Here is a 72089-nt window from a genome sequence, read left to right on the forward strand (position 1 = left end):
AGATACCGCATACACTATATTCTATGCAGCAAAAACTGCATAAATTTTTTTTTTAGTTAAGGATAGAGTAGAGAAAGGCCAAAACCCACCAATGTATTTACCTGTGTCCCACTAAAAATTCTAGATCTCTCCAAAATGAGAAATCTTTTTCTCTTATGCCTTGTACACATGACCAGTTTTCACAATAAGAAAACTGTCATTTTTTTATATTAGTCATGAGTATGTGTGTATGCTCCCTAGCAGTTTTCTCGACGAAAAAACTGCCCGCAAAAAAATTGAAACCAGCTTTCTTTATTCTCGTCGTGTTTGCCGTCAGTCTTTTTCTCGTCTTGAAAAACGGTCGTGTGTATGCTTTTCCGAGGGGAAAAAAACATGCATGCTCAGAATCAAGTATGTAGCCCAAAAGCAGCCCAAAGGGTGGCTCCATTTGAAAGGAACTTCCCCTTTATAGTCCTGTTGTATGTGTTGTAAGTCACCATGCTTTTGTCGGACGTTTTTTTTGCAGGAACGCGTGTATGCATGTTCGGCTGGAGAGGAATCACGTCAGGAAAAATGTCGTATTTTTTTCTGCCGAGAAAAATGGTCGTGTGTACCAGGCATTAGACACTCGTCCCCATTGGAATGTTTCAACTTCAACAATGATCACCCAGGACATCCCCAGACCCTCTTATGTCTAAAATCATCCTATGTCCACTAGTGGCATAGGATGACTGAGAAATGATATCTTGGACTACCTGAGATGGGATTATTATGTAATTATTATCCAAAATATATTCCAGGATATCTGTAAATATTTATCTACTGTTTGTTGATTCTGAACTCAACGGGTTAATTGTAAGAGTGACTCATTCATAATGTTGGGAAACATAATGTTAGATGCTAATGCCGTCACCTCCAGCCATCTGTCTGTTCTCTGTGCTAATTGACCCTGCTATTGTGTGAAGATGTCCTGTGTTTACACTTATGATAATGTGTATTGTATAGCAGGTGAGCGAGGAGACGTGACGTCTACCTTGAAAGGTCATATCTATGAGTCACCTCGTCTGGGTAAATGATTAATTAATTAGCTCATGTTAATTTATGATCTGGTTACCTCCTCTAACTGTATATAAGGTTGTATTCTTGGTTCTAATAAACACTCAATGTTCAGCAAACAAGTCTCGTCTCGTTGTGTGCTTGTGAGCAGCTGGAATATCTGATATATATATCCAGACTGATAGAAAGCGGTATATGACGGAAGAACTCAAGCGGAGTGTGGGACGTTCCGTTACATCGTCACTATTGGAATGTTTCAACTTCCACAATGATCACCATGACACAATGAGAATGAAACCTACCAATGGGGACACAGACAGCAATAACATTTTGACATGGGATTCTCAACACTTCCAAACTCTATCCAAAACTGAGGAAAACATTTTTGTCTATGGATACTCTTTGTCTATGCATTGGACAGCACAAGTAGTTAGCACTTCTGTCTGTCAGCAGACAGACTAGGGTCATTAGTTCAAATTTCAGCCACAACACTACCTGCCTGGAGTTTACATGTTCTCCCTGTGCCTGTGTGAGTTTCCTCCAGGTATTTCCAGCTTCCATCCTCCAAACACATGCTGGTATGTTAATTTGCTTCTGTCTAAATTGGTCCTAGTATGTGTATGTATACATTTAAGATTAGATTGTAAGCTCCTTGAAGGCAGGGACTGATGTGAATGTACACTATGGGCCAGATTCTCAAAGGCGTTACGACGGCGCAACACCATTAGCGCCGTCGTAACACCTCATCTGGCCCCGGGTATCTATGCGACTGATTCTCAGAATCAGTTGCGCATAGGTACCCATTAGATCTGACAAGCGTAAGGCTGTTACGCTGTCAGATCTTAAAAGTAATTTTTTTTCCCGCCGCTAGGTGTCGCATCGTCGCTTTTCCCCGTCGTCTATGCAAATGAGGTAAGTACGGCGATTCCCGAACATACGCAAGGTTGACGCAGCAAATTAACGTCGTTTGCGTAGCGTACCCGACGCGTAAGGTTGCCCCTGCTAATTAGCAGGCGCAACCAATGTTAACTATGGCCGTCGTTCCCGCGTCGAATTGAATAACAATTACGTCGTTTGCGTAAGACATCCGTGAATGGCGCTGGACGCCATTTACGTATACATCTAGGCAAATGACGTCGGGGCGACGTCATTTAGCGCAATGCACGTCGGGTAATTTACCCGACGGAGCATGCGCAGTACGCTTGGCGCGGGAGCGCGCCTAATTTAAATGGTGCCCGCCCCATTTGAATTGGGCGGGCTTGCGCCGAGCAATCTAACGCTACACCGCCGCAAGTTTACAGGTAAGTATTCTGAGAATCAGGATGTAAACCTGTAGACCTGCGGCGGTGTAACGTAGAGCTCATATATTACGCTGCCCAGGAGCAGCGCGAATGTATGAGAATCTGGGCCTATATATGTAAAGCGCTGCATACATTGTTTTTGCTATATAAGTACTGTACCTGAAATAAATAAATACTCTGAAAGCTAAGCTCTGGGAATTAGACAAAATCTACAAGGCAGTGGGACCCCTCCACATTGCAAGGGTTAGATGCTTATTTAGCCTAGGGGTGCAGTGATACCGTGTAAAACGTACCCTATTCTTGGCCCCAGCAGATATAAACATGAGTGGGTGGAGTAAAAGCTCTTTACTAATGGTCCTTAAATTGTATCTAAATCTTTTTCACACACAGCATAGGCATAATTAGAAATACACCCCATTAGAATTACAATCTAAAACACATTCTGCCGTAACACATGTGTGAGACATTTTGACAGACTAGCCTCACAGAGGGGCTCAAAGTCTAAGCAGTACCTACAGGCAAGAATTATGCATTTAATGAAAACGCTCATAAAATGACCACAATTTAGAAAGGTATTTTCTGAGAGGCATTGTGAGGCCCCGTACACACGTCCGAGAAACTCGACGGGCAAAACACATCGTTTTGCTTGTCGAGTTCCTTGTGAAGCCGCCGAGGATCTCGGCGAGCCAAGTTTCCTCATTGACTAACGAGGAAATAGAGAACATGTTCTCTATTTGTCTCGACGAGTTCCTCGTTGGTTTCCTCGGCCAAAAGTGTACACACGACCGGGTTTCTCGGCAGAATATGGCTCCGATCGAGTTTCTGGCTGAATTCTGCCGAGAAACTCGGTCGTGTGTACGGGGCCTGAGTCTTTTGAAGACTTAAGCCTCGTACACACAATCGGATATCTGATGGAATCTAATCCGATGGATTTTTTCGTCGGATATCCAATGAAGCTGACTTTCATCAGTCTTGCCTACACTCCATCAGTCAAAAATCCGATCGTGTCCAAACGCGGTGATGTACAACACTACGACGAGCCGAAAAAAATGAAGTTCAATGCTTCCAAACATGCGTCGACTTGATTCTGAGCATGCATGGATTTTTGTCCGATGGAGTTCCACACAGACGATCGGATTTTTCTATCTTTTTTTATCCATAGGAAAAATGTAAAACATGTTTTTATTGTTTTTCACCGATGGAAAACAAACCGATGGGGCCCACAGACGATCGGTTTGTCCGACAAAAAAAGTCCATCGGCCTGTTTTCAACGGACAAACCGATCGTGTGTACAGGGCTTAAAATGTTGCCACAAATTTTTGAAAAATGCAGAATGACAGAGTGTTATATTTCTCACATGCATTGGCATACTTGGCATTACAACCCAAATCACATTCTGCTACTCCCCATATGGGGATACCACATGTGTGAAACTTTTACCCATACTGATTATATACCAAACATTATATCTTGTGTATCTCATGAATCAACCAATTGTTGGCTGGAATTTCTGACAACAAATGTTCGATGTGAGCTTTTGGTCGGATATTCCGACCGTGTGTAGGCTCCATCAGACATTTGCTGTCTGAATTTCTGACAACAAATGTTTGAGAGCTGGTTCTCAATTTTTCAGACAACAAAAGTTCTTGTTAGAAAATTCCGATCGTCCATATGCAAATCCGACGCACAAAAATCCTACGCATGCTCGGAATCAATTTGACGCATGCTCGGAATCATTGAACTTAATTTTTCTCGGCTCATCGTAATGTTGTATGTGACCACATTCTTGACGTTCGGAATTTCCGACAACATTTGTGTGACTGTGTGTATGCAAGACAAGTTTAAGCAAACAATCCGTCGGAAAAAAAATCCACAGTTTTGTTGTCGGAATGTCTGATTATTGTCACCTCTAAAAGAGTGATCAGGGAATATAGCTTAGTGTAACATCACCTGTAGCAGTCTCTATTCCTTTTAACTATCAGGCCTAGCATACTGGTATGTGGCTGCCCCCAGGAATATCTATGTTCATATCTCAGGAAGTACATGAGGGTAAAAAAGTATAGTGCTGCCCTCTTTAAGTATACAAGATAGATCAATACTCCTCTGGCTACCCTTACCCTGAGGCCTTGTACACACGACCGAACATGTCCGCTGAAACTGGTCCACGGACCAGTTTCCGCGGACATGTCCGACCGTGTGTAGGGCCTAGCGGACAGTTTTCCGGCCTAGCGGACAGGTTTCCAGCGGACAAAAGTTTCTTAGCATGCCAAGTCCGATGGTTAGTACGACTCATCGGACATGTCCGCTGGTTATGACGTATAACCAGCGGCCCGAAATCCCGTGCATGCGTCGAAATGATTTGACGCATGCGTGGAAGCATTGAACTCGCGTGTTAGAGAACGTCGGTGTCTTATACGTCACCACATTCTCTGTCCACAGGGATTTTGGTCTGATGGTGTGTACACACATCAGACCAAAAGCTCCCAGCAGACATGTCCGATGAAAACGGATCGCTGACCGTTTTCATCGGACATATCTGCTCGTGTGTACAAGGCCTGAGAGTCCTCTGTCACCTCTGACTCCCTGGGTTCAAACATTTTTTCCCTTTAGACAAATAATAATAATAATAAGGAATGATATAGATCAGAATGAGTTAAATAAATAAACGTTTACTCAATAGAAAAAAATGAAGAAAGAACCAAAGGATAAACTCAAGCTCAATTTCAACAGACGTTATTTTATATAAAGTATTGTTAGTAGCAAAAATTACTATCACCTTTATAGTTCAAACATTAGACAAATTGATACCCAACATGTCACGCTTCAAAATTGCGCCCCACTCGTGCAATGGCTGCAAACGTTGACCCTTAAAAATCTCCATAGGCGACCTTTAAAAATGTCTTCAGGTTACCAGTTTTGAGTTACAGAGGAGGTCTAGTACTAAAATGATTGCTCTCGCTCGAACGATCACGTGTGTGGTTTGAACACAGTCTTCATATGCGGTGCGACTTACGTATGTGTTCCCTTCTGCGTGCAAGCTCGGGAGTATGGGGCACTTTACATTTTTTTTCTCATTTATGTTTCTTTTTTTTTTACACTGTCCTTTAAAAAAAAAACATCCCTTGTAATAGAAAAAAAGCATGACAGGATCACTTAAATGTGAGATCTGGGTTAAAAAATACCTCAGGTCTCACATTTACACTTAAATGCAATAAAAAAATTAAATAAATAAAAATGTATTTTTGCAAAACAAAAAAATTCCCCTTTTAAGACCATTGGATGGAAGTGACGATTGACGTCGCTTCTGTCATCCAATGGTATGGAGCCGAGCGGGTGCCATCTTTCCCTTACTCCGGATCCAGCCTCACAGCCCTCTCCTGCCCCGATAAAAGTGATCTTGCAGAGAATATGCAGCAGAGAACACTTTTATCTGAAAGAGGACCGTCTGCCATTGATGAGGAATAGGGGTTAGGGCAGCTATCTGCTGCCATAACAAAGGTATCCACTTCAAACAGCTGCCATATAATGACATTGGATAGAAGAAGATCCTGGACTGAGTAAGCATCATGATGTGAAACATGTCAGCCACCTTTTTCCTGTTGTTCACTTCATTTTGACTGCATCGCTTTGGTTGTTTTTTTGATTTTATTTGTACAATAAAGACATTGTATCATCTCTCACTGCCATATAATGACGGCGGGCATTCTGCAAGTGGTTTAAAGAGAGTTCTAGGTGAAAAGCAGCTTTGATGATTTCAGAAACAATTCCCCAATTGGGGAGGGCATGCAAAGAATACTTCCTGCTAAGATAGAGTAGTTGTTCCAATAGATTTTGTGTAGCAAGTAAACAATAATCCTGTGCAACCAGAATTTGAATTTGAATTCACAGTGATCACTGACTTGGGTATATTAAGGTCTGTGGAACTACAAGCAACAGCAGATCAATGAATGGCATGGATGTCTGTGTATAGTGTCCATGCTTTATACAGCAAATCTTGGCATTAAAGCGGAGGTTCACCCAAAAATCAACTTTCTGCCATTAGATCCAGCATACTGCTGACATCTGCAGTATGCTGTTTTTTTTGTTTTGTTTTTTGTACTTATCGTTTTATCAGCCATTCTTATCCGGCTCCGAGCGGAGATTTCTGCGGGGAAGAGGCGTTCCTAAGCAAAGCGGATTTGATTGACGAGCTGCTAAAGCGCGTCACGCCTTCCGAAAATACCCGAGGTGACACTCGGGTGTTTACGGCGCCTGCGCCTGCCGTGTAGAGCTGACTGCGCAGGCGCCGTAAACACTCGAGTGTCACTTCGGGTATTTTTAGCTTTAGCAGCCCGTCAATCAACTCCGCTTGGCTTAGGAACGCCTATACCCAGAAGGAATCCCCGCTCGGAGCCGGATAACAACGGCTGATAAAACGATAAGTACAAAAAAAAAAAAAAACAGTATACTGCAGATATCAGCAGTATGCTGGATCCAATGGCAGAAAGTAGATTTTTGGGTGAACCCCCGCTAATGATGAAAGAGAGTATATACTGTTACATTGAGCAATCATCCGCTCACCACGCTGGAACAGGAGACAAGGATGAGGATGATGATGATCCAAATGAGGATAGGGATGAACCCTCAACTGTATAGCTTAAGGGACGACCTCCGGCTTCCGCCTCTACTGCTCCACGGCTCACACCAATCTAGTCACTCCGCAGGATGGATTGGACAGGAACAACTTCCGGGCCGCTGCCGAAGAGTACAACAAGACTGTCCACAGATTTCCTTCCAGATATCTGCTGGGTAAATCTGTTAAAGTAGGCTGCAGCTCCTTAGTAGCAGATTCCCTGCACACAGATCCACGCCAGTCCCAAGAGAGCGTGCCAGGCCCCAGCCTTGTTTCTTATAGTCCCTCCCAGTGATTTGCTCTTCTCCATCAGCCTGCTGGTAGTTGTAGTTTCACACCATGCAGCCAGAGGGTGAATCTCCTCCAGTTGGACTACATGTCCCAAGGTGCATTGCTTCTACCTCTAATCAAAGAGTCAAAGAGCAGCTAAGCTTTAACACTAGGGGGGAAACAGCTCCTTGGTGACAGAATTACACAGTGTCTTCTGATTGCATGAAATGTTAGTATCCAGCTCCTTGCTACAAAAAAAATAACAAACAATTTCCTGTTGTTCCAGGAGTGTAGTTGTCTGCAGGGAATGGTTGGAACTGGTGTCTTGCAGGAACATAGTCAGTGCAGATTAGGCAGTTCAGGCCACTGGCAGAGACATGGTCAACATACCGGCAAAGGATCGATCTAGGCAACAGGCAGAAACGTGGTCAATGAGCAGGCAAATCAGGAACACTGGGGGGTTGGGGGACAGCAAAACCTTGTGGTTGAGTTGTGTTTTACCACCCATCAAACACTGCCCCCTTTAGCTGCAGAGGCAGCAGCCAAGGTGTACACCTGCTATGACTGTGATACTTTGCTTTGAAGCTTTACACTGAAGAACTAAAGAACAGGGGTGTGCATACCAACGCACCAAAAACCAATAGGAGAGCAAAATAACTTACACTGTGGTTTTCATATATAATAGGAATCAAATATATGTTGTGTTTTGTGTACCTATAGGATGGAGTACATACGTATTGGAGATATAATAAATTCACAAAAGTAAGAAGAACGGAGGTAAATATTCAAAGGGAAGGCTCCTTTACTAGCTAAATACTGTGGTAAAGTATCATGCATCCAAACAACTCGTTGGTCTCAGTCAAAAAATAGTGACTATGTAGGGAATATTGGGATCATTATAACTGTCATGAGTGGCTTTCATTATTGACTCATTGTTTACTATTGTGATTGCTGTGACTAGCTGCTGCTATCATATGGTACAGGAACACTGTGATTGGCCCTGTACCATGTGATAACTGTGCCCACATTTACCAAGTTGTTTATTTGTTAGCATGTGATCACTGTGATTGGTCACATTAATCACATGGTACTTGGGGAAATCACAGCAACCCTGTACCATGATTGGTCATCTGCTGTGTCTAGTGGACACAGCAGATGACAGATTGTGCCGCAAAAGGGCACTCAAGACACGCAAGCATAAAGGCATCTAGTGAAGTCCTCCTGGAACTGGAGAGCACCCACCTGTCCATATATACTATGGTTCATATTTATTTTCTCGCTATATATACATAATTTTATGTATACACATTTATTGAGGGTCTTCTCGTAACAAAGGATTCTCAGAGCACAATGAGTTTCTACCATAGCAGTAATTATTTCCCTTCAGACACTCTCTTTCTGATTAAAACTCTGCTTACAGCCAGCTAAAAAAAAGTGAGAGAAAGAGAGAGAGAGAGAGAGAGAGAGAGAGAGAGAGAGAGAGAGAGAGAGAGAGATTGCAATATTATCTTGACCTAAAAATGTACACGTTTTATTTTCTAAACCTGTATAATGTAATAAGGATATAAAAAATGCAAAACTACTGTACATTCCCACCGAGCTCCTACATTTTCCATAATAACTAAATACATGTCACTAGACTTGAGTTAATCTATAAGATATCAAGCAAGAAAATAATTAATGCTAATTATTGTGCAAAGTGAGAATAACTCAGAGACATGGTGATAAAACAATGACTATCTTCTCCATATATAATCTGTTCCTCTACTGACAGTAAACAAGTGTATCTGTGAATGGCCAGCACCAGGTGTACATTTTAAAAATGCAATGAATAATTTATAATTTATTTCACTTGCAAACATAAATAATCATTATTATTTCAAGTTTCAGTAAACAAAACAATTTAACTGTAGATATACACTATGGCCTAGATTCACAAAGCACTTACGCCGACGTAAATCACGTTACGCCGACGTAAGTGCAAATGTGCGCCGGAGTATGTGTGCGCCAGAGTCACAAACCAATATACGCCTAAAAACTGGCCACACTATGCCGACGTATCTTGCACACGCCGGCGTAGTGTGGGCGCAAATATGGGCTGGACGCATGTTGCTTCTCCCATTGATTAGGCATTCAAATATGCAAATGAGGGAAATACGGCGATTCACAAAGTGCGTGCGCCCAGGGCATGCTACGATGGGCGCGCGTAAGTTGTACGTCCGGCGCAAAGTTTTTCCCCACAAAGGAGGTGCAACCCGGCAACAGACGTGCACAGGTCAGCTGGAGAGCAGCTGCAGCAGCACTGTTACGGACGAGCTGAGCAACCACACTTGCAGGACAACACATCTGTATGCCAACATGCCAGGGGCATCCATGGTCATAGCACTACTGCGTCCACAGGCACGGAGGAGGGCACAGGAGAGGATATACCGAACGTGCATGAACGTCTTTGGCATGGGGGAATCAGAGGTGTATCATCGGTGCATGTTGCGTGCTGCACAACTACGCCATATGAAAGGGCCTGGAGATTGACATATGTGATGACCTGACCCCCAAACCACACAGTCCCCCCCTGCCCGAGGCTGACCCGTCTGCTGAAGGAACAGCAGTCAGGAGTTGCCTAGTGGAACGCATCTTTGCACATTAAACACACACATTCATCATGGCACCCGGACAATGCATGCATGCACACCACTGTGGTCCCTAGCTCACACACACCACATCCACCTCACATTGGTTTAGCCCAAGTCCACTGCGTGGGACTTGTGAGCAGCAACGCCACGCCAAGGCCCCAATGATGTTGCTTTCCATTCATACCACATTCACACGGTCGTGGGGATAACCTCTCCCTGACGATCCAAGGTGACACGCCTTGCTTGCAGGAATATCACACACACATACACACACTCACACACCAGTCACACTGTAGCATCACCGGGCAAACCCTGCCCCTGCAAACTGGTGTCCAGTCACCACTTCTGCACTCCTGACCGTGTGCAGTGACAAAAAAAAAAAAGGGATCATGCCATTGTCCGACATGGCATGCCCTTACAGGAGGATGGCACATACATCTGTGCACGTCACACAAAACAAAAATAAAGTTCATACTCTGAGCTGCACTCGTCCAGAGGATAGTCATTTGCCCTCTCGTGGGCCAGGCCTCGTGCCAAGGGTTTGGCTCCTCAATTGTCGTAGTGACGACTCGGGTGGCGGGGTGGGGCATCACGAGGAGGTTCATCCCTTGGGCTGTCGCTCCTGGAGCTGATGGCAGATGTTGCTTGCATCCCCTCCAAGGCAACGGCAATGCGTGTTAGCACGCTATTGGTCTCTGCCTGCATCTGCAGCTGCCGGGCGTTGGTCTGGCACTGTAGGCGCCTGTTCTGGCAACCCTCCGTCTGCATGGCGGCAGTGTTGGCCTGCACAATCTCCCACAGGCTCTTCACCTCCACCAGGATCCCTGTTGCTGTGGCCTGCAGCTCCAAAATAGCCGCGGTGTGCCGGTCCTGGGTGGCCTGCACGCCCCTAGATCCCTGGTCCACAGATGTTGAGGGACCCCCTGCTACCATGTGGTGATGCATGGCATCGAGGGTCTGGGTTTGGTCGCAGAGGCATGTGGCCATGGCTGCGCAGTTCGCATTCCCCTTCTGCAGGCAGTCCGATATGGCCAGGGTGCAGCCTGTTGGGTGAGGCACTGCTGCATAGTGGCTGCGGTGCCCTGAACAGCCACTGTGCACTCAGCCTGGCTCTTTGCTGAGGACCCAACAAAGGAGGCCAGGCTGTCAGCCACTCGGTCCAGGTCGCAGGCAATATCTGCCATGTGGCGCGTCTGGCGGGTCTGTTCCCTCTCAAGCCCTTCTTGGAGGGATCCGACTACACCCCTAGTCTTGCCCAGAGCCTTCCTAGGAGAAGTAGCCCTTGAGGGGGTTCCCCTGGACGGGGTAGCCCTTGAGGGGGTTCCCCTGGATGGGGTAGCCCTTGAGGGGGTTCCCCTGGACGGGGTAGACCTTGAGGGGGTTCCCCTGGATGGGGTAGCCCTTGAGGGGGTCAGGGGGGCCACCGTCTCGGAGGGACCGGCCAAGATGGAATTCTCTTCAAGATATACACACTCCTCCTAAAGGATGTCCACCTGCTCCTCCTCAACGACCTCAAGACCAGATGTTACATGGCTTGGCAGGGGGTTAGACTCAGGAAGAGGATGTTACCTGGATGGCGTGGGTCGTCCAGCAGCAGAGGATGGCCCAGCTCCCTCCAGCTGTTATAGCTGCAAATGGGGGGCCAACTCAATATTTAACCCTACAGACTAAGACTGGAATGCCATTAAAGTTCATGTGTTTGTAAAGGCAGGCGTCCCAATACTATCTATCTATATATATATATATTTTTTTTTTTAATTATCAAAAAAGGACTAAATGCATTGTGTATGAAAGGTGTAGATTGTAGGTACCTTTTTGCACTTTCTAAGGGACTCAAATCCATCACTTACAAGAAATCATAAACCCAATGACAGATTTTTAGAGTTACGAAACAATGTTATATTTCCTTTAAAAGTTGCTTCTGCCTTCTTTAATCTCATATTCCTATTGCTTACTTTTTATCTGGTTACACAATTGTAATCACTTGTGTGTATTATCTTTTTACACTAACCCAACATATTTTCAAGATATGTTATTTGTGGTAACTATCAGCATGCTAGTATAAACTCCTCTCGTAGCTCATTAAGTCTCTATCCTTTCTTATGAAATAATTGTAATTCTGAATTGATATACCTTTGCTCATTAGCTTTAGAGAAGGCACATGTTTTGTCCTTTACTGGGATTCATTAACTTGCCATAGTTAGTGGCAGGAAATGTAAGCAGGAGTCCTACAATAAATAGATCAATATCTCCAACATCTCCATCTGAACAGCATATATATATATATATATATATATATATATATATATATATATATATATATATATATATATATATATATATATATATATATATATATATATATATATATATATATAAATATAAATATAAATATAAATATATAGGCCCAGATTCACAGAGTATGGGCACACATTACGCCGCCGTAGCGCAAACGCCTTACGCCACGCCGACGCAGCGTGGAGAGGCAAGCACCGCATTCAGCAAGCTCTTGCTCCCAACGCTGCGTCTGCGTGGTGTAGGTTTTGAAGGCGCAGGCCGGTGTAGGTGGAAGTGGGTGTGACCCCATGCAAATGATGGTCCGAGCGTGGTGCAGTGTTTTACGCCCAGCGTATCATGAACGGCGCATGCGCCGTGGACGCATGCACAGCACCCCTATGCACATGCTCACAACCACGCCGGCACAACTGCCCAATACTTGTGGTTGTTGAGAAAAGTAGGTAAAGGTAAACTAACCCTTCAAAATTAGTAAAATTACAGGTAATGTAATATTGTTTATTGACTTTCGGCCTGTGTGTTCGGTCAGCTTCTGTAGGATGAGCATGTTGGAAAACCAGCAGCTGACAATAGTGTTCCCGCGTGTGGGTCGTCCTTCTGTCTGAACACAATAGCACAGCAGGGGAGATCACAGTACTAACAGTGGTTTGTTAGTACAGCAGCTCTGACCTGAGCTGTGAGGTTGTTTTTCATTCAACCTCTGGGTTGAGTGAAATTAAAACTAGTGGTGTGTTTGTACTAGGCTTTAGGGTACTAATAACTGGGGTTGCACTGATACCAATACATTTGCCCAAGTACTTGTACTCGGGCAAATGCTCCGATGCATAATCCGATACCTGGATAGTCAGGGGTGATCGGTGTGGCACTGGGGAGGACTTACAATCACTGATATCACTGTATGCATTTCAATAAAGCAGCTGACAGCCGCTTCTCCTCCTCTACCTCCTGCGGCTTTCAGCTGCTTTATTGAAATCTACCCAGTGAGATCGGTGATGGTAACTCCTTCCCAGTGCTGCACCAATCACCCCTGACTGTCCACCATATCCTACTCCAGTCCCCTCCGTGCTCCTCAGTCCCCCTCCGTGCTCATCCAGTCCTCTTCTGTGCTCCTCGGTCCCCCACTGTTCTCCTCAATACCACCCCATGCTTCTCGGTTCCCCTCCGTGGTCCTCTGCCCCCTCTGTCCTCTATCTGTCAGGATGGAGAGCGGAAGAAGGAGTCGGTAAATATGTAATTTACCAGGTCCTTCCTTTTCCGAATGCACTGCTTCAGTTTATGAATGGAGAGGAGTCGCTATCTCCCATCCATTCATCTTCAGTGCAGCTGAGGCTGCAGAGAAAGGGACTGGGCAATCTCTTTCCTCAGTCCTTTTCCCTGTCTCAAAATGGAGATGTCAGGGGTCTGTTAAGACCCCTGATATCTCACCAAATCCACCCCCAACAGGGCAAAAAAAAATTGTAATACATAAATATTGAAAATGTTAAATTGTGAAAATATTAAAAAATAAAAACCACGACGATACAGTCCTCTCGCCACCCCCCCCCCCCCATAAAAAAAAAGCATTGTAAAAAATATATATATTAAAATTAATTAATTGTAAAAAATTCAATTGTAAAAAAAAAAACTACTGACACAGTCCACGCATCATCAGTGCAGCATATTAGTGCCACTGTCACATGACATAGTATCGGTAATCGGTGTTGGCGAGTACTAGAAAAAAAAGTATCGGTACTTGTACTTGTCTTTAAAAAGTGGTATCGGGACAACCCTAGTAATAACACGAAACAAGAAATACATGTATGTTACATCTCTACTATACTTTCTTCTTATGATAACAACTAAGTTTTAGATCAATATGTTAAAAAAATTAGAAACATTTGCTTACCTCTGCCACAGCTTATCAGCAATGGAAAGTGGAGGTCATCAGGTCTTGCAGTCAAGGCTCATACATTGTCTCTCATTTGATTTCATATAGCCTAGTACAGTGAGCTTTAGGACAGTCAGAATCCAACATGCTGAATGTTTTGTACGCTCTACAGTGTTAAATGGTTAGTTCGCAAAAAAACTGCCTATGCAGATAAAAGACGTCTGTAGATAAAAATGTCCTGGGGGCATTCCAGTCAGGCTTTAGGAGGTAGGTAAATGGTCTACACCTATGACAAAAGCATTATTCAACTTCAGTCAGAGCTGCTGTTTTTTTTTTCCGACAAAAACATTTTATTGGAAATAGTGAAGTAGTGTTTACAATACAGTACAATCAGCATATCATTTGAAATAGTATCCATGACGAAATAGTATGATGAAACATGCACATTATTAACGACTCATAAGGTATGAGTCAAAAAAGGTGGGGGGAAGGTGAATTGGGATTGTCTGCATGATTCTTATTAGGGCTGAGAGTCCAAACCAGGATACGTGGAGGTTGGCCCAATCCTTAAGATCCGATTGGATCTTAGTGAGTGTTGATAGGAAATTATGGTGATAAAGATCGTACATTCTCCTTGTCATTTTGATGCCGAGGTAGGGAATGGAGTCCTTTTTCCATAAGAATGGAAAGGATTCCTGGCAATGAGTTTACTTCTTATTGGGGGAGTGAGACATTCAGGGCATGTTATTTGGAATAGTTGACTTTGAAATTTGATAGGTCTCCAAATTGCTTTATATCTTTCAGTAAGTTAGGTAAGGATACTCTGGGTGATTGTAGCGAAAGGAGAATATTGCCAGCGAAATCCGCGACTTTGAAGTCTCTGTTCGCTACGGTGATACCCTTAATGTCTGACTTTGCTCTCAGTTTATTTAAGAGGATCTCTAGTGACAGAGCAAAGATAAGGGGGGATAGAGGGAACCCTTGGCGTGTCCCATTGCCTATGGTAAAGGCGTTCGACAGGTGACCATTCACTTTCACCCTCGCTGAGAGGATGGAATATAATGCCATTATGTGGGCATACAATACATGAGAGGTTGGAGGCCGATTCCTTTAAGTACCTCTTGCATGTAATCTCAGGCCACTCTGTGTAACACCTCTGCATCAAGGGAAAGAAAGAAACCCTGAGTCTTAGATGAAGTAAGCCAATGATGTAGGTTTAACGTGTGCGTGGTGTTATCTCTTGAATATAAAAAGTAGAGCTGTTGATAAAATGATATGCAAAAGTATAAAAACGCATAAAAGCAATGGGTATAAAAACGCACAAGCATAAAAGCAATGATAATAGGTGCAAAGTGAAAGATATTGTGCAAGTGGCAAACTAAATAACGTGCCAAACAATATAGTGTCCAAATAAACCTCAAATGCTGAAGAGGTATGTAACACAATGTGAAAGAATCATGAAAAAAAACTTCAAATAGTACAAGCGCAAATAACATCTGATCTGAAACAATCACATCTGCTGTGAAATATGTAAACAAGCATGAAATTAAATGCAAAGGTGCATTAGGTGAATGTGGTAAATTCCAAAGTGTGATGCAAAAATAAAATAAAAAGCCCAAAAATGTGCAATCGCACATAAAAAGTGATGTGTGCAAGGTGATGGCTTCTTCAGTGCCTTCTAATAAGGTGAATGTATGGCCCCTTACCTTACTGCTGTGAGGTTACAGCATATAAGAAAAGCCTGAGTGTATCCAGCGTAATGCAGCCTGCCTGGATGGTGCGTTGGGTAATCCCTGGATGTAGTCCCTGGTTGTGGGGAGCGGCTGTTACGTCTGTGATGTAAGGGGTCTCCGGATGCTGTGCATATATGATAGCAGGGAAGGTAAAAGGAATCCCAGGATAGTGTAGTATGTTTTAAGTACAATTGCGTTTATTGCATAAAAAGTATACAAGGTACTCACATTCAAACAGTAAACAAAATATGTGTATCCACGAGCACCAAGCTTGTCTGTGTCACTTCCGGTTGCCTCTATGCCTCTACATGTTTTGTCAGCAATCACGTGACTTCATCAGGTTATCTCTAGCAGTGTGGCGTCTGTGTACGTTAAGTCCTGAAGTGTAGCTTGTGAGGATGATTGTTTATGAGAGGGTTCAAAACGTTTGATTTTATTGATCAGTGATTTGATCCTTTCCTGTTGTGTCTTCTTTGCTTTTGTTGCTAGGGATATAAGTTCCCCCCTTTATAAAACATTTGTGGGCTTCCCATATCGAGATGGGTGTAACATCTGAGGTTCTGAGTTCTCCATGAAGTATAGTTGGATTTGGGAGTGTATCTGCTGTATTGTGGCTGACCAAGATTTAGGTTATCGGAAATGGATGGTGGTTGGATGGGAACATTGGTTCTATTGAGGCTTGTGTGAGGAGTGAGAGGTCTGTTTGAGTGAGGAGAAATAATCTATTCTAGAGTATTTTTGGTGTGGTGGTGAGTAGAAGGTGTAATCTTTGTTGGTTGGGAACATGGTACGCCAGGTGTCGTGCAACGATAGGCCCTGTAGTTGTAATTTGATTTATGAAGCGCAGTGGTACCTGAAGAAGCGTTCACTGCCGGATTTAGTGGGACATTAAAGTCTCCGCCTAACGGAACCATACCCTCCTGGAATGAAGAGATTAAGTCATATGTCTTCCTAAAAAAGGAGACTTGGGGCCAGATTCACAGAGAGATACGACGGTGTATCTCCTGATACACCGTCGTATCTCTGACTTACACTGGTCGTATCTATGCGCCTGATTCATAGAATCAGTTACGCATAGATATGGCTACGATCCGACAGGTGTAACTGTGTTACACCATTGGATCTTATTTTCAATTTGAAAATGGCGCGGGGGGCGTTCCCGCTGATTTACACTGAATAATATGTAAATCAGTGAGATACGCGAATTCACGAACGTACGCGGACCCGACGCAGTTTCTTACGACGTTTCCGTAGCGGTTTTCCCAGCGTATACTTACCCCTGCTTCTATGAGGCGCAGCCAATGTTAAGTATAGCCGTCGTTCCCGCGTCGATTAAGAAATTTTTTACGTCGTTTGCGTACGCCGATTCAGAAACCCACGCGTCGCAAGTTACGCTCACGTCGAAACCACTGACGTCCTAGTGACGTCAGTGGGAGCAATGCACGCCGGGAAATTTCGCGGACGGCGCATGCTCATTTAAATTGGCGCGGGAACGCGCCTGATTTAAATAGTACACTCCCCTTAGCCGCGGAATTTGAATTCCGCCGGGGGATTTGCGAGACGCCGCCGCAAGTTTGGAGGTAAGTGGTTTGTGAATTACCCACTTGCCTCTCAAACTTGCGGCAGCGTATCTTAAATCAGATAGATCACGCGGATCTAAAGATCCGCTGATCTACCTGAATCTGGCCCTTGGTGTGTATTAGGGCTGTAAACATTAGCTAGTGTGATAGGTTTAGATGCCAAAATGCTTTGGGCAACAATGTATCTGCCTTTTGGGTCCACTAGGGAGTCTAATAGCTGAAAGTCAGCGTGTTTGGATATGAGGATGGATACCCCTTTGGTCTTGGAACTTGGGTTTGTGGCATGTATTGCCGTTCGGTATATATGGTTAGTTAGCTTAGGTACGGTGGCTCAGTTTGTTTTTATCTACAGACACCCCTTACTTGCATTGGTAGTTTTTTTTGTAAAGGTGAACTAACTCTTTATAAGAAAGATCCCCACTTGATCTCAGGGGTGCTGGAGGTTTCTGCCTACTATGCATTCAATAGCGAATGCATTCAGTTCACTTACATTGATAGCCGGGCAGATTTTCTAATAGTTGCTTATTGCTATCTGTAATTTGGCCTGAACATGCTGAACAGTGTGTAGGCTTGGAGGTTAGGTATTTTATCATAAGCATTGACTAGAAAGGCTATAGTGGGTGACCGCGATATTGTGTCAATCTTGCTCCCTTTCTCGGCGAGATTGACCACCTACGAGCCCCATCGATCGCGGGAGCCAGCGCCGAGCTGGCTTGCCGCGATGGAGACAAAGCCGTCATAGAAGCGACGGGAGATCCGACTTGGATTCCCGCCAATTCTAGGTGCGGCATTTGGTATGCATTGCTGAGGGAGAACTCCACGCCAATTTTTAAATAAAAAACCGACATTGGTTCCCCCCCCCCCAGGAGCAATTCTAGGCCCTTAGTTATGGTATGGGTTGTAAGGAGACCCCCCTACGCCGAAAAAACAACGTAGGGGGTCCCCCTGCAATCCATACCAGACCTGTATCCAAAGCACGCTACCCGACCGGCCAGGAAAGGAGTGGGGACGAGCGAGCGCCCCCCCTCCTGAGCCGTACCAGGCCGCATGCCCTCAACATGGGGGGGTTGGGTACTCTGGGGCAGGGGGGTGCACTTCAGGGCCCCCCCCACTCCAGAGCACCCTGTCCCCATGTTGATAAGGACAGGGGGCCATATTCTGAGTAAAGTTACGATGGAGTATCTCAGGATACTCCATCGTATCACTCTTTTTTGGCCAGTGTATCTATGCGAGTGATTCTTAGAATAATTTTCGCATAGATACGCTGAAGATCCCACATGTGTAAGTCACTTACACTGTCGGATCTTAAATGTAATTACTCCGCCGGCCGCTAGGTGGCGTTTACGTTCAGGTCTCATTTGTTTATGCAAATGAGCCTGATACGCCGATTCCCGAACGAATTTGCGTCGCGTAACAGTCGCTTACGTCGTTTGCGTAGGCGTAAGGTTACCCCTGCTATATGAGGGGTAACCTTACACCATTCCCACGTAGGCCATGTTAAGTATGGCATCGGGCCCGCATCGTGTTTTCCCGTCGGGTACGTCGTTTTACTAAGTCATTCTTGAATACGACTTTACGTCAATGACGCACACGTCGGCGTCATTGACGTTTTACGCCGAGAACTGGAGCATGCGCACTGGGCTATTTTAAGCCCGGCTCATGCGCAGTTCGTTAGAATCGGGGGCGTGCTTAATTTAAATAGAAGCCGCCCCCTTGGATTTACGCGGGGATACCCCGGGCCAAATACACTACGCCGCCCCAAACTACGGAGCAAGTGTTTGGGGAATACAGCACTTGCTCCTGTAGGTTGGGGCGGCGTAGTGTAAATGGCTTACGCGCCACCCGCCTACAATGTACCAGAATATGGCCCAGGGCCTCTTCCCGACAACCTTGGCCGTTGGTTGTCGGGGTCTGCGGGCGGGGGGCTTATCGGAATCTGGGAGCCCCCTCAAATAAGGGGGCCCCCAGATACCGGCCCCCCACCCTAAGTGAATGGATATGGGGTACATCGTACCCCTACCCATTCACCTGGAGGCAAAGTGTTAAAGTTAATAAATACACGACACAGGGTTTTTAAAATAATTTATTAGTCTGCTCCGGGGGACCCCCCTGTCTTATTTAGCACTTTTAGCAGGGGGGGCTTCTTCTTCCGCTCTCCGGGGGGGTCGTCTCCACTCTTGGGGGTCTTCTCCGCTCTTCGGGGGGGTCTTCTCCGCTCTTCGGGGGGGTCTTCTCCGCTCTGGGGGTCTTCTCCTATCTTCTCCGCTCTCCGGGGGGGTCTTCTCCGCTCTGGGGGTCTTCTCCTATCTTCTCCGCTCTCCGATGTTGACTCGGCACACCCCGGTGCCTTCTCCTTCAGCGCTGGCCGCCCGCTATCTTCGTGTGTTAGCTCAATTACTAGCAGGTGGCCAGCCCGCTGTTCTGTTGAGTGGGCAGCCATGTCTTGGTAGGTTTGCAGTTGTGCCATACTCTTTTTCCATTTTTGAATGATGGACTAACAAGTGCTCTGTGAGATGTCCAAAGCTTGTTTTTTTAATAACCTAACCCTGCTTTAACCTTCTCCACAACTTTATCCCTGACCTGTCTGGTGTGTTTCATGGCCTTAGTGATGCTGTTTGTTCACTAAGGTTCTCTAACAAACCTATGATGGCTTCACAGAACAGCTGTATTTATACTGATATTAAATTACACACAAGTTTACAAATTAGGTGACTTCTGAAGGCAATTGGTTCCACTAGATGTTAGTTAGGGGTATCAGAGTAAAGGGGGCTGAATTCAAATGCTTGCCACACTTTTCACATATTTATTTGTAAAATAAATTCTGAAAAGCATTTATCATTTACCTTCCACTTCACAGTTATGTGCCACTTTGTGTTGGTCTATCACATAAAATCCCAATAAAATAAATGTACGTTTTTGATTGTAACATGACAAAATGTGGACCATCTCAAGGGGTAGGAACACTTTTTCAAGGCACTGTATGATCAGGTTTCTGAGCACTATTAGCCAGATTCTCAGAGACTTACGTTGGCTTATCAGTAGATACGCCATCGTAAGTCCGAATCTGCGCCGTCGTAAATTTAAGCGTATTCTGGAAACCAGATACGCTTAAATTAGGCTAAGATACGATCGGCGTAAGTCTCCTACGCCGTCGTATCTTAGGGTGCATATTTACGCTGGCCGCTAGGTGGCGCTTCGGTTGAGTTTGGTGTAGAATATGCAAATGACTAGATATGCCGATTCACGAACGTACGTGCACCCGTCGCAATTAGTTACGCCGTTTACATTAGAGATATGCCGGCGTAAAGATAAAGCTGGTCTCTAGGTGGCGCATCCCATGCAAAGTATGGACGTCGGAACAAGCGTATCTTTTTACATCGTTTGCGTAAGTCGTACGCGAATAGGGCTGTGCGTAAATTATGTTCACGTCACAGGCATTGAGCCGACTTATTTTTGGGCGTAAATACGACGTGATACTGAGCATGCGCGCATGCGCCGTTCAGCCATGCATCTACATGGGGTCAAGCCTCATTTAAATACAACACACCCCCTACAGCCTACTTTGAATTACGCATGCTTACTCCAGCCCATTTACGCTACGCCGCCGTAACTTAGGAGGCAAGTGCTTTGTGAATACAGCACTTGCCTCTCTAAGTTGCGGCGGCGTAGCGTAAATGCGGTACGCTACGCCCACGCAATGTAGATTGGCCGTACCTGAATCTAGGCCTATATATTTTTACCATGTCAGAGTGGAAAAACAACAGTCAATCAAGTTTTCATACCTGTCTAATTTTATTTTGTCCAAGTGTGGTCAACCCACTGCATCCTTCTGCTCCTATAGACATGAGGTTGTCATACTTTTAGCCTGTATTTAGCTTTACCTGAAACAATGTTCTTCAATAATTCTGATGCTTTTGTTCTAACATGTTTTGAAGTATTTATGTAATCTTCATTGTTTCCCCTATTACTGTTGATAGCGTATCTGATTACAGTACAAAGAAAACAACTTTGATATTACATCAAGAGCATATAAAGCAACTTTCACTTGCTTTCCTTCTATGAATATAATTCAAAATGCCGATACAGTAGTGATGTATGATCATTTGCTAGTACAGCACACACTATTAATTCTCAGAGGCACAAAGAAAGACAAATAAACTATTTTAAATCAAAATCGAAATTATTACCACCAATGTTTTCCCTTTTCTGTTATTACAGGAAAAATAAAAACTAGAAACAAAAGCACCATGAGCCAGGAATTGTTTAGATAAGGCAGCAAATGTAATAATGCATTGTATTTTCTTAGAAGAGATTGCAAAACCTTTTTGTCATAATTTGTAAATATCTAAGGCCTAGCTGTGATAAACTGTTTTAGAAGAATATTTTTTCAGGGTTTATGATTTATTTGATATTCCTTTAAAGAACAAAACTTTTGCAATAGAATTGTATGGATGAAAAAAAAGATAACAAAATATTGCAGATAAAAAGTGACAGCGAAAGTAGAATGTGTTGTGGCAGAAATAAAAAATTATAGAGCTGTAGTTATACACAGAATTGGTGATGAGAAAAATAAAAGAACGGAATACAAAACTCTCATTGCAATATGTCTATCAAAGAGACAACACTGGTGGGAAAATAGTAGGAGTAAAACCTGGTGGTTTATGTTCAAACACATTTTTTTCTTTAACACTTTGAGTATCATGGAGGCAAAGGCACATTTTCAGGGTACCTACAGTATGTTGTTCAACCTCTAGTATATGATATTCATATCTTATTTTCAAACCTTCTATCATGCTCAGGTACCATCATCAAAGTCTCATATCAGGGGGACTACTACACTTCCCTCTGCTGAACTCCTATTTTCCAATCTCCTGCTAGAGAGTAAAGTTTAGATTCAGGTTTACTGCTACCATAGAGTTCTGTGAACTTTGCAAATTGCTAAACTTTGGCCGAAAAATTTGCAGGTTTTCCTCCATACAGTATATAAAAAAACTACCTATAAGACCCCTTTTACACTTAGGTGCTTTGCAGGCGCTATAATGCTAAAAATAGCGCCTGCAAAGCGCCCTGAAAGAGTGGCTTCATTCACTTCGGTGTGAAAGCTCGGTGCGCTGGCAGGACGGTAAGAATAATCGTGCTAGTAGCATCTTTGAGGCGCCTGTCGGAGCAGTGAATACACTGCTCTTAAAGCGCCCCTGCCCATTGAAATCAATAGGCAGTGCCGCCGAAACGCCGGCAAAATCCAATCTGCAGACTTAACCTTCATAACATTTCAATAATACATCCCTTGTTAACCAACAAAACCACCAAGCTAATACAATGGAACCTCGGATTGCGAGTAAAGAAGTTAACGAGCATTTCGCAATACAAGCACTGTTTTTTTTTAATCCTGACTGTGAGTTTTGTCTCGCAAAATGAGCAGGATTCAAGCCACAGCAGTGTGCACTACCGCGTTGGCCTGAGGTGGGGGGCACCGGAGCCGATTGTAGCCGTTCGGAAATGCTTTGAAAAAAGCCTTTACAAGGTTTTCTGAGTTTGGTCGAGCTGTCCTTGGGCCTTGCCGAGAGTTTCCGAGGCTCTTCGGCGCCCCCCACCTCTGGTCAAATGCAGTATTGCACGCCATTGAAGTCAATGAGGAACTATTTTTTTTAGTTTCCATTGACTTTTATGGGGAAACTTGCTTTGATATGCGAGTGCTTTGGATTACGAGCATTTTCCTAGAATGGATTATGCTCATAATCCAAGGTTCCACTGTAACCAATTTACTTGTTATCTCTCACCTTGACTATTGAAACATACTTCTCATTAGCCTACTTCTACACAGGCTATCCCTCCTGCAGTCTATCATGATCACTGCAGCCAGATATACCTTACCAGCTATTCATTGTCCTCCACCCCATTCTACCAACCCCACTACTGGCTTCTGATTACCCAATTAATACAATTCAAAAAACTAAAAACAACATACAAAGACATTCAGAGCTCTGTGCTAGCCAAGCTACATCACCAATCAAGTTTCAAATTTTCCCCCAAACTGTCCTCTCCTCTCCTCCCAAGACCTTATTCTCTCTAGCTCCATTGTTTTCTCCTCCCATGCTCACATCCAGGACTTCATCAAAGACCCTCCTATCCTCTAGAACTCCCTATCCCAATATGTCTTTCTATTTCCTACTCTGTCCATCTTTAAGTAATCCCTGAAAACTCATCTCTTCGAGCAAGCCTACCTCTGCCTAATAACTGAACTTTTACTTTCTCCATCAACTTATCCACAAAAAATGATTATCTTTTGTATCTCAAGCAGGGCCCACCTAACCTTGAGTTGTATTGTAATTGTACTGCCCCCCTTATGTTGTACAGAACTGCTCAAACTGTTGGTGCTATATAAATCTTGTATAATAGTGAGTTTTTGATTAGTTAGGAACAGATGAAAATTCTTAGTAGGGAGAGAGAGACCATATTTTTATTGGCATTGATACATGTCCCTAATGTCAGTGCTTGACTTCCTGTATCGTTTGCTCGACAACTGCTTGCTTATCAGCCCTACAAATGAACAGAATTGAATAATATGATTTACCATCTGTTGACTTCAGCGACACTTCAAGCAAGTTTGCAAAACTGTTTACAAATTAAACTTGCAATGGTAAAGATTCCCTGCCTCCGTGCTCTGTGTAACCATTTTTCTCTAGGATTTTTGTTACAATATGGCTGGCTGCACAGGCTGTGTTTAACATACTTAGGCCCTTTTAGGTGGTACATGCTAATCTGACAGTATCCATTGCACCATTTTGTGCTATGTGTTAGACGTTTTATTGTTAGTAACACAGAGGCTTTTAGAATTATCATCAAATATATAGTGCAAAAGATATGCTCAATTTGAAAGAAATTTCAAAGATTGTTTAGATCTGAATGGTCTAAGAATAATCTCAAATTGTTGTCAAAATTAAGTTTATTAATACAACTCGAAAGCCTAAGGCCACATGCTCACAAACATTTACATTGGCAGGATTCAGATTCCTGTGTGCTTGAAATATTTTCAAGCTTTGAACCAGAAACATCATGGAAATGTATATGATCAGCTTGATTGGTTTGGACGATGATCTGGAAGGCAATATTTGGTGAGTGTTTTTCCATGAGGTGATGTCATAATGATGATTGTTATTTCAATAAGCAAGTCTCTACATTTCATCATAGTTGAACACTTTTATTTTTTTATTTATATTCAGCATTTTGGATTGACAGTTATGCCCTGTACACACGATCGGATATCTGATGGAATCTAATCCGATGGATTTTTTTGTCGGATATCCGATGAAGCTGACTTTCATCAGTCTTGCCTACACACCATCAGTCAAAAATCCGACCGTGTCCAACGCGGTGACGTAAAACACTACGACATGCTGAGAAAAATGAAGTTCAATGCTTCCGAGCAAGCATCGACTTGATTCTGAGAATGCGTGGATTTTTCTCCGATGGAGTTCCACACAAACAATCGTTTTTTTCTATCAGTTTTTTATCCATAGGAAAATTTTAAAACATGTTCTATTTTTTTTCACCAATGGAAACGGTCCGTTTTCATCAGACAAAACGATCATGTGTACAGGGCTTAAAGCGGGGGTTCACCCAAAAATAATTTTTTAACATTACATTCAGCCGAGTTGTCCTAAAGACAATCGGCTTCTTTTTTTTTTTCGTACATACCGTATTTTCACCGCCGCTTCCGGGTATGTCTTCTGCGGGACTGGGTGTTCCTAATTGATTGACAGGCTTCCGACCATCGGTGCGGCTCTATACGGCACCTGCGCACCGACGTTCGGCTTCTTTCGGCAACTCGTGACGCGCAGTATGCGACGGTCGGAAGCCTGTCAATCAATTTGGAACGCCCAGTCCCACAGAAGACATACCCGGAAGCGGCGGTGAAAATACGGTATGTACGGAAAAAAACAAAAACAGCCGATTGTCATTAGGACAACTCGGCTGAATGTAATGTTAAAAAAATTTTTTTTTGGGTGAACCTCCGCTTTAACAAGTGCTACTCTAATACATAGTGTTTTGATTTATGTCAGTTGAAGTTTTAGGTAGCTGCTTTTTATTCACATGTTATTTTATGTTTTATTTTTGTAGTCAGACTACCGCAGTCAATTTAAAGACCTTGCTCCAAAATGCAGCTGTCCCGTTGAAGTTGTTGTGCTGTTGCTTCTTTACCTCCAGCCAGCAGTGGAAAAGTCAAATAATTCCAAGCTTAAAGACTGTAATATAGAATGCCTGGAGCTCTGGGAGATGTAGTTTGAGACAGCAGCCATACTAATGAGATGCTGCCCTTTTCAAGTACAAACTTCAATGGCCTGTATGGCAGGAAGCCAAGGGTACTTTAAATTCTTTGTCTGGGAAATGACCGATTTCTTGGTGCTGCGGAGAACTAAGCAAATTAGACCAGTTGGTGTGAGTCACATGAGAAGACCTTGGAGTAGGTCCAAGTTATAGAAGTCAGCATCGTTCGTTGTAAAGTTCACAGGGATTGCTGCATTCACAAAACCTGCCACCTTGTCTTTCTCTGAGAGACCTGTCTACCCTCAAGATCTTCTGAACTGTCAATCAAGCCTCTGCCATCAGAAACCACAAGAATTTGTAACCTTATGAGGAGTTGCTAAATGGGCCACTGGACCACCTACTCTTGATACCAGACATACTACTGAAGCCTTACCACCTCTCACTCTTCCCCTCCTTTACTCAGATCCCTCTTGCTGAGTATTTTTTGCTTGATTTCACTTTGCATTTTCTGACATCATGGGGCAGCTACATAATAGATACCATGCACACCAGGCTGACAAATTTAGCTCTGTTCAATTGTAACTGCATCTTCACTGCCTTCAGGCTATAAAGTCACCTCTAGTTCACCAATGTTCATCTACAGGGGCCCAATGTTCGCCAGCTGAAGGTCCAGCTAGAGACTGGCCCTTTTGCCAGTTCTTTTAGTTAGTTTATGCTGTTCATGCAAGTTGTGCCTTTGCGATAAGTCTAGGCTTAACACAGCCACCATCAGGACCCCAGGGCAATATAGTCTCATCATTAAGTAAGATTTCCTCATTGCCCATATGGTACTCTGGATGGTATTGCTACAGTTTATACTAATTTGGGCTATTATAACATATATGCCTATGGGTTTCCTTTGGTTTCTCTCTCTCCTAAACATTATCTTCACAGTGTGCTGAATTGTGTAAATGTTCTTGTCTTGCTTTCAAATATGAAACATCTCTTCTAGTAATCCCCAATAACTTCATCCATGGCTCCATTGTCTCACTTAAGATAGCCGGAGTGTTGGGGGTTAGGAGTTTCTGTATGTGTGTACTCCCTTATCCAGTAACCTGGTGTGCCAATAGGGCTAAGGCACTAGTAAGGTTGTAGCAGAGAACACAGGGCCTATCTTAACCAGCAGTCCCCCTGGAGGTAGCACTACTGTTTATTTTTAGGAATGAGCTTTATGTTCGAGTCGAACATGAGTTTGACTCGAACACTGGCTGTTCGCCCGTTCGCAGAACAGCGAACAATTTGGGGTGTTCGTGGCAAATTCAAAAAAGCTGCGGAACACCCTTTAAAAGTCTATGGGAGAAATCAAAAGAGATAATTTTAAAGATTAATATGTGTTTGTGTTTAGGGACCTGGGTCCCCCCCCAGGGGACATGTTTCAATGCAAAAAAAGTTTTAAAAACATACGTTTTTTCGGGAGCAGTGATTTTAATAGTTAAAGTGAAACAATAAAAGTGAAATATTCCTTTAAATTTCATACCTGGGGGGTGTCTATAGTATGCCTGTAAAGTAGCACATGTTTCCCGTGTTTATAACAGTCCCTGCACAAAATGAAATTTCTAAAGGAAAAAAAGTAATATAAAACTACTCACGGCTATAATGAATTGCCGGGTCCCGGCCATACAGATAAAAAACAGCATGAGTTCCCCCCTTAGTCCATTACCATGCCCTTTGGGTCTGGTATGAATATTAAGGGGAACCCTGAACCAAAATAATAAAAAAAAAGTGTGGGGGTCCCCCCAAATTTCATATCAGGCCCTTCAGGTCTGGTATGGATTTTAAGGGTAACCCTGCACCAAAAAAAATAAAATTATGTGGGGTTCCTCACAAAAATCCATATTAGACCCTTATCTGAGCACTCAACCTGGCAGGCCACAGGAAAAGAGGGGGGGAAGAGAGAGCGCCCCCCTCCTGAACCGTAGCAGGCCACATGCCCTCAACATGGGGAGGATGTCCCCATGCTGATAGGGACAAGGGCCTCATCCCCACAACCCTTGCCCGGTGGTTGTGGGGGTTTGCAGGTGGGGGGCTTATCGGAATCTGGAAGCCCCCTTTAACAAAGGGGAACTCCAGATCCCGCCCCCCCTATTTAAATTGGTAATGGGGTACATTGTATCCCTACCATTTCACAAACAAAGTGTCAAAATGTTAAAAACCACAGGAGACAGTTTGGGACAAGTCCTTTATTAAAAAGAAAAAAGTAGGAAATAAAAAAAAGGTTCCAACGATATAATCCTCTCTCGAGCGATACGAAAAAACAAAGAACGTCGCCAAGAACAATACTGCCTCATACTGCCTCATAGGAGGCGCCCAGCCGAATGACGCTCTGCCGGGTTGACAGCTCTTTTATAGATGAGGGCCTTTCACAAATTCACATGGGGGGGTGGGATCTGGAGTTCCCTTTTTTTAAAGGGGGCTTCCATATTCCTAGAAGCCCCCCCGCCCGCAGACCCCCACAACCACAACCTGAAGGGTCTGGTATGGATTTTTGGGGGGAACCCCATGCCATTTTTTTTAAATGGCACAGGGTTTCCCCTTAAAACCTATACCATACCTGAAGGGCCTAATATGGAATTTCGGGGGGCCCCCACACTATGGGCCAGATTCACAGAAGAAGTACGCCGGCGTATCTACTGATACACCGGCATACTTTCAAATTTGCTGCGTCCTCAAACCAAGATACGACGGCTTCTGGCTTCGATCCGACAGGTGTACGGCTTCCTACGCCTTTGGATCGTAGGCGCCCGCTGGGTGGAGTTTGCGTAGTTTTCCGCGTTGGGTATGCTAATTAGCCTTTTCCGTCGATCCACGAAGGTACGCGCGGCCGTCGCATTCTCTTACGTCGTCGCTAGTCAGCTTTTCCCGACGTATAGTTAAAGCTGCTATTTCGTGGCGTATAGATAGATAGCCATGTTAAAGTATGGCCGTCGTTCCCGCGTCAAATTTTGATTTTTTTTTTTTGTGTAAGTCGTCCGTGAATAGGAAAGGACGTAACTCATGTCTAAGTTAAAAAAGTGACGTCGGTGCGACGTCATTTCGCGCAAAGCACGGCGGGAAATTTCGAAATTTCGAAACGGAGCATGCGCATTTCAATCGGCGCGGGGGCGCGCTTCATTTAAATGATTCACGCCCCCTACCCGCCCAATTTGAAATACGCGCCGAGAAATACACTACGCCGCCATAACTTACGGCGCAAAATCTTCCTGGATTCGACTTAGAGCCAGGTAAGATACGGCGGCGTAGCGTATCTCTGATACGCTGCGCCAGGGCAATTCTTTGTGAATCTGGCCCTATGTTTTTAATTTTGGTTTGGTGCTCCCCTTAATATTCATACCAGACCCAAAGGGCCTGGTAATGGACTAAGGGAGGAACCTATGCTGTTTTAAATTACTTTTTTCCTTTAGAAATTTCATTTTGTGCAAGGACTTTTCTAAGCACAGGAAACATGTGCTATTTTACAGGCATACTATAGACACCCCCCAGGTACGAAATGTAAAGGAATATTTCACATTTGTTGTCTCACTTTAAGCATTATTAAAATCACTGTTCCCAAAAAAACGTCCGTTTAAAAAAAAAAGATTTGCATTGATACATGTCCCCTGGGGCAGGACCCAGGTCCCCAAACACTTTTTATGAAAATAACTAGCATATTAGCCTTTAAAATTAGCACTTTTGATTTTTCATGTTCGTGTCCCATAGACTTTAACAGTGTTCGCGTGTTCGAACAAATTTTTTGCCTGTTCGCATTTTCTGCTGCAAACCGAACAGGGGGGTGTCCGACTCATACCTATTTATTTTATTTTTACAAATCGTGTGTTATCATAATCCAAAGCCATTTACTTGCATTGGTAGCTGTACACTGCTGGGGAGCTGCTAGCTCCCCAGGTGGCAGAAAATTCAGGTGATTTTATGCTTCAGCATACAGGATTCTGCTAAGCGTTTGTGTACATGAGGCCTTATTACAACTACTACTACTACCTTTAAAGTTGATGTATTTCTTCTAGAGAACAATAGGAGGTTAATAGATTGATAAATATATATATATATACATTTGAAATCTTGTTGTCTTTTCACCTGCCGCTTAGCCATAATAAAACACATTCCTATGGAGAAGCTTTGTTTCTCAGTGCGCAGCTTGCCTTTGAAGGATTGTTAGTCATCAGTTGATGCCATTTAATTATGAAAAGGAAAGAATATTGCTATCAACTGTTTTTGTTGTTCGGACATATTCTACGACAATTGGCAGCACAAGAGACAAGAAACCACCAGGTGCAAAAGAGCTGCAAATGGATTAGAAAAGATGTTCTGACTGTTCTGTAAAATTGAAAATGCTTTTTAATTTTTTTCCTCTGCCAAAACCACATTATGGCTTTAGTGTCTCCTGTGCAGACAGTTTTTTCTTAGTTAGATGTGTCTGTTCTTACCTAAAGCGTGTTCATGAATGTAGCTTGGCATTCTCAATAAAACATCTGTGCATGTGTTAAAAAAATAAATTGCCATGATATTTTCTGGATAGTTACAACAGATCTCTATTATAGCCCCAGTATGCTGAATGATGAGGCGAAGAGAGAATTTATGTGAGTTTTTCCATTTTTAATATGTGCGCAACAAATGTTGCTTATGAAGTGCCATCTACCGTGTCACTTTCCCCATTCTCAGCTGTAGCCAAAAGAACAATAATATGCAACATAACTAATGTTTTTCACAAGGCGTGCTCAGGTGGAGAGGAATGGAAAGGGGGCAAACATTTTACAAAGATTACAGTGCCTTGCAAAAGTATTCACCCCTTGTAATTTTTCGTGTTTTGTTGCCTCACAACCTAGATTACATGGATTGTTTGAGGATTTGTATCATTTAATTTACAGAACATGCCCACAACTTTGAAGATGTTTTTTTTTTATTGTGAAGCAAACAACAAATAGACAAACTAACGGAAAAAAAGTCAATGTGCATAACTATTCACCCCCCTAAAGTCAATACTTTGTAGAGACACATTTTGCAGCTATAACAGCTCCAATTCGCTTTGAATAAGTCTCTATGAACTTTCCACATCTTACCACTGGGATTTTTCCCCATTCCTCCTTGCAAAACTGCTCCAGGTCCTTCAAGTTGGACGGTTTGTGCTTGTGAACAGCAATCTTTAAGTCTGACCACAGATTTTCTATTGGATTGAGGTCTGGGCTTTGACTAGGCCACTCCAACACATATACATGTTTCCCCTTAAACCACTCGAGTGTTGCTTTAGAAGTGTGTTTGGGATCATTGTCCTGCTGGAAGGGGAACCTCTGTCCGAGCCTCAAATCACACACAGAGTGGTACAGGTTTTGCTCAAGAATATCCCTGTATTTAGCACCATCTATCGTTCCCTCAACTCTGACCAGTTTCCCAGTCCTGACTGGGAAAACATCCCCACAGCATGATGCTGCCACCACCATGTTTCACTGTTGGGATGGTGTTCTTTGGGTGATGGGATATGTTGGGTTTGCACCAGACATAGCGTTTTCTTTTTGGGCAGAAAAGTTAAATTTTAGTCTTATCAGCCCAGAGCACCTTCTTCCATATATTTTGGGAGTCTCCTACATGCCTTTTCGCAAACTATAAACTTGCCATTTTGTTTTTTGCTGAAAGTGATGGCTTTCTTCTGGGCACTTTGCCATAAAGCCCAACTCTATGGCCTCGTACACACGACCGAGAAACTCGACGGGCGAAACACATCGAGTTCCTCGTCGAGTTCCTTGTTGGACTTGTTCCGAGGCTCGACGGGCTTGCTGTGCGTACACACGTAATAGACAACAATTTACTCGTTCTCCAGCGTGGTGACGCTCACCACGTACGACGGCACTATAAATGGGAGGTTTGAATTCTTTGGCGCCACCCTTGGGGCTGCTTTTGCTGATATCGTGTTTCCGCGTGTTAGTAAAAGTTTGGTGAGTGACGATTCGCGTTTTTCATTCGTCGTGCTTTCATATCGTTTTCTGCCGTTCAGTTTGTGCTTGTGGGATCGTAGCTTGTTTATCGGGACGTGCGGTCAGGTCGTATTGTTTTACATTGCGGTTCTGTGCGCTCGTTTAAGATTTTCAGTGCGTTCTTCCTAGCACTTGCTGTTCTTCAGTGCGGTCTGATTGTGCGGTCTGATTACACGGTCGTTTCTAGCCATGTTGCAGGCACCTGATCGTCGTAGGCGACTTCGTGCTATGCAAATGTATGGTTCAGGTCTTGTTGCTTTAGACCTAGACCCAGCCATGAACAGGGTGAGGAGGAGTTCATGGACCAAGAATTGGTTGCTCCGTAGGAACCAATTCTGTCATATGCCTCTGCTGCGGGAGATCCAGGAAAATAATCCTGTAGATTACAGGAATTTTCTGAGGATGTCTGATCCTGTCTTTCAGCAGCTGTTGGCTTTGGTGTCGCCTTATATTACCAGGCAGGACACTGTTATGCGGGAAGCCATCAGCGCTGAACAGAGGCTAGTTGCCACCTTACGGTATCTGGCAACTGGGAGAAGCTTGCAGGACTTAAAGTTCTCGACGGGCATCTCCCCCCAGGCTCTGGGCCTCATAATCCCAGATACCTGTTCTGCCATCATCCAGGTTCTGCAGGATGACTATATGAGGGTAAGTTTTCTCCTTTAAGATCACATGTAATGTTTTTAATGTATGCTAATGTATTGTAATTATTCCCTTCCTCCCTACTTACCATGCTTGTAATGTACTGTGAATGTCCCCTTTGCCCCCATGCATGCTCTAAGCTCTTATTGATGTCCCTTTTTAAGGCCCACATGCCTATTTCCCTTCACTTACCTCCCCAGCATGCTATCCTGGGCCCTAACACACCTAGCCTAGTCACTTTACAATGTATTGTGTTATTGTAATGTTCCCCCCCCACCTCCAAAATGTGTATAAAAGTGTAGGTTCACCCAGAAAAAGTTGAACAAATATTGGTGAACCTAGACTTTAATAGTCATTTTGGAGAGGGCTAGATGAGTTTGGGAGTTTCATGGTGGAAAAAAAAAAAGGAACTCCCAAACTCATCTAGCCCTCTCCAAAATGTGTATTAAAGTGTAGGTTCACCCAGAAAAAGTTGAACAAATATTGGTGAACCTAGACTTTAATAGTCATTTTGGAGAGGGCTAGATGAGTTTGGGAGTTTCATGGTGGAAAAAAAAAAAGGAACTCCCAAACTCATCTAGCCCTCTCCAAAATGTGTATTAAAGTGTAGGTTCACCCAGAAAAAGTTGAACAAATATTGGTGAACCTAGACTTTAATAGTCATTTTGGAGAGGGCTAGATGAGTTTGGGAGTTTCATGGTGGAAAAAAAAAAAAGGAACTCCCAAACTCATCTAGCCCTCTCCAAAATGTGTATTAAAGTGTAGGTTCACCCAGAAAAAGTTGAACAAATATTGGTGAACCTAGACTTTAATAGTCATTTTGGAGAGGGCTAGATGAGTTTGGGAGTTTCATGGTGGAAAAAAAAAAAGGAACTCCCAAACTCATCTAGCCCTCTCCAAAATGTGTATTAAAGTGTAGGTTCACCCAGAAAAAGTTGAACAAATATTGGTGAACCTAGACTTTAATAGTCATTTTGGAGAGGGCTAGATGAGTTTGGGAGTTTAGGAATAATTATTTTTTTTTTTTTTTTTTTTTTTTTTATCTCCCAAATTTGATCATTGATCCATCAGAGGGGGTGATGTAAGTGCTAATTGTGCATTATATTTTAGTTGTAAAAAGCTCTTTTAATTTAAAAGTTAGAATAATTATGATGTCTTTGTCTAACGTGCTTGCAATGTTATGTTCCAAATATTTTTAAAATATTTTATTTTTCTATTACACAGCTTCCGTCCACGCCACAGGAATGGCAGACTGTGGCAGCGGAGTTTGAGACGCGTTGGAACTTCCCCAACTGCGGGGGAGCCATCGACGGAAAGCACGTCCGCATCGTGCCTCCACCCCGTTCTGGTTCTGAGTTCTACAATTATAAGGGGTTCAACAGTATTGTGCTGATGGCGGTGGTGTCAGCACAGTACGAATTTCTGTACGTTGATGTGGGCAAGAACGGCCGGATGTCGGATGGGGGAGCTTTCAGGCAGACTGAGTTCGGGGAACGACTCCAAGACGAAGATCTTGCATTGCCACCGGATGCGGACAACGTGGAAGGACTCCCCTTCGTCTTCTTGGCTGATGAAGCTTTTGGCCTGGGACCCCATCTAATGAGGCCATTCCCCCAGCGCACCCTCACCCCAGAGAGGAGTGTTTTTAATTACCGGCTGGCCAGAGCCCGGAGGGTGGTGGAGAATGCCTTCGGGATAATGGCCAGCCGGTTCCGCCTGTTCCTAACCTCGATCCATATGGCGGAGTACAAATGGAACTATATCGTATTTGCATGCTGCATTTTACATAATTTTTTGAGACGAAATTCCACAAACTATATGGCCATGGTTGGGCCTGAGGCTGGACTTAACAATCCCGAGCAAATCTTGCCGGGCCTGGAACCTGCCCGTACTGGCTTGCCCCCCCAAAGTGGCCGTGCAGTCCGTGACCAATATATGGAGTATTTTATGGGTAGGGGGGCCATTCCCTCACAAGCCAATTTGGCTTAGCTTTGTTTTATCACATTATAAATCAGTGTACCCAAAAATTGAAATTTGGTCGCTTGTGTTTTTTGAAGTTGCCTCATCATTTTACATAATGTACTACATGTAGTGTCAAGTGTATTTTCCTTGCCAACTCACAACCATTTCCCAGGTAACACACAAAGTAAACACATGTAAAGTTACAGGTTCTTTAATCAAAACACCACACACTTTATTTTTTACGATTATTTTATTTATTTTAACAATCTTCTTACCAATTTGTGATTTGTACATTTTTTAAACAAATTTTTGAAGATATCAAAATCTCTTTATATATTTTTTTTTGGTTTTTTTGATTCACAACAATCACTTTATATATATTTTTTTTTTTTTTTGATTCACAACAAGATAAAAATCTCTTTATATATTTTTTGGGTTTTTTTTGATTCACAACAAGATAAAAATCTCTTTATATTTTTTTTTTTTTTTTTTTTTTGATTCACAACAATCACTTTATATATTTTTTTTTTTTTTTTTTTGATTCACAACAAGATAAAAATCTCTTTATATATTTTTTTGTTTTTTTTTGATTCACAACAATCACTTTATATTTTTTTTTTTTTTGTTTTTTTTTGATTCACAACAAGATAAAAATCTCTTTATATATTTTTTTGTTTTTTTTTGATTCACAACAAGATAAAAATCTCTTTATATATTTTTTTGTTTTTTTTGATTCACAACAATCACTTTATATTTTTTTTTTTTTTGGTTTTTTTTGATTCACAACAAGATAAAAATCTCTTTATATATTTTTTTGGTTTTTTTTGATTCACAACAAGATAAAAATCTCTTTATATATTTTTTTGGTTTTTTTGATTCACAACAATCACTTTATATTTTTTTTTTTTTTTTTTGATTCACAACAAGATAAAAATCTCTTTATATATTTTTTTGTTTTTTTTTTATTCATAACAAGATAAAAATCTCTTTATATATTTTTTTTGGTTTTTTTGATTCACAACAATCTCTTTATATATTTTTTTTTTTTTTTTTATTCACAACAAGATAAAAATCTCTTTATATATTTTTTTGGGTTTTTTTTATTCATAACAAGATAAAAATCTCTTTATATATTTTTTTTGGTTTTTTTGATTCACAACAATCTCTTTATATATATTTTTTTTTTTTTTTGATTCACAACAAGATAAAAATCTCTTTATATATATTTTTTTTTTTTTTTTGATTCACAACAATCACTTTATATTTTTTTTTTTTGATTCACAACAAGATAAAAATCTCTTTATATATTTTTTTGGTTTTTTTTGATTCACAACAATCACTTTATATTTTTTTTTTTTTTGTTTTTTTTTGATTCACAACAAGATAAAAATCTCTTTATATATTTTTTTGGTTTTTTTTGATTCACAACAAGATAAAAATCTCTTTATATATTTTTTTGGTTTTTTTGATTCACAACAATCACTTTATATTTTTTTTTTTTTTTTTTTGATTCACAACAAGATAAAAATCTCTTTATATATTTTTTTGGTTTTTTTTTATTCATAACAAGATAAAAATCTCTTTATATATTTTTTTTGGTTTTTTGGATTCACAACAATCTCTTTATATATTTTTTTTTTTTTTTGATTCACAACAAGATAAAAATCTCTTTATATATATTTTTTTTTTTTTTTGATTCATAACAAGATAAAAATCTCTTTATATTTTTTTTTGGTTTTTTTGATTCACAACAATCACTTTATATATATATTTTTTTTTTCTTTTGGGATTATCAAAAATAAACAAATCACTTTGTACTTTTTTTTGACCATCCTAACTACAAAAATCATTTACACTCTCCCCAAAATGTCCAACAAATTTTTAAGTTTATTTTCAACCCTCCTGGTCCGATTTTTTATTTCCCGGTTGGCAAGATGGATCTCCTCCACTTCCTCTCTGCATGCCCATATTTCACTGATAACCATCTGTGTCGTCTGCCTGTCCAAGCCACCACCTGCCCGTGAAATGGGGGACAAAACCATTTAGTACAATTACGCAGGCCTACATCTAGCTAACCAAATTTAGATGATACTTTACCAGATGTGGTTGCAGCCTCATCCTGATCCCGCGGGGGTTGTCCTTCATTTGCCTCCTGGCTTGCTGCTTCCTGTCGCCCTACAAGAATGAAGAAAAGGTGTTTCAAACATTATAGAAAAATATTGAAGTCCTGAAAGAGGAATATGAATAATTGTTACAATAAATTATGGGACTATTGTTGGTTTTTAACAACCCTCTAAGCAGGACACAGGATTGTAGGCATTGCCAAAGATTAAGCAAAATCTGTGTACCTTTTTTTGTCTTTTTAAACATGGAAGCCAAACAAGTATCCACTGGATGACCTCACCTTTGTGTTCGCCACTAAAAAATTTCTTTTGGATGGCCAACAATTGTGCTACTGACCGCATGTGTCCCCAACTGATGAGCACACTATCCTTTTCCTGTATATTCACTTAATTTGGATTACTAAAAACACATCTAAATTAAATCCTCATTGGATCTCACCAGGGCCGCTGAGCAAAATCATGTGGCCCTGTACAGCCTACCTGACGGGACCCCCTTAAGCTGCCCCCCTGGCCCCGCATTGAAACTGTCTCTGCAGCACGTTACGGGATTGGCGGCATTGGTAGGCACCTGGATCTGAAAAAAGGGGGGGGCTGCCGTCTGAAATCAAAATTACAAAGCGGAGGGGGGCCCTTTACAAATTAAGAATCAAAATAAAAAATTAAATACTTAAAAAAGTAGTTTTCATAAATAAATAACTAAACATTTATTTAAACATGAAAAAGGGGGGGCTTGGTTTGCCATTCAGGGCCCTGGGGACCTCTGGGCCCTTTAATTAGAATTTTGTAATTGTTTTTTTATTAAAAATAAAATGGGGGTTTGCCACATGGAGACCTCATGAGCCCTTTAATCTCTCTCTCTGTATCTATCTATCTATCTATCTATCTCTATATATATATATATATATATATATATATATATATATATATATATATATATATCTAAGGACTAAAAAATACAAAATTTATAAAAATATCTGGAAAAAGAAATAAAATGTTGATGGGCACAATCTTTGGTCGTACGAGTCGTCGTTCTGTGAATTAACGACGACTTTCACGACAAATATTTGGGCCCACTAACATGAAATACATAATACAGTACAACCTTCAATAAAAATCACATGGCGAGAATTACAAACACAAGACAGGATTACCCCGAAAAATTACTTACTTTTTCTAAGTTCTCTCCGGATTTTCTGAAGGGTCTCTTGTTCCCTCAACTTAAGGTCCGACCAGCGCTTTCTCAGCTGCTCCCGAGACCTTCGGATCCCAAATTTCCTGAAGATCCTCCTTTCAACTTTTGACATGATCAGGGCCTTGAGTTTATTAGGGTGGAGATATGGCCCGTGTTTCCCGTCATAATCCTCCTCCCGGAGGATCTGGACCATCTCCACCATCTCCTGGAATGTCATGTTGGTTGCTTTATATCGGCGAGATGTGCCAGTGTGTCTGTGGGCTGGGGCAGGCATGTTGGGGTGCTCGGGTGCTGCTGCCATCTTGTTGATGCGGGGTCAAGGAGAGAGAAGGGGCGGGGAAAAGACTAAAAAGAACGTCAGGGGTGTGGAGACGGGCGGAGCGTCACGCATGCGCGTGTATAAAGGGATACCACGTGAATGAAGGCGGCGTTCACAATCTGTAGAAGGAGACGGAACTATCGACCGTGTCATACGACGGTACGTAACGTTTTATTGAAACTTTGAGTTTGGCGGCTAGCTAGATATGTTGTTAACCGAGCAGAAAGCAAGAAAATAAAGAAATTTCGATGTCAGTCAGCCAAGATCTGACATGGAAATGGCCATTTATAGTGCCGTCGTACGGGCTGTACGTAACCGCGCTTTGCTGTAACATTTCTCAAAATCTGCTGTGTGGGCAATGTCGTTATTTTTGCATGAAAGGTGTATTTTTTTGCATGATGAACCTCGTCGTTTTTAGCATGAACCTAGTCGTTTTTGGCCTGAATCTCATCGTTTTAGGCATGAATCTCACAACCTGCTCACATAATTACTTCTTGTCGATTGCGCGACGAAAGCTAAGGGGCGTGATAACATACACACGTGTCGTACGTACGTTGGGGGGTGCGGAGGAAGACGGTTGACCGACGAGAGTGTAGCTATACTTTGATTTTGTGTCGTCATTGGCCTATACTCAGGGCCGCTGATAAGACAGTACAGCTGGCCCTGTTGTAGGGGGCCCAGGGCCAGCAGGGGCCACGGATGGCAATCCACCTTGTTTTATTTATTTTCTAGAAATTATTATAATTTATTTAGTTTCTTCTTCTTCCATATATACTAAAGGGCTCATGAGGTCTAGATGTGGCAAACCCCCTTTTCTTCCATTTTTCACAAAAATGATTTATTTGTATTTTAATTAAAGGGCCCAGAGGTCCCCAGGGCCCTGAATGGCAACCCCCCCCCTTTAAAAAAAAAAAAAAAAAAAAAATATTTTATATATTTTTTTATTTTTTTTCGGTTTTAATATTAATTTGTAAAGGGCCCCACTCCGCTACTCAATTTGCGGCAGCCCCCCCCCTCCCCCGGTTGTCTGCTCCAGGTGCCTAACAATGACGCCAATCCCGTAAATACAGTTTCAAGGCAGGGCCAGGGGGGGAGCTGAAGGGGGCCCCGTCAGGTAGGCTGTACGGGGCCCCATGATTTCTATCAGCGGCCCTGCCTATACTGCAAAGACATTTAAAGGCTATATGGGGATAAAGATTACTACCGTTTCTAGACTGATTGTGTGTTTTGCATATTTTTTGTCTTGCAGAAAAATGAATAAGTTCAATGACCCAGATTTTCTTGCCATTTTTATTGACAAATTAAGAGAGCTGCCCGTTCTTTGGGCCACAAAAGACCCAAGGTCAAAAAATAAAGAACGAAGAAAGGCAGCACTCAATAGTCTGCTACCATTTGTACAAAGACAGGTGGGGACCCATGTTACAACTGACATGCTGGATACTCGGATTGGGACATTGAGAGGCTCATACAGAAAGCAACGGAACATGGTCCTGGCTTCTCAGAGGTCTGGAGCAGGAGCAGAGCAGGTCTATGTCCCATCGCTGTGGTACTACAGCAGACTGTCATTTCTGGATGAGCACCTGGAAGTTAGGGAGTCACTTTCTAGCCTTCCCCCCAGACAGAGAAGATCTCACTCCAGCCTTCCTCCCAGACGGGGAAGAGCAAGGTCCAGCCTTCCCTCCAGCCTTCCCTGCAGCCAACCTGATCCTCCTGAAGGGGAGCCCTCTCACAATCAAGAGGAGCGTTCCACCCTGGAGGAACAGCCTGATTTGCCTGCCTGGAGCCCGGTATAGTACTTTAAATGTGTTATTTGGTGGTGTTGAATTGCTGACAAAGAGATGTTAAAGCGGATGTTACATTTCTAAAAAGTAAAATTGACAAGTATGAAAATCATAAACACTGTAGCTGATGACTTTAAAATTATCTCTAAAATATTCCAATTGCACACCTTCTGGCAAAATGGCCAAGTAGTAAAAGGGTGCTGAAACGATCACCGGCTGGGAACCGGAAAGCAAATCATATATATATATATATATCTTCGCCAGCACACCAGGGATCATAACGTCCAAAGATTTAATGCATATCTATTATTTCAAAAAGAGCAACGTTTGGAGGCCACGCAGGACCTCTTCGTCAGGGAAAAAGATGCCTGACGAAGAGGTCCTGCGTGGCCTCGAAACGTTGCTCTTTTTGAAATAATAGATATGCATTAAATCTTTGGACGTTATGATCCCTGGTGTGCTTGCGAATATATATATATATGACTTTAAAATTATGACACGTAACTTTCCGAGCCGCCAGCGATGTCAGCCCCCGCCGAGGCCCATACTCAATCCTAGCAGCTCCAAGCGCAACCATCCATAGTTAAAGCGGATCTCCACTCTAAAGTGGAGTCCCACTGATCGGCACCCTCCCCCCCTCCGGTGTCACATTTGACACCTTTCAGGGGGGAGGGGGGTGCAGATACCTGTCTACAGACAGGTATCTGCACCCACTTCCGGCCCTACGATACGGGCAAAGGACGGGTTTTTTCCTTCCTTCCCGTCCGTCCCCCGTTGTATGCTGGGAACACTCGGCTCCCAGCACACAGCGGGAGCCAATCGGCGGGCGCAGCGCGACTCGCGCATGCGCCGTAGGGAACCGGGCAGTGAAGCCGGAGCGCTTCACTTCCTGGTTACCTCACCGAGGATGGAGGGGGGAGCAGCAGGGTGACGAGCGATCGGCTCGTCATCTGCTGCGATCGGCGCTGGACTCCAGGACAGGTAAGTGTCCTTATATTAAAAGTCAGCAGCTGCAGGATTTGTAGCTGCTGGCTTTTAATATATTTTTCCCGTGGCACATCCGCTTTAAGGGAAACAGGCAGTGATGCCAAACGGATTCACTGCCCGTTTCATAATGCGCATATGCAAACAGCGTGGCGCTTTGTGAATGGGCCGGCTGCTTTTGGGGACACACACAGTTCCCAGAATGCAGCGCGTCCCATTCACAAGTTGACACCCAGTGTAGGAGGAGGAACATAATACACCACGGCGGATGAAGAGGCAGATTTTTTATGTCCACATAGCAACAGCTAGTTAGGGCGAGTAAAACTTCAACATTATTTTAATGTAATTTTTTGAGTAAAATGTTTTATTTGTAATTTAGGGTTATGGTGGAACCTCCTCTTTAATATGTAAAAACAAAAAAAAATTGGGCGAAATGTGGTTTCCATATCATTAGTCAGTAGTTGCCACAAAAGTATTTGTAAAAATAATGCTAACTCCTGGTGTCAGAATTATTAGCTTTTCTAAATATTGCCTAAAATATATCAATAGTCAGGAGCTGTAAATTGTGTGTGAATTTTAAAAACAACTTTAAAACTGACCCTTTTTGATACACAGGAGGACACCAGCCAGGAGGTTCAGGAAAGTGCCAGGCAGGAGGAGGCCAGGCCTAGTGCCACAGAGGAGGTGGCAAGGCCTAGTGCCACAGAGGAGGTGGCAAGGCCTAGTGCCACAGAGGAGGTGGCAAGGCCTAGTGCCACAGAGGAGGTGGCAGGGCCTAGTGCCACAGAGGAGGTGGCAGGGCCCAGCAGCAGCACAAGGTGCCAGGTGCCTCCCATCCGCATACCTAATCGAAGGGAAAGGAGGGATATGAGGGTCAGTGAAGCAGCACTGGCCCTGATACGTGATGCACAGGCCGCCCTCCAGCAGCCTACCACCACCGAGGAGAGTTATGGCAGCCTGGTCATGTCCAAAATGGGGCAAATGACTGAGGAGCAGCGCCTCCGATTTGAGCCCCTCCTCATAAGCCTGCTCAATCAGGGGGTGAGGGGCCTAATCACTGACGAAACAGTGATTTGGACCCCCGGCCGTAGTCACCCACCATATAATTATCCTCCTCCTCCTGCTCCTGCAAATCTTCAGACTTCTTCTTCTCCTCCTGATACTCTTCTAACTTTTCTAACTCCTTCTCCTCATCCTCCTCCTGCTCATGAAACTCATCACACTTCTTCTTCTCCTCCTGATCCTCTTATAAATTTAACAACTCCTTCTCCTCATCCTCCTCCTGCTCAGGAAACTTCAGAAACTCCTTCTTCTTCTCCTCCTGCTGCTCACGAAACTCTTCTAACTTTTCTAACTCCTTCTCCTCATCCTCCTCCTGCTCACGAAACTTCCGCAAATCAGAATTCTTCTCCTCGTCCTGCTCCAGAAACTTTGCCTCCTACACCTTCTCCTCCTCCTGGCACAAGTACTACTCCACTGGCACCACCTCCAGCCAAGCAGAGAAGGAAGGCTGCAGAGAAGGCTGCAGAGAAGGCTGCAGATCAGGCTGCAGTGAAGGCTGCAAGGAAGAAGGCTGTCCGGAAGACCAAGAAGTGACTCCCTTGCTTCCAGGTGGTGTGACAGAAGGCAGTCTGCTGTGGGATCACTTCCTTGGGACATCTGCCTGACCTGCTCCTGTTCCAGACCTCTGGGAGTCCAAGACCAGATTGTGCTCCTTCCTGGATGAGCCACTCAATGTCCCAATTCGAGGATCCAGCTGCTCATGATGTAACATTGTGCCCCACCTGGCTTTGCACAAATGCCAGCAGGGTATTGAGTGCTGTCTTTCATTTATTATATATATATTTATTTTATTTGTTCTGTTCATGACCGAAATAAATGGTCTTTTTTGGATTTGAAATTCATACTTGTCTATGTGTTTTTCATCAGCAAAAATATGTCCCTTGTGAGAAGGAAGGTTAACTTTACAAATAATGTCAAAAGGTAATATTATTAAGGGACAGATCACATAAGACAAAACAAGAAGGTTACAATGGTGGTTACTTTCCAGAAAAAGAAAAAAAAAATGATTACAATAAACTCATAATATAAATTATCTTAAATGAAAAACTTGTTTGCAAAAAAAAAAAAAAAAAAAAAACAGCAGAGAGAAAAGATTTGTCTATATTCATGATATCAGCATTAAAAAGGTGAAACAAAATTGACAATAATCTGTGTGAAGATAAGCAGCAAAAGAATACATTTAATGTACATTTTTTTACATTCTAAAGATGGTTGAAATGCGCGGCATTTAAACGATGCTATAGAATGTTGGCAGCGTGACGAATGTGCTATCTCCATGACAAACGATACTTTTACTGAAGTTGCGCTCCCGTCTACTACTTTAATCTGAGCATGCGCGGGTTTGTTAGCATACAGACGTCCGAGTTGCTCGTCGTAAAACAGCCCGTCGAGAACCTCGGCGAGCCAAATTTGGACTCCCGACGAGGAAATAGAGAACTTGCTCTCTTTTTGGCTCGACGAGGTTCTCGTCAGTTTCCTCGACGAAAATGTACACACGACCGGTTTCCTCGACCAAAAAATATCTCCCAACAAGGTTCTTGCTGGTTTTTGCCGAGGAAACTGGTCGTGTGTACGAGGCCTTAGGAGCGTACGGCTTATTGTCGTACTATGTACAGATACTCCAGTCTCTGCTGTGGAACTCTGCAGCTCCTCCAGGCTTACCTTAGGTCTCTGTGCTGCCTCCCTGATTAATGCTCTCCTTGCCCGGTCCATGAGTTTTGGGGTGCATCCATCTCTTTTTCAGGTTTGCTGTTGTGCCATGTTCTTTCCATTTGGTTGGGATCGTTTTGATGGTGCTCCTAGGGATAATCAAAAATTTGGATATTTTTTTTCATAACCCAACCCTGACTTGTTTGGAGAGTTCCTTGGTCTTCATGGCAGTGTTTGGTTAGTGGTGCCTCTTGCTTAGGTGTTGCAGCCTCTGGGACTTTCAAAAAGGTTTGTATATGTAATGACAGATCATGTGACACTTAGATTGCACACAGGTGGGCATCATTTCACAAATTATGTGACTTCTGAGGGTAATTGTTTGCACCAGAGCTTTTAATGGGCTTCATAACAAAGGGGGTGAGTACATACACACATGCCAAATATCAGTTTTTTATTTCTGTACATATAATTCTGATTAAAAAAACATTGGACTAAAGGCTGTAATGTAACAAAATAGGTAAAAAGCCAAGAGGGTGAATACGTTTGTAAGGCACTGTATTATCTTTCATGAGAGCAAACAATGATATCTTTTACTACACCTATAGTAGAACTATAGGCAAAACTTTTTATTTTTGATAGAGTAAGAGAGGGTTATAACCCGTCAAATTTTTTTTCGCCATTTGTGTTCCATTGTGGAGATTTCCCTTTACTTCCTGTCACATAGCCAAACAGGAAGTGAGAGAAAATCCCTTCAAATTAAGGTAATTCCTTAGAGACCACCAGGTCTTCAGCACTAGTTGCCCCATTGGAAGGTTTCCATTCTATTAGTTTTCTGGGGACAACCGGAAATGTGGAATTTTCTGATAATTGTAAACAGGACAAATATACACTCCATCCAAACGAAATGAAAACAAAAAAAGTTTTGCCTTTAGTTATATTTGAAAATAAATCTCCACCCAAATCAGATAGTTCATGATGGTATTTTGTGTGCACCGGAAAATGTACAATCTCCCTAACACTAATCTAACCTGTAAACTAATTTCTACCAATAAAGAATCCCCATCTGTATCATGCTTACTTTATCCTGTGATAAAACGCTAGCCAACTTGGTCAACCACTAATGGTCAAGCACTGAAAGCTAGAAATCTGTTTTTCAGCCTTGTAAGGGATGAAGCAGTTTCAAAACTAGGAATTTTGGTTTTAATATCACACTACTAAAGTGAATAGACATAGGAAGAGAGCATGTGCTGTAGTGGTGACATATTTAAACTCCAACTCTTAGCTTTGCGACTGCTTCAACCATTAAAATGCCAAATAAAAGATCAGTAACTTGCCAACAACTATAAAGCTTTGTGCACACATGTTTATTAAGATACCCCTATCTATGCTGGATCCTTTTGAAGCTAGCACAAAAATCCAGCATAAAAAAATGCCGTTTTGGTGTGTAATTACTTACTTACAGGTGTATGACATTTAAAGGCATATAAACTCATTCTATTTGCTAGAATATTTATTTCTTCTAGCCACTAGAATACATTTAACATGTATGTACACATGTTTATATTTGTTTATTATTTTTATATAGGATTTATATAGTGCCAACAGTTTGCATAGCACTTTACAACATGAGGGCATACACTACAGTTACAATACAATTCAATACAGGATGAATCAGAGGGCTCTGCTCATTAGAGCTTACAATCTAAGAGTGAGGGTCACGTGATACAAAAGGTAACTGTGTGGGAGGAGCTGATGGAGAAAATGTAAGTACAGTTGTTAGGTGAAGGCTGGAAAGGCTTCTCTGAAAAAATGGGTTTTCAGGGATCATTTAAAATCAAACAGAGTAGGAGATAGTCCGACAGATTGGGGAAGGGAGTTCCATAGGATGGGAGAGGCTTGGGAAAAGTCCTGGAGGTGAGAACGGGAGGAGGTGACAAGGAAACTAGAGAGCGGGAGGTCTTGGGAGGAACGAATAGAATGATTAGGTTGGTATTTTGATACTAGGTTAGTGATGTAGCTGGGGACACAGTTGTGGATGGCTTTTTATGTTAGTATTTTGAATTTAATATGTTTGTTGAGTGGAAGCCAATGAAGGGATTGACACAGAGGAGTAGCAAACACAATTTGTTGGTAAGGTGGATGAGCCTGGCATTCATAACAGACAAAAGGGGGCATAGCCTATAGTTTATGTGCAGAAATTATGCCAGTAAGCTCCTTTTAGAATCCATATTTGTTGCATTTTAATGCCCCTAAATGCTGTTCTAAAATACAAATCTATATGCAACAATATGCAAGAACAGATTGGGGATTATTTACTAAATGTTGAAATTGCTAAATCTGGTGCAGCTCTGCATAGAAACCAGATCAGAATCAGATTGTATTGCCAAAGTTTAATTGAACAAGCTAAAGTTAGAAGCTGATTGGCTATCATACACAGATGCACCAGTTTCTGGGTGCACCAGTTTTGATAACATTTTTGATAACAGTTTCTGTAAAATAGAACTTCATTCAGAGACATAAAAAAGTCTAAAAGAAGTGTTTATCTTGAATCGGAAGTAAAAATACTCCAATGGTCCCCCAGGCACACACCTCCCAAAAAATAGAGCCCCCCTAGCCAATCCACTGTCACAGGGGGCAATCGAACACAGGAAGTGTTCTATTGGAGGTCACCAGGTGAAAACAGATGTTAAAAAGCCTGACAAAATTAAAACTAATGCACATCATACCCAAGGATTGGTAAATTGCAATACACATTACAGTTTTGGGTTTAATACTGCTTTAATATATATAGCCCTGTACACACGGCCGGGAATCTCGTCAGGAAAAAAACATCGGTTTTTCTGACGAGATTCCTGGCAAGCTTTCCTGCTCGCCGAGAGTACACAGGGGCCATTCAAAAGAACCGCCGTTGACAGTGGTGTCATCGACTACGATGAGCATGCGCTCGTCACATTCGATGCTGTCGCCGCCATCTTGCTGCACCCTACACTATGCCTTGTAAGAAATGCGCATGCGTTGAAGTCTCATCGAGCATGCGCGGGCTTACCTCGGCCAGGTAAGCATACACGCGCTCGGTTTTCTCGGCAGGAAAACACTGCCGAGAATCCAGACGAAGAAAATAGAGAGCAGGTTCTCTATTTTTCTCGTCAAGATTCCCAGCAATTTTCCCGACGAGAAACCATACACGCGCACGGTTTTCTCGGCAAAAAGCTTTCCCAACAGCTTTCTTGCCGAGAAAACCGTGCGTGTGCACGAGGCCTATGTCTGTATATTTCTCAGTGTTCACTACAATAGTATACATGCCAAAAAACTGCAAAGTTTGTGAGCTTTGTCATCCAGCTTAGGGAGTCTATAGACATAAAATAATATTTACTCAGTCCAATTTGGTATTGATTATGTATGTATGTTCTCCCCAACCCTGGCCAGCATCCCTTGGCTCAGACTGCTTCAGGGCCAAATTGATTGGTAGTGTCACAATATCTTAGCTGATTGCTATTGTTTTTCCATAGACACGGTGGCACTTGAATGTCTCCCCTTCCTGCTCATAGGCACAAACATGCATGCTGGCCTGAAGCAATGTGCATAATTTTCTGTTGTTAGAAAGAATTGTTCTGTGGCTGGATTTTGCAGACATTCTGTTTTGAGCATGGCCATGGAGCATACTTTAGTTTAAAACTTTGAAAGGTAGCTTATATTAATATGCATTCTTTAGGGAAAGACTGAGTTGAGGATTCAACCTGCTAGCTCTTATGTCATATCTTTCAGACAAATCTGCCCATTTATAGCAATTCTCACACGACAGGGTAGCCTGAGGCAAGCCTAAAACATGTAAAAATGATTCCATCTCCTTCTTATGAGTTTAACACCAGGAAAGGGAAAGTTGTGCCCAGCAGAATCAGCAAAAATATTTAATGAAGCGCGTTACCTATTATTCCTATGTTCATTGAGAATTTGTAAGGGCTACTTTACCTACTTTAAAAAAAATAAAAAATAAATAAGGTTTCATTAATTATGTCAATAAAACTATTAACATTTACTATAAACATAAAATCTTTCAGATATGTACAGAGATTTTTAAACATTTGTTAACACATTGCAGGCAGTACAAGAACCAATTCCAGCACCAATAAGTGCCCTTTCACACCGAATGCAGTTGGATGACAGTGCAGTTCAGCACAGGTAAAAAGAGTAGAGAATGCTGCATTTTTCTGCACCGCAAATGCAGGGAACGAACTCCAAACATGCAAAAAATGCATTTCATTTTCATTTCAAGAAAGTGCACATAACTGCGCTCTTTTGACTGCTGTGTTTACTTGCATTTGCAGTGCATTTGAAGTGCACTTGACGCGTGTCGCTGCTTCTTTAATGCAATTGCAGTGCATTTTTCTATATATGTTTTTGGGCTTGGCTTTCTTGTATTTTCTTTGAGGTCACTTCCTTCTTCGTATTGTGTGGAGAGAAGTAAGAATGTCTGCTCTTGTCGGCATAACTCTGGTGCTGGTCATTGCCATTTTGAGACAAAGTACTTGTAAAAGGTGTCATTACTGGGTTCATCCACTACTTATGGAAAGAGAGAACCAAAGGTAGTAGTTTGGATATTCTCAGTCTTGGACAGGATGAAATCTTCAGTCATTTTGAACAAGCTTAATTTCTGGGCCTAATTTCTGCAGGCACCCCAGTGTAATACAAAATATTCCCCATCATTTGTACAGGCAGAAGAGGGGTCCATGTGATCACTGGGGGTCCATGTGGTCACTGAACTTCATGACTGATATTGCTATCCTGATAAACACATGGATTAAGCAACTTACCAGTGATCTTCTTTCTATCTATGTCCATTTCTTCATAATCAAGTAAATTCTTTCTGAAATTCTCTCCCAGATCCTCCATTTTCTTCTGTTGTTCTTATAATGCTGATATCTGGGTTCATAAAGCACAGGGTACTCCTAGATCATGGTAATGAAGTCCTCTGCATCTATTGGTGAACTGTATGCCATTTTGGCTGTATTCTGCTCTCCGCACACACCACATACAAAGAGCCAGGAAGATAATGGCAAGGGGAGGACATAGGAAGGAGGACCAGGTAATAATATTTAGTACATTTATTATATATTTTTTAAGGGACGCAGCACATTTGTAATGCATTTGTAATGCATTTGTAGCGCATTAGCAGTGCAGAAAAATGCAGCATGCTCTACTTTTTTTTAACTGCATTGAACTGCACTGCACTGATGTGAACTATGCCCAGAGGATTACCTCGATTTTGGGATGTGTATACAGTTGGAGTGCAAATAAAATGCATTCAGCTGCATTTGGTGTGAAAGGGCCCTTAAGCCAAGAAAGCCAAGCCCTAAAAAAGTATAGAAAAATGCACTACAAACGCAGCACCAAAAACATGCAAAATGCACTCAAGCGCACGTCAAACACACGTTAAATGTTCTTCAAATGCGTTTCAAAAACACACAGTTATGTGCAGTTTCTTGTGTGAATGGGCCCTAAGGTAAGTATTAGTTGCTTTACGTGTTGTTAGTCTTAGGATAGGAGTTAAACACCCGGGTTCGGTTTGCGCCAGAACTCTCAAACTTTGCAAAAGTTCAGACTTCCGTTTCCGGGGGGGAAGTGAAGTGAGCATGGAGGAGTGAGCAAAGAGAAGGAGAGCCTAGCGAAGGTCCGTGGTGTACCTGGACAGGAGAGCAGCAAATAGGCCCATATTCACCCGCCCTCTCTGATCTACAGAAGGGAGCGTACAACCAGCAGTAGACGCAGCGGACGCTGCATCCGATGCCACGGAGAGGAAAGAGCACTGTGAGAAGTGCGGGAGGGTCTGTGCCTAGCCATTCATATATCACCCGGTATATGACGGTGAAGAGGAGCGACGCGAAGCAGGAGGACGCACGTAGAGGACACGCTACGAGGAGGGAGTCCCTAACAGAAAGCATCCGACAAGACGCTGCAGAGAGACTAGCGTCGGATACCTCAGCTACTACCACAGCTACAGCGGCGACAGGAAAGGTGAGCGGTGGACAAAAGCCGCTAGTAATGAACAAGCCTGACGGCATTGACTGCCCCAGCAGATAAAGCGGGAGGGGCTATACCTAGGCTGGAGGTCCAGGACGGGACAAGAAGTATCCCCATATCCCTTGAGGGCCAGAGGACAGCAGAGCTGACGGAGCGGACGAGTGAGCCCCCCCAACGCACGGCTGAGGTATTGTTGTCGGCTTTATCTATATTTCCTAACATACCAGAAGCATCAAGGAGGTCAGGGGGATTTATAATAGAATCTACAGAGACATCTGCAGAACTATTGACAGCAAAGACACTAACACTAACAGAGACACCTTCCGTACTAACTATACCTGCTACTACACCTGTAACTATACTTGCTGCACCACCTATCTTAGCAGTTAAGGGGGGTAATAGCAATACAAGTTTTGCAATGGCTAAAGTAAATGCATACCCACGAGAGGAGGGGGGAGTGCAGCGTGATACACAGACCCTCGGTGATACAAGGAATATACATGGGATAGAAGCGACACCGGATATTAGTCAGCTAAGCAGGCTCATCCAGGCTCTCCCGACTAAGGAAGATATTCAGAAAATGTTATCGGTTATCACCAATACTTTGAAGGAAGAGATGGAGGAGGTCCGTGCAAAAGTGGTGATGGGTGAACAGAAAATGTGTATCTTGGAGAGTCAGCAAGGGGTGGTGGATGGTAGGTTGGCAGCCCTTGAGGAGAAATGTGGCAAGCAGCAACAACAAATGATCAGATTACAGTTAAAAGCTGAAGAGGCAGATAACAGAAGTAGGAGGAATAATGTACGTATAAAAGGGATCCCTGAAAGTTTTGAAGGCATGGCCATTAGGGAAGCGGTCTTATCTATCCTCAATAAAATCTTAAAAAAAAATCCAGAATCCCCAATGGAGCTGGATAGGATTCATAGGATCCCTACATCTCGGAACCCCGAACAGACTAGCCCCCGTGATGTACTATGTCGGATACATTTCTTCAGAATAAAAGAAGAAATTCTTAGAGAGGCATGGAAAGAAGGAAAGGTGTTATGGGAAGGGGTGAACATACAGTTATTCCCTGATCTGTGCTGGCAAACCAAAGCAAGACGTCGGTTGCTAAGACCACTACTGGAACACATACGTAGTCAAGATGCGGTATACAGTTGGGGCTATCCGTTATCCTTAAATATAAAAAGAGAAGGAAGAACTTTTAATTTAAGGGAGCCCTATCAGCTCCCAGCACTGTTTGAATTTTTGAGATCAACGCCAGTAGATGTCCCTAATTGGTTGGAGCTACCAGGTCCAGGGGAAAGAGACGCTAGATAAACAGATGGAAAGAGATGGACAGAGAGTGGACATAGGCCATAAGCCCAAGAGATAGAATGACGGACAAAGGAAAAGAAGAGAGAAGAGAAATTTTTTTTTTTTTTTTTTTTTTTTTTTTTTGGGAGCAACAGGGTAGAGCGCCCCCCTTGTTCTCTAGAAGAGAGAAAATTGTATTATCAATAGCCTCCAAGTAGGAGGGAGTCACATATATCAACTTATAATCCATATCCTAAAAAAAAAGGGGGAAGAAAGGATATGCCAGTCTCGCTCTCCTTCTCTTTTTGGCGCCCGTTTGTGTTTTTTTTTTTTTTTTTTTTTTTTTTTCCTGGGCCCCTGTGTTTTTGGTATTTTCTCCTTTTTTTTTTTTTTGAGAATGGAGAATTGAGAAGAATTCCTTTTCAGATTTGGGTTAATAAACTTTCAGGGGCGGTTACAGGTGAAAGGTGCCAAAAGTATTACTCCCCTTTTTTTTTTTTTTTTAGGCCCTTCTTTTGGGGAAGTTCAAATGTTCACATGCCGTTATAGGTCTATATATTTTTTTTTGATATTGCTCCGTATTCTTGGTATTTGATCTGTTTTTTTTTATGTGTATGGATATATATATATATATGTACCGGAAGGGCTTGATGCTAGATAGAATCTGCAATGATCAGATACCTGCCCCCATTACAGGGAGGGACAGGGGTAGGGGGGGGGAGGGAGGGATATATGTGGGCGTGTTTTTTGGGGGGGGGGGGGGGGTTTGAAGAACCGGGGGGGAAAGTGGGTTTGTGGGTTGGTGGGGGATTATGGGGGGGGTAACTGAGGGGGTTGGTTATCACGGTAATATTATAACAACTAATGAGGTAATAATAAATAGAGATTGAATATTGTAAGGGGGGGGAGGGAAGGGGTTTTTGATATTTGAGTCCAATGTTTGACATTTTGGTTATTGGGGAGGATATATAAGAATAACGGAACACAATGTATCACTTGATATCACTTGATTTAATGACTAGTTAAAGTCACTTAATAGTATAATAAGATACGCACTAAGGGTCAACACATTTAGGTGTGTACAGGGTTAATTAGGTCTATTAAGGGAAGGTTAAGTTTAACGGGTGACACGGGAGGGAGGGAGGGGGGTAGTACGGGAGAAGGATAGGGGGTAAAGGGGGAAAGGGGGGAGGGGGTGGGGAGGGGTCTAGCAGAGTGCCAACAGGTTGACCGGTATGATAAGGAATGAGGATAAGGAATGATAAGGTACAGGGAAAAATCAGATTAAAAGTTCAGGGGTTAAGGAAGTAATGGGTGTAGAATAAATCAATATCAGAAAGAGGGAGCAAGGGGATACAGGCAGTGGGGGAGGGGATAGGGGGGATGAGAGAAATAATGTGTGAAAGATCTGGTAGCTGGTGCTCGGAGATAATACACAGAAATTACCTTTGCAGGCCCGATTATATTTTTAGGAGAAGGGGGAGAGAGGAAGGAAGGGGAACTGAAGGGAAGGAAGAGGTAATCCTTGCCCTCTATAGGTACTCATTGGGCCTTCTGCTATGGTTCTCTCCCCCTATCCTCTATTCTCTCTTATCCTTTTTTTTTTTTTTTTTTTTTTTTTTCTCTCCTTTTTTTTGGTGAGAAGGGTTTAAGGGTTTAAGGGGAGGTGGTAAAGTGGAATAGAGAAAAAGATTATAAGGGCCAATTAACGGGGTACACCCGGACCGATAGAAAGGCGTGAATCTCCCTGGTGCTCCCCCATTAGAGCGCCTCTCCTCCGTGAGGAGGGAAGTCGGAGACGCTAAATAATTTTTTTTTTTTTTTTTTTTTTCTCTCTTAGTCCTATCTGGGATCCTAGGGGACCTATCAGATTGGTACATAAATAGAGAGGAGGGGGCGGGAGTTCCTGCCTACCTTTTTGCGGGGTTATTTTCTCTTTTTTTTTTTTTTTGGTGTTTTTATCCCTTCTCTCTCCTCCACACTCCTTACTCCCTTATCGGCCCTATCCCCACACCAATTGAGGGTTGGACGGGGAAAATCTTAGCAAAGTATTAAAATGGCAAAGATATCGGTAATGTCCTACAACGTAAATGGGTTAAATAACCCGGAGAAAAGATCTAAGTTGATGGCAGAATTATGGAGATCAAAGGCGCAGGTAATATTCCTCCAGGAGACTCACTTCAAAAAAAATAAAATCCCAAAGTTGGGAAATCACAGATTCCCAACTGTGTATCATAGTTCCTCACTGACAACAAAAACAAAAGGAGTATCAATTATGTTTTCAAAACGGGAATATGGAAAGAGTCAAGTGTAATGAGGGATGAGGAAGGACGCCTTCTTATTGTGAAAGGATACATAAATGATCAGAAGGTCACTCTGGTTAATGTGTATTTGCCTAACGAGGGACAGGTTGCAGCGCTGGAGAAATACACAGACAGGGTGCATCAGAATATGGAAGGTATCGTAATAATGGCAGGTGATTTAAATATTGCTTTAGACCCTATACTAGATACATCTAAGGGAAGCTCGCACATAGCATACAGAAAATTAAGTACAGCAAATAAACTGTTACAAGAGATACAGGTGGTAGATTGCTGGAGGACTACCCATCCACACGAGCGGGACTACACTTTCTTTTCAGCTAAATATAGAACCTATTCCAGAATAGATTACATATTTATATCCCAAAACCTGGTACAGGGCATAGTAGAGGCTTCTATTGGGTCTTTCTCATTGTCGGATCACTCACCGATAAACTGCGTATTGGAATTGGGGAAACCCGTAGCACGTGAGTGGCACTGGAAAATCAACGAGTCCCTTTTAAAAGATCCAGAGTATGAGGGAAAGATAACACAGGAGTTGGAGATGTTTTTTTTCTAATAATGAGGTGGGGGAGGTGACCCCAACTTGTATTTGGGAAACACATAAGTGTTATATCAGGGGAGTACTAATATCAATGGGAGCATATAGGAAACGCCAGATAGGAGCTCAGATAGAAGGATTGATGGGAGAAATCCGTAGATTGGAAAAAATACACAAAAAGTCATTGGCAATAGAGGCAGAGGAGAAGCTGAAGAAGGTCCGAGAGGAATTGAACTTGCTATTAACCGACAAAGTAAAAGCTGCATTAAAAAGAAGCAAACGTGCGTTTTATGAATATGGCAATAAGCCAAGTGGGATGCTAGCGAGAGCACTAGGAGAAACAAGGGCCCACAACCATATAGAGGGAATTAAAACAACAGGAGACAGGATAGTCAAGTCTTCACGAGAAATTGCGAAAATATTTAGAAATTACTATGAGAGTTTGTACCAATTGAAGGAGGAAAAGAATATAGCAAAGATACAGATGAAGGAGGAAAGGACGAAAAAGTATATAGAGGAATCAGGAATGCTGAGACTACCGGAGGAAATAGGGAGAAGTTTAGAAAACCCGATCACAGCAGAAGAATTCACAAATACACTCAAATTGTTAAAACCAGGTAAAGCTCCTGGTCCTGATGGATTCACTCTTCTCTACTATAAGACCTATGCAGATAAGTTGATGCCAAGATTTTTGGAAGCATATAATTCGATAAGAGAAGGGCGGGAGATGCCAGAAGAGGCCCTTATGGCACACATAGCGGTTATACAAAAAGAGGGGAAAGATCCAGCGCAGTGCGCAAATTATTGTCCAATATCTTTATTGAATACTGATCTAAAAATTTTTACAAAAATCTTGGCAAATAGACTACTACCATATATTCCAGGTCTGATACACCAGGACCAGGTAGGATTTATTCCAGGAAGAGAAGGTAGAGAAAATACGCAGCGGGTGATAAATGCAATCCACCTAGCGCAGTCCAAAAAAAAGCCTTTAGTACTGATATCTACCGACGCAGAAAAGGCGTTCGATAGGGTGGATTGGAAGTTCTTGAAAACAATCATACAACATATTGGACTGCGAGAGGGGATGCAAAGATGGATTATGAGTCTGTACTCCCGACCGAAAGCGAAAATTAAGATAAATGGTATTATGTCAGATCCCCTCGATATACGCAATGGGACGCGCCAAGGATGCCCATTATCTCCACTTATTTTCGTCTTAACGCTAGAGCCTTTTTTAAGGACACTAAGGATGAGAACAGATATTAGAGGGATCAGCGTGAAAGGGGGGGAACACAAGCTTGCAGCATTCGCTGACGATCTGCTGTTTTTTGTAACGGAGCCGGCATTATCTCTGCCTCCATTGCTAGCAGAGATAGATAAGTATGGTGCACTATCAAACTTTAAAGTGAACTATGATAAATCGGAGGCAATGGGGGTAGAGATGAGCATGGTACAACAACAACAACTGACCAACTTTTTCTCATTTAAGTGGACAAACTCTCATATAGGATATCTGGGGACTAAAATTCCGAAGAAATTAAATAGAATTTTAGAATTAAACCTGGCCCCACTTGCAAGACAAATTAAAAGAGACTTACTGAAGTGGGATAAGGAGGTATTCACGTGGTTCGGGAGGATCAATATCATAAAAATGAATGCAATGCCAAGGTTATTATATATACTACAGACACTCCCAACCAGAATACCTCAGGGATTCCTGAAAGAAATTAGAGCAAAATTTGCGGGATTCATCTGGGCTGGGAAACCTGCCAGAGTGAGAAGAGATATACTAACACTATCAAAAGAAAAGGGGGGGGTGGGTCTACCAGACCCACTGACCTACTATGAGGCAGTGCACTTGTCTAGAGCATTAGACTGGTGCAGGGCCCAGAAGGACAAACCTTGGATTCTTTTAGAACAGGAAATGGCGGAGATCCCATTGGAGGGTCTAATTTGGCTCTCTAAATCAGTGATACCACAGACAGTCAAGAGACATCCAACGATAGGGACGACAATTAGTATAGTCAAAAAAATATTCAGAAATTCAGAAGGGAAAACAGAAGTAAACCCGATGACACCAATTTTGGGGAATCCAGCGTTTGTCCCGGGCCTGAGGGACTCGGCGTTTAGGAATTTAAAAAACCAGGGCAAAACCAGAGTGATACATTTTTCAAGAGAGAATCGAGTAATGTCAAATGAAGAAATAGAAAGAGAACTGTCCGAGGCTCTAGACCCATATAGGAGAAGACAGTTAAAGGGGTTTCTCCGATCAATCCAAGGACAAACAAGGGTGAGAGTAACACTGTCGGAATTTGAGAAATTGTGTCTTAAGGGAGAACCGGTTAGACACTCGCTCTCACTGTTTTATTCCATAATAAATGAATTAAAAGCCCCACAAGAGATAAGTTTCATCCAAGCGTGGGAAAGAGATCTAGGGGTAACTTTTACGGAAAACCAGAAGAAAAAAATATTTCAATTTAATCATAAAGCATCATTGGCATCTAAATTTCAGGAGGGAGGATACAAGATCTTGAGTAGGTGGTATAGGACACCGGAAGTTTTAAACCAGATTTTCCCAGAAGTGACCAATCTCTGTTGGCGTTGTCAAAAAGAAGAGGGAACCCTGTTACACATTTTTTGGAACTGTGAGAGAGTTAAAGATTTTTGGAAAATGATATCGGAAGTGATAGAAGAAATAACTGAGATGTCTCTAGGTGAGGATCCGGCGACGTACCTGTTGTTGGACATTCCGATATCAATAGAGAAGTATAAAAAATCCCTAGTAAGGCATTTACTGGTCACAGCTAGAGCATGTATTCCAGCCCTCTGGAAGAGCACTTGCCCCCCAGGAAGACCACAATGGATGGCAAAAATTGCAGAGATGCAACTTATGGAGAACCTTACAGCGGCTCTGAGGGAACAAGAAGAAGAGGTGAGGGAGATATGGGCACCATATGTTAGATATAGGGAAAGAGAAGAATAGGAAGGGGGAGAGGGAGTGTAGGGCAGAGAGGGGAATCCACCTTTTTTTTTTTTTTTTGATGTTTTTGTTTTTGTTCTGGGAGGCTGCTATTAATAGCAGGATGGGAAGTTGGGAGGGTGGGAATGAATGAGAGTTTTTTTAGGAATAACTGGGGTATCAATGTCTCAAAGGAAAAGAGCACACGTACATTTCGTGGGATCTAAAAAGGAAGAAAGTCTAGATCCATTAGCAATGACTCTGAGGACTGTAAATAAAGGTAAAGATGGTTAGGATCAAGAGGTGGGTTTGACAGAGAGTGAAAAATGCAAACTATGAAGTTGATTGATGTATAAGATGTGTAGGATGTGATAATAACCGATGTATGAGGCAATGTGAAGTGTTGGAAAAATGGTAAAAAATAAAGAATTTATAAAAAAAAAGTTCAGACCCGAACCGCAAACCCTATTAAAGTCTATGGAACCCAAACTTAAAAAATCCAAAGTCCCTATTTCAAAGGCTTATATGCAAGTTATTAACCATAAAAAGGTATGGGGGCCGAGTACTGCCCTGGGAGGACATGTACCAATGCCTTTTTTTTTAAAAAAGGGATCATTTTTTTAAAGGAGCAGTAATTTTATTGCTGCTTAAAGAAACAATAAAAAATTCACTTAAATATAGTGTCTGGGGGGTCCCCATAGTCTGCATGTAAAGTGATGCATATGTACCGCGTATAGAACCTGTTGCTGCAAAACTAACATTTATAGAGAAAAAAAAATAGTTTTTTGGGTGTTGGTGGTGCCTCCACCTCATAACCTTCTAGAGGTACTCTTAATAAAACCAAGAATTGTCCTTGTTGTAAAAAAAATCTTAATGTGATGCACCTTTCACAAAGTTGCAGAAAAATTGGTCTTTGGGTGTTGGTGGTGCCTTCAACCCGTAACCTTCTAGAGGTAGAATAAGCCACTCTGGCAGCTGCGGTGGACTGTGCACTAGTGTCATCTTGGGTCATAGAGGATGAGATTAGTCTAGTAAGTCAGTCCACCATCTCCTCTGCATGCTGTGGCTGGATTGCTCATGCAGGCAACATCACTAAACAGAGACAAATGTGCTCTGCCTGAGGACAAACCATATCCACCTATGCCTGTGGACACAGATGCTGCTGGCCCCCTCACAGTGGCATGGGAACATCTGCCTCTCCTTTTTGACCTCCCAGACATGATGGGGGTGGGGCTTATTACCAACATGTAATAGAAACTTGGAAATGTTTAATCAGATGCCCTTTATTGAATGAAATGTGGCGTTTGGTGCACTTTAAATTGAGGACTGACGCTGACAGAAAAGTATAAAGTATAAAAAATAAGAATAAAAAAGGGGGGGGGACACCAGTGTCACAGTCAGAAAAATTGCAGCTGGAAATGAAATAAAAGGGGGCAGACAGCTTCCCCTTCTGCCCACCCCTTGTCCCGGCCGTGATTGTCCCCCCTAATACCAGAAAATGCTTGAACAAGAACCTTCATGGCAGGATTACCAAATATCTTTTTTGAAATCTAAAATGATTGAAAAGGCTTGAAATTGCATATATATGTTAATGCTTATATAGATGTTTATCAATTTTATTTAAGTATGATTTATGATACCTGTTGCAAGGGCAAGTAATATACATGCTTAAAGTCAATAAAACCTAAATGATATATTTAAAACCTAAAAAAAATGTAGCGTGGTATACTGTATATATAAATTGGCAATGACTTGCATACAGAAGATGCTTTGGCTGCTCTGTTCACTTGTATAAATAAGTGTCACAGCTCATGATAAAGAAAATCTTACACCGAAACGCTTGAAAAAAAAAATAGATAGGCAAATCTTTAAAAAGGAGAGACTGAGCTTAATCTTTTTTCTAAACACTGGTAAAACCTTAAACAATTGCTACATAAGCTTTATAATTGCTCCATAAGCCTTGCTAAACTAAAGTTTAATTATGTGTTTCATTTTATACATAATATTATCCTTAGTGTTTTAGGTAATACAGACAAGCTTATGGGTAATATTGTACAAAAATAATATAACATTTAATCAGTCCAACTGAATTTTATACTGACAGAATTTCAATCCTTCCTGTACAAAAATTCAACCATACTGTATTTCAGACCCTATTTGCAAAATGATTATTATTATTATCATTATTATTATTCTTTTGTTGTACGTGTTCAATGCAGACTTCAAAATGGAGAAAACACAGGGGCAAGATAACACAGAACTCCAGCCAAAATAATAGGATACAATGAATAGCCAATTCAAAAAAAAATAACAAATACAGCTTTTGATACAATATTGACCTTTTATTCAGGGATTCCCCAACACAATTTTTTTCTGTCACTGGATATCCTCAGCCTGATGACCAGCATCATTTAACCCATTACTTCTGATCTTAGGCTTTCTTAGAACTAAAAGAAGAAGCACAAAGATGAGCTATTGTCTCTGTCACTCTGCTTTCCCCTCCTATCAGTACAGGCGTACCCCGCTTTAAGTACACTCACTTTACATACACTCGCGAGTAAGGACATACCTGCGAGTGTATGTAAAGTGCCTTACAAGTACTGTACGGACATTTTGCAGCCGCAGTAGAAGCAGCTGAAGCTCCGAGAGCATACCCCACCCTGTTCCAGTGTGCCCCTGACACCCCCACTACAGCCCCTGAGACCTCAACTACAGCTCTTGACACCCCCACTACAGTCCCTGACCCCCCACTACACCCTAGAAGTGAAAAAGGGTATTGTTTCACTTTAAGTACATTTTCGTTTTACATACATGCTCTGGTCCCGTTGTGTACTTAAAAGTGGGGTATGCCTGTATGTTTCTCGCCTGCACATGAACTAAAATGTCTCCTTGTATTGTTCTTTCTTACTTTCCAGCTCTGCAATACAGGGATTGCAAGAGACTAACGTCAGAGGAAACTCAGGTACTTACACTACTTGCATTTATAAAAAAAAAATACATTAACCACTTAACCCCCCGAACCATATTGCTGGTCAAAGACCAGAGTAATTTTTGCGATTCTGCACTGCGTCGCTTTAACTGACAATTGCGCGGTCGTGCGACATGGCTCCCAAAGAAAATTGGCGTCCTTTTTTCCCCACATATAGAGTTTTCTTTTGGTGGTATTTGATCACCTCTGCAGTTTTTAGTTTTTGCGCTATAAACAAAAATAGAGCGACAATTTAAAAAAAATGAATATTTTTTACTTTTTGCTGTAATAAATATCCCCCAAAAATATATATAAAAAAATGTTTTCCTTAGTTTAGGCCGATACGTATTCTTCTACATATTTTTCGTCAAAAAAATCGCAATAAGCGTTTATTGATTGGTTTGCGCAAAAGTTATAGCGTTTACAAAATAGGGGGTATTTTTATGGCATTTTTATTAATATTTTATTTTTTACTAGTAATGGCGGCGATCAGCGATTTTTTTCGGTACTGCGACATTATGGCGGACACTTCGGACACTTTTGACACATTTTTGGGACCATTGGCATTTTTATAGCGATCAGTGCTATAAAAATGCATTGGATTACTATAAAAATGCCACTGGCAGTGAAGGGGTTAACACTAGGGGGGGGGGTTAAGTATGTCCCTGGGTGTGTTCTTACTGTGGGGGGGGGTGGCCTCACTAGGGGAAATCACTAATCTTCTGTTCATACATTGTATGAATAGAGGATTAGCATTCCCCCCCCCCCCCCCCTGACAGGACCGGGAGCTGTGTGTTTACGGCTCTATTCACTAACATTGATTTTCTCATGCAGCGCGACTTGAGGCGACTAGGGGCGACTTGGGGTGAATTGAAGTTGGATCCAAAGTCGTCCCTGTGTGAATGGGCTCTTACAGTCAAAAGATCTTAACAATGTATACATTTACAAGCTTTTTAACCTCTAATGTAATAGAGAGATGCTCTGGCATGGGAAGCTGGGTGAGCTGAACCACTGTGGCGCTGATTGTTTTTCTCACAATTTGAACCACTGAGATAGCCAACTTACAATACTTCTGCAGTTTAAACCTTGAGGATGAATTGCTCCACAGTATAGGATGCTATAGAGGTCAGTAAAGCCTAGTACACAGCTTTCGAGAGCGATCATGACAGTTCATCTAAAATTATCCCAAGGGACAAATACAAAAAATGTTCTTGTACGATACCAGATTGTACGATTCAGTGCAGTATTCATACAAAAAAATCGGAAGAGCAAGACCACACATGCTCGGAAAGAAAAGAATACATTACAATACAATACAACACATTGCATCACTTCCGAAATTGTATTCTGTTAAACAAGAATTTTTGTACATTTAGTAACCTCTTTATTTTTGAGACTAGCATGGAAAAAAAAACAGACGATCATTTGTCCGATATGAGGCTTTAGAGCTTGTTTTAAAGTTCATTTACTGCTAGGTAAGAATGGGTAAATACTTGAATGTCAATAGTCAGACTACAGTTACACCTAAGCTATTTGATTTTTCAGTAGGTCTGAGACCGATCTAAGTTAAGTAACTGAAAGAAAACTGGTTTCTAAGGGTTAATGCAATAATGTACCCTTGATGTCATGTTACGGTGCAAGCCTTCATGCTGTTGCTTTGCCCTGATAGTAATGGTAAGGAATGGTGATGATACTAAAAGTGCTGGCTTTGGCAGCAGAAGAAGGAAAAATCTGAACTAGACTAGATTTTCCACCCTACTGGTTTGAAAACTGAATGGATATTGATCAACTGTTGGATGTGTTTTCACCACATACACAGAACAATTATAGGCATCTTCCAAAGAAATCAGTCCAGATATTGGCACCATAATCCATCATATTCTTGAAAACACATAAACCAATCTCCACTATTATTCATTACATACAGGATTCGATGTGAACCCATTTGGTGCCACCTAAGATTCTTTTTCTGCTTTATAACATAGATTTTCTGGTAGAATGTCTTCCAAAGCTAGTAACAGTGGTCTCCAATTATTTAATAGATTCTGCAACGGTGCAGGTTGCTATATTCTTTTTAAGATAGCTTTCCAGTTTCTATATAGTGTACACCAATCACATATAATGACAGCCTAACAATTGAAAACCATTTTATAGCAAACCTACAGTTTAGAGATTGTCCAGTCAGAAACAGATCTGATATTGCTTTTTCTCTTTTATTTATTTATTTTTTATACTAGCATGTGGGTAGATTTACTTTGGAAAAAAGCACCGGACTGTCCATTCGATTTCTTCTATACTGTGACTAATGGTTGGCATGGTACAATTTATAGGTAATCTGTCAGGATCAATGTTAACTGTCTAAAGTCCAAACATGTCAAGCTATGCAGCGGCTCTGTTCTCTGTGATGGAGTTAAAAATGTTTTTACTATTTATAACACAAATGTACCTTTTTTTTTCACTTAACAACCTTTCAAGTACAGAAAAATACTAATACTAAATTAACTAAGCTCTTTTGTGGATTGCAGAGTCAGCTTTGCCCATAGTTTTATGCTAAGTAACTCAACCACACTCACTGTCTTCTTATCCACAACATGTAAACTATTTGAATTGAATTTCAAAATAAGTATAGTGAGTTCTAAATAGTAATTTTAGGATAACACAGACAGAGAACGCAAGACATAGAACCGCTCAGAATTTTTAACAAGGTTACCATTTTTTTGGTGCACTTTTCATTTTCACTTGTAATAACGATAATCGCTTCACGCTCCTTTTATTGAATACCCTGGATATTCTCAACTTACTATTAATTTGAGACTTTGTTATATTATCATTGTTCATGTTTGGGTTTATTCTCACTTGAAAAATATAGGCAATTGTCTATTGGAGTTAATCATTGATTAATTAAGTCATAGAGAGACATATTTATTTTCAGTTATATTAAGGGAATATAATCTTCTATTGTATCCTAACATATTATTTTCTTGTACTGCTTTTGAACTATTTGTATACCAAAAGAACAATCTGCTGCACTTTATTGTAGTAGTAAAACAGATGTTTACTCACAAACGGCATCAACAGTCAAGCATATCAGTGTCCACAGCGTCCTGAACACATGGTAATGTGAGCACATCCCAAAAGCAGGAAGACCATCACAATGGATGTGTTTTGAAGGGGTCCCCTCTTCCTCAGAGCCAATCTAAAATGTTGCATAGTCAAGCCCTATGTAATCTATATGACATATCACATGATAGCCAAAGAACTCCTCCCACTCACAGGTGGGTGGGTGTGATGACCCCAATGTGACATCCAACTTAGGCAGACGCTGAGGCCTTGTACACACGATCAGTCCAAACTGATGAAAACGGACTAAAGGCTGAAGTCTGATGGTCTGATGGACTGATGGTCTGATGGTCTGATGTGCCTACACACCATCAGTTCAAAATCCGATCAAGTCCAACGCGGTGATGTAAAACACAACGACGTGCTAAAAAAAACTAACTTCAATGCTTCCAAGCATGCGTCGACTTGATTCTGAGCATGCGCGGGTTTTGAACCAATGCTTTTACGTACTAACCATCGGTTTTGACCGATCGGTCATCAGTCCATCAGTCCGATTTTAAAGCAAGTTTTAAAACTTTGGCCTGAAGGACAAAAGTCTGATGGGCCATACACACGGTAGGTTTGGACTGATGAAACTGAACTTCAGTCCGTTTTCATCAGTTTGGACTGATCGTGTGTACAGGGCCTGACACTATACTTCAGGATAACAATAATGGTTCAGATGAATACAATATTACATACCAAATGGATTGCTGGATGATGGAGCATTGAATATCTTTTCGAATGTGTATCATGGATGGAGACCTAAAAAAGGGGGGAAAGAGCAATATGGAGTGAAATAAAGAAAAAGAAAATACATATATATGTATAAGGACATGATTCAAACAAGGGGGAAACTAATATTTGTGGGGACATAATTCAAAATGGAGAGTGCCTCCTATTGGTGCCTCCTACCGCCCCATTTCTCTACTGCCTTTTCTATCCAAAGTCCTGGAGCAGGTTGTGTTTATCCAGCTGCAGGAGCAGTTTGAGTCACACGGTCTGTTCCATGACTGCCAGTCGGGATTTTGACCCGGGCGCGGTACGGAGATGTCTGCCCTAGATATGAGGGAACGTCTGCTGGGTGTCCGCGACGCGAGGGGGGTCCGCAGCTTTGGTGCTGCTGGACCTCTCCGCGGCGTTTGACACCATTGACCATTCTATCCTTCTCTCTAGAATGCAATCCTTATTTGGCTGTGAGGACGCAGTGTTAAATTGGATTAGATCCTTCTTGTCCGAAAGAACGCACTCCATAAAAATGGAGTCGTACCGCTCAAACACCCAGTCATTGACCTGCGGGGTACCTCAGGGCTCTGCCCTTTCTCCCTTATTCTTTAACTGCTATATGCGCCCACTTGCCAACCTCATTACCAGCTATGGTCTAGGCTGCCAGATCTATGCGGATGACACGCAGATCTTGGCAGACCTTGCAAGTGGACCTAATATGCCTGACCAGCTGAATAAGGGACTATCTAACATCCAACAATGGATGGACACAAACAGGCTAGGCCTTAACGCCGACAAAACTGAGCTTTTGCTGATCGGCCCACAGGCCAACTCTACCTTTTTACCTGCCTGGCCATCCTCGTTCGGCTCTGCACCAACTCCAGCTAAGCAGGTTAAAAATCTGGGTATCATTTTTGATGCTGAACTAAGCTTCGTACCTCACGCAAAATATTGCATAAAATCAGCCAACTACCATCTGCAATTATTATGGAAAATTAAGAACCTTTTCACTCAGCACAACCGTATGATCTTAGTTCATGGACTTATCCACTCTAGGTTAGATTGCTCTAACGTTTTCTTTCTAGGGCTCCACAGAAGTGGATAAAATGATTGCAGATTACACAGAATCATGCTGCAAGACTAGTCACAAACTGCCCAAGGCGGAATCACATCTCTCCGGTGCTTAACCACTTCCATACCGGGCCTATTTTGGCACTTCTCTCCTACATGCAAAAATCATAATTTTTTGGTTAGAAAATTACTCAGAACCCCCAAACACTATTTTCTTTTTCTTTCTTTTTTGATATTTGAAAATCTTTTTCTGAACTGGCTCTGTCTAGGTCCTGCTTTGAATTCAGCGCATGGGCTATAGGTGGTCATCTCCACAGATGCTCTGTGCATTCGTTTGAGCACCGTAAGTGTATTTTTTATTCATTGGTTGCTCGTATGTCTGCTTAAATACTTACTTACCTTGTATAAACCGTATACTTATGGAACTTTACATACCTTTTTCAGCTGGTCCTCCTTTTTCTCTCCCCTCCTGTGGATGGGGATTTTGTGACCTCTACTTGCGGCACGGTCTGGCGCTGAGCTTCATACCACCCCCCCTCCCCCATTTGGCTGCGAGTTCACGCAATCCGGTCCAATCCGGCTGGTTTGGGGAGCGACTATGGTGTCTTTTTCTCACCCTTTCCTTATCCCCCTCAGTCCCGGATCAGCAGGTCAGCATCTTTTGGGTACGCATTGGCAGAATGATATTGTATTTACTAATTATGTATAACTGTTTGTAACATGTATTTTTGTATTTTGTCAATAGAGCTGGAATTTTTATCTCAACCACACCCCTGAGGAAGCCAAAACAAGGCGAAATATATTGGGTCATACCAACTGTGTTGTGATCTTCCTGTATATTACCTGCTATTTGATACAGGATATTTTATGAATTTTGTTAATATACATCTGGTTATATATGTATCTGTTAGACCATTTGGTCTCATAGTATGCTGTGTAGCGTGGTGCATTATCTTTTTAATAAATTATTAAATTTATTCTACTGTCATACTGTTCTATTTTTTGCACCGTTCCGCCACTGTTCATTTTTTCTCCCCCAAACACTATATATGTTTTTTTAGCAGACACCCTAGGGAATAAAATGCCGGTCATTGCAACTTTTTATCTCGCACGGTATTTGCGCAATAATTTTTCAAACGCCTTTTTTTGGGGGGAAAAACGGTTTTGTGAATTAAAAAATAATAAAACAGTACAATTAGCCCAAATTTCTTTAAAATTGAGAAAACTCATAGAATGGCGCCAAACGTCAGTACTTAAAAATCTCCATAGGCGTCGCTTATTTTTTTTTTTACAAGTTACAAATTTAGAGTTACAGAGGAGGTCTAGTTCTAGAATTGTTGCTAGCGCTCTAACGCATGCGGTGATACCTTACATGTGTGGTTTGAACGGCGTTTACATATGTGGGAGGGACTTATGTGTGTGTTCGCTTCTGAGCCGGGCATAGGGGCGTTTAAATTTTTTTTTATTATTTTTTTTATTTTACTCAATTTCTTTTATTTTTACACTTTTTTGACATTTTTTTTTTATCACTTTTATTCCTATTACAAGGAATGTAAACATCCCTTGTAATAGGAATGGTTTGTGAAAGGTACTCTTTATGGAGAGATGCGGGGTCAATAGGACCCCACACCTCTCCTTCAGGCTGGAAAGCATTAGATCGTGAAAAAAAATTCACAGATCGAATGCTTTCTGCTGCGATTGCGGCTGTGTTTACATTCCAGGACCCAGCGTGACGTCATAACATCGTGCCCGGGCCTCCGACAATCATAGAGATGACTGGTGACCATCTGGTCACCAGTCTACTCTATGCTTTCCATCCGACGCCGGCGGATTGTTTCTCCGGGTCTCCGATGGCAAAGGAGAGCCCGGCGAAGCACCGGATGGCGGCGGAAGGGGGGGACGTCCCCTCCCGCCACCTATAAGAACGATTAAGCAGTGGAACCGCCGCTATGATCATTCTTATGGTGCAAAGAATCGCCGGCTGAAGAGATGGATATCTGAATGATGCCTGTAGCTGCAGGCATCATTCAGATATCCCCACTGAAAGTCCAGCACGTCATATGACGTCCTTGGGTGGGAAGTGGTTAAGGATCTACATTGGCTCCCGATAGCAAAACGGGTCGAGTTCAAGGCTCTCTGTCTGGTGTTTCAGGCCTATTGGCAACTCGGCCCGATGTACTTATCGAATATGACACAACACTACTGTCCACCCAGAGAGCTTTGTTCGACTGACGCCCTGTTAGCGATTATTCAACCTAGTCGATCAGCTTCAAAGGGTGGCCGCCGGCTCCAAACACTGGGGAATTCTCTTTGGAACCAGCTCTCTCAAGAGCTCCGAGCATCCTCCTCCTTGATGGCCTTCCGTAAGGGCTTGAAATCATTTCTTTTTTCACAAGCCTACGGATAGACACTTGGCCATCCAACTCTTAGCAGGACGCTGCCTTAATCCCAGGCTGCGGTCCATGGTCAGGAAGTAGGGATAGGCTTTTTGTGTCCTGCTCCCCTCTCCCCTCCCTTCTTTCTATACTTCTGTTTACTTCTTGCTTGTTTCCCTCTCTTATTTAGATGTCCTAGTTTCTTCTTTTTGCTCCTGGGAACTAGATACCCCCAGCTTGTTGGTAAGCGCTTAGACGCAAGTTTCACAACTCGCATTCGGCGCTCTATAAGCATTTAATCCAATCCAACCAGTGTACCCGGAAAAGTGGCATGGACTTTCATTCCAACCGATACTTCCAGCTTCGGCATCTCATCACTTTCGGTTGTGCGGATCACTGCTCTATTTCAGTCTCCCACACAACTGGGATATTCAATGCTCCATTATCCAGCAAGCCATTTGTAATGTAATATTGTATAATCTGAACAATTATTATTATCTTGAAGTATGTATATGATCATGTTATGCAGGTTTGTGCACAGTGTTGGTATCTGCCTGTCACAATAGGGGCATTACACCTACCCACCTGTGAGTGGGAGGAGCTCTTGGGCTATCATGTGATATGTCATATAGGTTATATAAGGCTTGACTATGGAACAATTTAGATTGGCTCTGAGGAAGAGGGGATACCCCTTAAAACATGTCAGTCATTCGGATTGTCTTCCTGTTTTTGATTTTTTCTCACATTACCAGTTGTTTAGTACACTGCGGACTGCTTGACTGTTGATGCTGTTTGTGAGTACACATCTGTTTTATAACTACAATAACGTTCTCTGCAAAGGTAATGTGCAAGACCGGTGCGCCCTCTGTTCTTTTTTTTTTTCAGGAATAGTATTTATACCTGCTCTAAAATGTATTCTCTATGGACATGTTATTCTATGCACATTCAAGCATTTGTATTCAATTAATCAAAGCAGGCACAAAGACTAATAGAAAATGCAGACTATTTTGGCATATTTTCACCCCCACCCCTTAGCCCTGGTTCACACTGGGTACGATTTGGAACGATTTGAGATGCGATTTGACATGTCAAATCGCATCTCAAATCGGCGGCAATTGTCGGCAATGGCACTGTCCTAATCAGTGCGACACCGCATCTGCGATTTCAAAAAGTAGTTCCTGTACTACTTTTTGCGATTTCGGGCCGCGATTTACATTAAATTGCGGCCGAAATCGCGGCAAAATCGCGGCCGCGAAATCGCGGTAAAATTGCGCATCGCGATTTTGAATTCGCAGCAGTGTGAACCTAGGCTCAAACAAAGCTTTCAGCTTCATTCTTTTTTTATGCAATTGCCACACATTTGTGTTATGGCTGCATTTGCACTGGCCAGTTTGAAAATTGGAGTAAAAAGCTTACATTTTTCATCTCCCCCCCCCCCCCCCCCCCCCTCGTTTAACAGTACAAAAAGATAAATTAGCAGGGTAAATGCAACAAAAATATAAACAGAAAATGTAAAGTTGAAAATGTAGTGCTAATGTTGTTGTGAATTAACAGACAAATAAAAGAAGACCATGTGCTGAAGTTCTTCCCTGCCTTTAGTAGAACAAGAAAGATTAAATATGGATTAACAACTGATGTAAAAGGCATTTGTGTGCCCATACACTTCCAAACAAATATTGCTAAGCAGATATCTCCTTTACCATTCTTCATTAAAAAAAAAATCCAAATTGTTTATTTTAGTATGGAAAAACATCAATTTGTAGAAAGTCATAAAAAATACAACACATTTTGTAAAGTGGATAGGAAAGCACACATTTCAATGTAAAACGACTTTCTTCTAGAACTAGGCTTGAGTCTTTGATAACTTAATTCCTTTTCAATTATGTCAGCACCAGCTTACGATCCTCCAACTGCTCTGCAGCTCCTGACAGGGTTAATGAGAGGATTTAGAAAATTCTAATGGGAAGCAATGTGTCCTTGCTGCACATAACAAGCCTGCCATGAATTGGTTCCTCCTTGAGAGCTCCACATGAATCTGCCATTTTTGATCTGAGTTTCCTGCTGCTTCTTGCTCATGTCTGTTAAATATGAAACATTAATACTCTATCACCAGATGTAAGTTTGAAAAATCATCTAGGGCATCTCATTTCTCAGATTTATTAAGGTAACCCACTTTATTTTAAAGAAACAGTTAAAATAAAATTTTAGCTTGTTTTATGGACTAAAAAAATAAAGGGGTTCTAAAGGCTTAAGGTGTTTATCGCATTCTCTGCACTAAGGTAAAAAAACCTTTTGAGTGCAGCCCTCCTTTATGCTTACCTGAAATGGATCTCAAACCAGGGATGTGCACAGGGGGAGCAGCTCTTTAACCTGTCCTCTCTCAGAGCCAGCACTGGGAGCCATTGGTGAAAAAACCCCTGTCATGCAGCAGCCCCCCAGGGCCCCCCTGTTACTTTCCTGAACTTTTCAGTGACTGGGACGAGCACACCAGCTCCAGCCAGTATCTCGGTCCTGATTGGATAGATTGATAGCATAAGGCTTACCTACAGGTACACTGTGCACCATTTTGGAAATAATTACTTGTGAATGGGCAAGTGACGTCACCAGCACATGCGCTCTGAAGTAACGGCATGCCCATGCTTTTCCTTCAGAGTCCTGTGCCGTGTATAGCAGTTCCCACATACATTCACAGGAGTGACTTGATCACGACGCAGCCAATCAGATGGCCGGAGGAACGTGAACCCTGAAGGGAGACCCGGTGAAGATGAAAGCCCTGTCAGAACATTATAACTTAGATATAAAATACACTATATTACTCAGTGTTTAACAGCGCTTGCTACTGTCTTATACCAACTAATTGATAATCAATAATGTGACAAGTATATAAATGTGTCTTACATTGTATACATTTAAAAAACAAACACATTAATCGATGTGAAGTCCAAACAATAAAGTGTTATAATCGCTGTGATCATAAATGATATCCAGTGCAGAAGTTCTCTCAGGCTTACAAGATCGTGTTGGTATGTGTAGCCCGCATTGGCTGATATATGGAACAAACAGTGGTTTTCCAACGAAAAGGCAAAGTAAATATTCCTACTCACCAGATGTTGTTGGCCCTCTTTTTCTTTTGGCAAGAGGAGTCAATAAGGCTTAATGGTCTCTGTGACCGGGGAAGAAAAAAAAACAGTTTTTACACCCTCTCCTCATGACAGTTCGTGGCTCCCGGAATAGATCTTAGTAAGCAGGATAAAAAGGAAAGAGAAGACCAGGGCTCCTCATAGCGTAAACAAGTTCAGATAGCTTTTTAAAAAACGTACAATAGGTTACATCTGCAAAAAGCCCACAATGGCAGTGGTTGCAGCAAGACCCGTCTCAGAGTCAGCGTGCCTTCCACCTAGAGCTCAGTGTGGTTCACTGTGCGTCTCATCTTGGCGCATTTTGTCATCAATATTATGTCATCAGAAACTCCATGAGGAGAGGGTGTAAGGACTGGTTGGCGGATTTTTTCTTCCTAGGTCATCGTGCAGCGCTGAGATAGGCACATCGGCACTGCACTGATCTAGTTGAACAGCACTGCATACCAGTTGCTGCTTTGTAACTCTGCTTTGTAACGGCTGGTGTAAATGTACCCTAAAATGGCTTATGTCCATAAGAAAAAATTCTGCAATGAGCCTAAAGTTCCATACACACAAGCCAAATGTTGGGAGACAACAGCCGGTTCAAAAAAAAGTCTAAAATTCGGCCCATGTATATGACTGACTGACATGACTGACTTCGGTTCAACTATCTCAGCCAATGGTGGAGAGCGCTGATCATAGTGTTCTGGTGGGGGCATCCGGCTGTCAGAACACAACAGCTCAGTGGGGGAGATTTCTGAACTAACCTTGCATGGTTAGTACAGCGTCTCACCAGAGCTGTCAGAAAACTGGTAGTGTGTTTACTCAATAACATGTCACAAATTCAGAAAAACACATAGTCTGACGACCTCCCAACATGACAAAGAACATCTGGCTGGGATGTTGTTGCTTTGGCTTTAATAATTTAGTCAATAAGCAAGAACAAGTAAAGGGATAAGTATTCTGATTCCAATTGTTGTAATAGTGACTTAGCCTTTCTTGAGACCTGGAGACTGGTCTAAATGGGCAGAGACAAGCACTATGGACAAATATTTTCAGATAGCTGAACCACCAAGTACTTGACTATACTTATTGTACTGGCCATACATGCATTGAAATTCGGATGGTTCCTGAATTTTGATCCATGTATGGATGTTCCTGTTCATGAGAAGTAGATCATGAACTGGCTTGTTTAAAAAATGGGCTTCAATCAGCGCATGCAACCAGCTGCTGCACTGATCAGCGAAATGTCATTTGCCAGCAACATTTAAAAAAAATCCTTTGTAAATGTCAGTGTTGCTGCAGCACTTTTTGTATATAACAGAGAAGGACCCCTTCCCAGGCAGGAATAGTGCCCCCTCAGGCATGTCATTTAAAGGAAATGCCCATTTTTAGTGTTTCTCTTTAGGCATTTAAAAAATCAAAATGCTGCTGGCTGAATTTAAATAATTTTTTTTACATTGGTACATGTTTCCCAGGCAGTGCCAATCCCGCCATGCTCTTCTTTTTGACAACCCTATTAGCAAACATCTATTAGCAAAGAAAATTGGCATTTTGGCATTTACTCCCCATTGATTTGGGTTTGTGTTTGGCATTCTTTGCAGATCGCTAAACTGAATGTTGGATCTTTACACACGATAATATAGGTCATTATGTGACAATTTTTTTCACAATGCAATTTTAAAAAGAAAATTACCTAAGTGCTGGTGTATTTCTGAAATTTTAACCAGTTTATACACAGTGCTGTGGTTCTCATTGAAAACACCCACACTCAAAGGTCATGTACTTTATGGTATGCAGCTTATATATAGTATAGTACAGTATGTATTATAAAGTATTAGTAGTTTGTTCTATGTAAGGAAAACTAAAAGTTAATAGTATTAGTTCAGTCGTAATAATTTTCAACAGAGCAGCTTAGAAAAGACAGGTAAACAAGAAATTTGTAGATATCGCTTCCTGTTGCTGAAATTATACCAGCATGAAATCTTCATATGCAACTTTGCAACTTGAATGTATCTGACTTTATCTGACTTATATATAAATAAATAAATTAATATTGTTTAAACATTATATATATATATATATACACACAAACAGTGGATACAGTATATATACACTACGCTTTATCTTTTCTTCCGCAATTCTAGGTTTCTGGAAAGAGTTGGCAATGTCTCTTAGCAAGGTTGGAGATTATTAGGCCCAGCTTTATTTATCAGGACTTTTTTTCACAATGGAGCTTTCCTAGTAACAGTTGGAAAAGCTTGTGATCTTAGAAGATACTTCT

The 72089-nt window shown here is 42.1% G+C and overlaps 1 protein-coding gene and 1 long non-coding RNA gene across 2 annotated transcripts; one reads left to right on the forward strand and one right to left on the reverse strand.

The window, feature by feature from the left end:
• Positions 1-31785: 31785 nt before the first annotated feature.
• Positions 31786-34267, forward strand: LOC120928352 (putative nuclease HARBI1). Its single transcript, XM_040339449.1, has 3 exons — positions 31786-31881; positions 32020-32244; positions 33463-34267. Exons 1-3 carry the CDS (start codon positions 31786-31788, stop codon positions 34225-34227), a joined length of 1086 nt encoding a protein of 361 aa, XP_040195383.1. The 3' UTR covers positions 34228-34267.
• Positions 34268-35970: 1703 nt separating this feature from the next.
• LOC120928684 lies at positions 35971-36910 on the reverse strand. Its single transcript, XR_005747298.1, has 2 exons — positions 36298-36910; positions 35971-36214 (listed from the first exon to the last, which is right to left on the reverse strand). It is a non-coding gene; the product is annotated as an uncharacterized LOC120928684 (long non-coding RNA).
• Between the last annotated feature and the right edge of the window lie 35179 nt (positions 36911-72089).

This window comes from Rana temporaria, chromosome 2 (genome assembly GCF_905171775.1).
Source record: "Rana temporaria chromosome 2, aRanTem1.1, whole genome shotgun sequence".
Classification (NCBI taxonomy): domain Eukaryota; kingdom Metazoa; phylum Chordata; class Amphibia; order Anura; family Ranidae; genus Rana; species Rana temporaria.

Bases quoted from the DNA above. Each gene is read 5' to 3' on its own strand.
- LOC120928352 (XM_040339449.1), top strand. From the start codon at position 31,786: ATGTTGCAGGCACCTGATCGTCGTAGGCGACTTCGTGCTATGCAAATG. The intron at 31,882-32,019 runs GTGAGGAGGAGT...CCTGTCTTTCAG, and splicing joins TAGACCCAGCCATGAACAGG to CAGCTGTTGGCTTTGGTGTC. The intron at 32,245-33,462 runs GTAAGTTTTCTC...TCTATTACACAG, and splicing joins TGCAGGATGACTATATGAGG to CTTCCGTCCACGCCACAGGA.